At 49.9% G+C, this 71457-nt stretch overlaps 2 protein-coding genes across 2 annotated transcripts in view; one reads left to right on the forward strand and one right to left on the reverse strand.

Annotated features, from left to right (window-relative positions):
* Positions 1-16806: 16806 nt before the first annotated feature.
* On the forward strand, positions 16807-40521 carry IGFBP5 (insulin like growth factor binding protein 5). The gene is given in 5 exon segments (XM_070386910.1): positions 16807-17732; positions 17735-17950; positions 32826-33055; positions 33353-33472; positions 35894-40521. Coding segments are annotated over 5 exon segments (813 nt in total). The 5' UTR covers positions 16807-17617; the 3' UTR covers positions 36026-40521.
* A 7180-nt stretch (positions 40522-47701) lies between these two features.
* Positions 47702-71457, reverse strand: part of IGFBP2 (insulin like growth factor binding protein 2) — a 29046-nt gene continuing 5290 nt past the window's right edge. The window contains exons 2-4 of the mRNA XM_070386924.1: positions 51604-51833; positions 50446-50586; positions 47702-48223 (exon numbers count right to left, since the gene is read on the reverse strand). Of these exons, the coding sequence (XP_070243025.1) occupies positions 48059-48223; positions 50446-50586; positions 51604-51833 (536 nt within the window). The 3' untranslated portion in view covers positions 47702-48058. The remainder of the gene's footprint in view (positions 48224-50445; positions 50587-51603; positions 51834-71457) is intronic.

Here is a 71457-nt window from a genome sequence, read left to right on the forward strand (position 1 = left end):
TACATATATAAATATATATTTATTTTATATATATATAGTGGAATATGCATATGCTCAGTTACAAGAGAGAATGAAATTTTGCAACAACATGGATGGACTTGGAGGCTATCATGCTTACTGAAATAAGAGGAAAACAAATACCACTTATATATGGAATCTAGAAACACAACAAGCTAATGAATATAACAGAAAAGGAGCAGACTCACAGATATAGAGAACAAACTAATGGTTACCAGTGGGGAGAGGGATGAAGGAGGAGCAAGAGAGGAGTAGGGAATTCACAGTTGCAAACTATTATGTATAAAATAAACTACAAGGATATATTCTACAACAACACAACCAGTACTTTATAACTGTAAATGGATTATAACCTTTAAAATCGTGAATCACTAGATTGCACACTTGTAACATATAGTGTTGTGCATCAACTATACTGCAATTTTTTTAAAACAGAAAGAGAAAAAATGTATTTAAAATAAAGATCTAACAATAGTTTTAAAAGAGAGAGAAACTGTAACTCCATACCTAATCTTTAGCATCATAAGCTTCAAGGATATCTGTTTGAAGCTGAGGGATGGATAAAGTGCCACCCACTTTACAGATGAGGAAACTGAGGCCAAGGGGAAAGATCAATTTGTCTGTGGCCCTCAGCTAAATGGGAGTCAAAATGTAGCAAAGAAGGGAAATGCTTTGGCAGTGTCTTCAGAGAACGGGCTGGTGCGTGCATTGGCCAGGGAACAGGGAAGCCAGCAGGAACCCTGACTTCCCACTTGCACAAACAGGTTGAGCCTCCAACTTGATCAAACCCAAGTTTTATAGGATCTTCAGCCAGGCATATTGTCTGGGATTGGAAAATGAGACACTAGTGAGGTTGAACATCCTCCTACTGGCTGGTGGCCGCTCGCTGAGACAGGGCATGTGCCCCCAGGTATCAGAGCTGGGGCCAGTGCATCCCCAGAAAAGGCAATCAGGAAGGAGAGATGCTCACCCAAATGTCACAGAAACACTTGGTTCAAGACTTACCCACACAAGCAGGGTAAGCTTGCCAGAGCTGAAAATCTAGGACCAGCCCGCCTCCCACCCCTGCCCTGCACTTAACACTGCTTAATCCTGGTCAAGTCTTCTGACAATTAGCATCATGCAGTAACAAATCTGCCTTGAACAGAAACATCCAGACACCCCAGACTGGCAGTTGAGCTTACACCTCCATTCCAGGACAACCAAAGAGCTCAAGGCAATGCTTTGGATTTCTGTTGTAACCTGTAAAGCTGCCTGTCCCTCCCATGCTCCTCCAGGATTGAGCCTGAGGCTAAAAGCCCTCACTTGCCACTCCCTTTGCACCGCCCGGAGCCAGCTGTGTGGAGTCCTCCATTCCTAGACCTGCCTGGGACTGATTCATCCTCTGCCAGATTTCCCTGAGTCGCAGCCCAGAGCCTGTTCTCACCGCACCCACAAAGCCCTGCTGCAAGCCCCTCTCTTGCGCAGGAACCTCTAAGAGTCTATTTCTTTTTCTTCCACCACGCCTAAGCTCCTAAAGCTTGTCTTCATCTTTTTTCTCCTCAGTGGCTCATCAAAGAGATGGAGGAGGGTGATGAGAACAATCTTCAATAACGATTTTTTTAAAAAAGAGAGAGAGAAGGGGGAAAGATCTACATGCTACTCTTAGAATTTTAGCTAGCTCATTCTTCCAAATGGCCTAATGGGGATTGAATTTAGAAAGATCAATCACTCAAATTTTAGAAGGGCCCTTGGAATTCCCCAATGATCTCTAAGTTCTTGGGAAATGTTTAGAAAGAAAAATTAATAAATTTTGGAATCATTCAAAATACACACAAAAAATTATTTCAGACCCAGATATTGTTTCCTCCTAAGATACAGACACACTTTTATACAGAAACTCTTTGGTACCCATATCTCCCACATGCAAATCTATGCATATTTCACCTTCACACAAACTCAGAGTCACCAGGGACTGTGCACACCCCAGGCAGATTTGTCAAAAAAAAAAAATATATATATATAAAATACAAAAATATAGCAGTCAAATTTGAATTTCAGATAAGCAACAGATACAATTTAAATATGTCTCAAATATTGCATTGTTGTTCAATCATTAAGTCATGTCTAACTATTTGCAATCCCATGAACTGCACCTTGCCAGGCTTCCCTGTCCACCACTATCTCCCTGAGTTTGCTCAAACTCATGTCCATTGAGTCAGTGATACCATCCAACCATCTCATCCTCTGTTGCCCCTTTTCTCTCCTGCCCTTAATCTTTCCCAGTATCAGGGCCTTTTCCAATGAATTGGCTCTTCACATCAGGTGGCCAAAGTATTAGAGCTTTAGCTTCAGCATCAGTACTTCCAATGAATATTCAGGGTTGATCTCCTTTAGGATTTACTGGCTTAATCTCCTTGCTGTCCAAAGGACTCTCAAGAGTCTTCTAAAGCACTACAATTTGAAAGCATCAGTTCTTCAGTACTCAGCCTTCTTTATGGTCTAACTCTCACATCTCTACATGACTACTGGAAAAACCATAGCTTTGACTCTACAGACCATTGTTGACAAAGTGATGTATCTGCTTTTTAATATGCTGTCTAGGTTTGTCTAGCTTTTCTTCCAAGGAACAATCATCTTTTAATTTCGTGGCTCCAGTTACTAACCACACTGATTTTGAAGCCCTAAAAGAGCATGGAATATACTTATATTAAATTTATTCATTGTTTATTTGAAATTCCAATTGAACTGGCCATTCTAAACCCTATCTGGCACCCCTAACCCTAAGGGATCTACCTCTAGGTCCCCTACAAAAGTACTCTCACCTAGCCTCATATAGACACTCTACCTTGAACATGAACTTTGATCCATTGTGAATGTTCTCGATTTTCATCTGAAAATTACCAGGGCTAAGGATACAGGGAGAAGAAGGCTATTTTCAGGCCCTTCACCCATTTGCCTTACGCCTGATCTCACTTAGGAAGGCAGTCAGTGGCTCAAAGTTTGAGGTGTTGCAGTGTGCAAACTCACCAAGTGGCAAAGATCTGTGGTATCCCAAAAGATTATTAGCACACTTATTCTAATTTTCCCCTCCACAACAGTTCTGGTTTAGACTAAGAAAAGGCTGTAAGTATAGCTCATATGAAAAGTTTAATTCCCAGGTACTAGAGCCAGGACTCTGCAAGGCCTTTGCCAGGTCAAGAGCTTTCTCTACTTCCCCCACCCCCAACATTTCCATTGTCAAGATGAGTGGCAGAGGTTTGCTGAGACACACCAGTCAGAAGATATGACAGAAATTCAGACCTCACTTGAATTAGAAGGGATGCTAAAGAGAGGCATGAGGGGTGAGGGGCACCATGAAAAAAAGTCACTCAGCCATGTCTGAGTCTTTGCAACCCTATGGACTGTAGCCCATCAGTCTCCTCTGTCCATGGGGAGCACCATGGGCTCGGCCCAATTATAACCTAAAGACAGTGACAGAAGTGGAGACCAAAAACAAATCCTGAAGCTACTCCACAGAGAAAGTAAGATGACAGGGAACAGAGAGAAGTGAACACAGCTAAAACACACACACACACATACCCCTAAAGACTTAGAAATAGACATAAATACACACAGAGAAACAGAGACCAGAGAGGAGGGAAAGCTGCCTTGTTTATTCTTGTGAAAGGCATCTGGATTTCTCGGTGTGATCTTGACTTGTGTTTTTTTCCTCATTTTCCAGCTGGACTGAATGGTGAAATGCCTGGCATGAGAGGTGGTGTGAGTCAGTCGCATATCCAAGTCCATCCCTCTGCCCCCTGCCCTGCTCTTTGCCAGACCACACAACCTCTCTGCCCCTCCTGCCAAGCATGGCTTAGCTCACTGTCCAGGTAACACACTTCAAAGGCTTGGGAGTGAGATGGAGTGGGCTGGACCAGCCTCCTAGGAAGGGAGTAGATTCCCCTCCCAGACCAAACACTTCTCGTCAATTTTCTTGAATGTCTTCCCTTCCTCTCATATCCCTGATACTTTGAATGACCCCTGGAAGTTAGAAGTGGAAAACCCAATTTTTCACCAGGGCTTTATTGTCATTCTCTTTTGCACTGCCAGCCTGCGCAGCTTTAGTGTTGTGGGGTTGACCAGATGTCAGCCAATGCCAAAGAACAGCCTGGCAATAATAGAGTCTGTATGTTCATCCCTGGAGTTGGTTTTCATTTCCATGGCAATCAGAAACAAAAGGAGGTACTAAGTGACCAGAGGGCTTCCCAGGTGGCACTAGTGGTAAAGAACCTGGCTGCCAATGCAGGAGATGTAAGAAATGCAGGTTTGATCCCTGGGTCGGGAAGATCCCCTAGAGGAGGGCATGGCAACACATTCCAGTATTCTTGCCTGGAGAATGCCATGGACAGAGGAGCCTGATGGGCAAGCTCCACAGGGTCGCAAAGAGTTAAATACGACTGAAGTGACTTAGCATGCATGCATGCAAGTGACCAGAAGCCATAGGACATCAACTAAAGTGTGTGTACTATTGGGATACTCCCGAGTGTGGGTCTTACGGCCCCCAGGCTGCCTACATCTCTTAAGGTATTTCCTTTAGACTACTGGGTACTAACTATGTCCAATTTCTTATTGAAAACTGTAAAGACTTATGCACTCAAACACATTCATCTTTGTGTCTCTGGTAACACAAAGTGAAAGACAGTGCCTAGGGTAAAGTGCTCTCATTCAACATCTGCTAACTTCATTTGCTGGTATCTTCCTCTGACTTTATTGAAACACTACAGAACTTGAGAAACTTGAAAATAACTTAATATTTCTTCCTCTCTTAACTCTTTTCTCTCTTGACAGTTAGCTCTATGCATGAGACATAGTACTGTCCCAAGGACTCAAAGTCCTATTATTGTACTGGTGGGGAATCTGAGGACAAAAATGGCATTGACCTGTCAAACACTGGGGTAGGCAGTATTCCAAAATGACCAGTGACCCATATGCTCTTCTCTAATCCCCTCCCCTTGAGTGTTGGTGGGACATGTAACTTGCTTCTAACCACTAGAATATGGCAATAGAATGTCAACTCCTGTAATTATGTCACCTTATATGGCAAAGGTAAAGGGACTTTGCAGATTCAATTAATTTGCAGTTGACTTTGAGTGAATCAAAAGGTAGATATCCTGGGTGGGCCTGCCCTAATCAGTTCAGTTTAGTTGCTCAGTTGTGTCCGACTCTTTGCGACCCCATGGACTGCAGCTCACCAGGCCTCCCTGTCCATCACCAACTCCCAGAGTTTATTCAAACTCATTTCCATTGAATCAGTGGTGCCATCCAACCATCTCATCCTCTGTTGTCCCCTTCTCCTCCTGCCTTCAATCTTTCTCAGGATCAGGGTCTTTTCCAATAAGTCAGTTCTTTGCATCAGGTAGTGGAGTTTCTACTCCAGCAGAATGAATATTCAGGGTTGATTTCCTTTAAGACTGACTGATTTAATCTCCTTGCTGTCCAAGGTATTCTCAGGAGTCTTCTCCAACACGACAGTTCAAAAGCATCAATTCTTCAGCACCCAGCCTTCTTTATGGTCCAACTCTCACATCCATACATGACCACTGGAAAAACCATAGCTTTGACTAGATGGACCTTTGTCAGCAAAGTGATGTCTCTGCTTTTTAATATGCCGTTTAGGTTGGTCATAGCTTTTCTTCCAAGGAGTAAATGTCTTTTAATTTAATGGCTGCAGTCACCATCTGCAGTGATTTTGGAGCCCAAGAAAATAAAGTCTGTCATTGTTTCCATTGTTTCCCCATCTACTTGCCATGAAGTGATGGGACCAGATACCGTGATCTTAGTTTTCTGAATGTTGAGTTTTAAGCCAGCTTTTTCACCCTCCTCTTTCACTTTCATCAAGCAGCTCTTCAGTTCCTCTTCACTTTCTGTCACAAGGGTAGTGTCATCTGCATATCTCAGATTATAGATATACCCTAATGAGGTGTACTATTAAGAGAGGCTCTAAATGTTCCTTGAAGTTAGAAACTCAAACCAGTAGAGGTTATCCTTCTCCTGCTCCCTTTCTTCTCCTTCTCTCTCTCTTGGAACAGATAATTTTTGGTGTGGGTACAGAGGTTTGCCATCTGTAGAGTCAGGGAGTCACTTCTGCCTCTGAGTTTCCTGGGACTCCTCTCTCCTGCCCAGTCCATCCCAGCTGTTTCAAAGGTTCATTTCTCTCCACATGCCCCAATCTCTCCCTACCTTGACATGATGAGCAGTTCTTGACTTCTTTCACCAAGTTCAAATCAAACAAGGGTCCTCCATCATTTCTTCCTCCCAGTATCACTTCGCTGCCTTCCTGAGAAACTGAGCAATAACCAGTTTCCAGGCAATAACTTGAATTCTCCTCCTAAGCTCAGAACAGGGTGCTCTTCTTTGCATAGCACTCTCCATCTGGGCATTCCCGCTCACACTGCCACGATTCTGTGGACAGTCCTTGGATCTCTCCCACCATCCCTGCTATCGTCTCTGCGCTCAGGGCAACTTCAGCTGATGTACCCTGTCTGCCACCTTCTCTCCATCTTTTTTCAGTGCTTCCTCTGGATCATCTGTCTCCCACTGCATCCTCTCAGATGTCCAAACTCGGAAATCTCACAGTCACTTATCCTTCACTAACCCACTTTCCTCAAATATTCTTTTATTGATCACCAATTTCCTCCTCCATAATATAGAAGGAAAGCATCTCCCTATTTATTAGGTAGAAATGTTGGGGTGGATTTTCAGCATGCAAGAAGAAAGAAGCTCCATAAATGTAACTGTGTATCTGAAGCTGAAGCATTATGTTTTCATTTTGTTTTAAAAGTGCAGTCAAAGGGAATGGAGACAGTGAAGAGAGCTGTGTATATGGGTCAGGACAGCCATGGGATGGGCTTCCCTTAGTGGCTCAGCAATAAAGAATCCACCCGCACTGCAGTAGATGCAGGTTCAATCCCTGGATCATGACGATCCCCTAGAGAAGGAAATGGCAACCACTCCAGTATAGGCTACATAATATAGGGTCGCAAAGGGTTGGATACAACTGAGCAACTTAGTGGAGTGGTGGAGCTATGGAATAATGGTTGTTTCCAGCTGAAGAATGGACTCATGGGGATTTATTAAACTGTTCTCTCTACTTTTATGTATACTTGACAGTCTCCATAATAAAAATACGATGTGTTTTGTAATAAAATTAAATATCCAATTAAATCTTTTTTTTAACACAAAAACATTTTGCGTTGGGGTAGAGCTGATTAACAATGTTGTGGTAGTTTCAGGTGGACAGCTGAGGGTCTCAGCCATATTATACATGTATCCATTCTCCCCCAAACCACCCTGCCACCCAGTAAATTAAAAAAAAAAAAAAAAGTCAGAGTAGGATGCTGCTTTCATAACCTCAAAGAGTAATGATAGTCTGAAAGTGAATTGTAACAGCACTTCTCGAACCCAAGTTTCTCCCCAGCCCCCAACCAGCCTGCATCCTGTGACTTGCCAGGGGCTATGAGCATTTCTGACATCTGTTCTATAGCTGTGAGAAAACAGCTAAGTAGATGGATAGCTATATATACGCATAGGTGGTGACAATCAGTAAATTATTAGTGTGTTTTCAGTTTTCAGTCACTTGTTTTTAGACCATGACAACTCACCTCTGGGTCTCTAAAATACAGAGCATTGTCTCCTCAAACTACCACAACTGACACTCCAGTTCCTGCCTGAGTCTAAGATTTATATAGAATTCCTGGTTTTCAGACCAGGGCACCATATGACACAGGTGGTCACATCTTCAGGACCTGAACTGGTGGTTTGTGGAGCAGAGAGTCACTGCACCAGACAAAGTGGGTATGCATCTTTCCGAAGACTAAATAAAACCCCTGTACCTTTCCAGCCTGTGGCTCCTGATGTGGCTTTTGAGTCTTCTTTGGAGAATTCCATGGACAGAAGAGCCTGGTGAGCTACAATCTGTGGGGTCGAAAAAAGTCGGACACGACTGAGCGACGAACCCACACAAACACACACATTTCCAGCCTGTGGCTCCTGATGTAGATTTTGACTCTCAACTTCTAGAGCCAATATTGACCTCGTGGGTTTCTTCCCAGACTCCCAGGATAGAGTTGGGTGCCCTTCATTCCCAAGTCCTAGTCCTGGCCAACATCAAGTCCCAGGAAGTGCTCCAAGTAGGCTCCAGCTGGCTCTAACACAGGCCCCTCCCCCACTCCCCCACCCACACCCCCACTGCCCATTGCCATCTGGCCAGGTTTCTAACTGGCTGCAGAGAGTAAGTGATTGAGGAGGATTTAATAACTATCAACAGAGGAAATTAAAATTTGTTTGATTTCATTTCTTTCCCCTTTAATACTTGGCAGTCAAGAAAAGATAACTAGAGAAAGAGCCTGGCTAACTGAGAAATCAATCCAAAGAGGGTAGGGGGGCGGGAATGGGAAGGAAGAAAGAGGAAAAAACAGACTTTGTTCACTTATCCACAAAACTTTAGAGTGTCTGCAGTGTGCCCATCGCTGTTCTAAGCATCTAACAACACGATGGTGAACACAACTGTCCAATCGGCTGGTCTCGGGGCACTTTCTAGACATAAACAGGCCAGGAAAGACAATGAGAATAAAGAAGATCTGAAAATTTCAACTATAAAACTACCCCATGGAAAGGGGACTGAAGAAGGCATTGTGAATAATAATAATTACCACAGGGGTGTTAACTCCATGTTGTAGATGGAATTGTGTCCCCACGAAATTCATATATTGAAATCCTCACTCCCAGAATGTGCCCTCATTTGGAAATAGGGTCTTGGCAGACTTAACTGATTAAGGTGCGGTCACACTGGAGTGGGATGGGCCACTAATCCACTATGACCAGTGTCCTTATAAAAGGGGGAATTCGGACACAGACACACACTCAGGGAAACAGCGTGTGAAGATTGGAGTTATGCTGCCACAAACCGAGGCGCTACCAGAAGCTAAGAGACAGGCCTGGAACAGATCCTTTCCTAGAGCTTTCCAAGATAGTGTGGCCTTGCCAGCACCTTGATCTCAGACTTCTGGACTGAGACATAAACCATGAGACATAAAATTTCTGTTGTTTAAGCCTTTCAATTTGTGGTGCTTTGTTACAGCAGCCCTAGCAAATTAATTCACAACGCAACAGGTGCTGTGCTAAACAAGTTACACAATTATCTCACGTAACCCTCACAACCACTGACAAGGACCATAACCCATTTTACAGAATAAATTGAACCAGAGGAAGGTTAAGTAATTTGTCCAAGGTTGAGCTGCTATAACTTAAAATGAAAGAAGTATTCAAAGCCTGGGGCTCAGGGAATGCAGCCCTCCACACTCAGTCCACTCTAATTCAGTAAACCCCACCTCTCTCTCCACTCAGTCTTTAGATCTTTGCTCCAAACACACATTGTCTCTTCTGTTGGTTTATGGTTAAGATGCTCCTACTTCCTATTTGGTAGTCAAATTGGTGCCTCTACCTGTTCTAAGTCTGTACAAGCAGGATGACCTAGTGAGTCATGATGGCATGCTGAATGTAGCACTCATTCACCAACAAACAAGTGGCTGACCACCCTGGCTTCATGACCTCTCTGTGTGCAACCTCCAATATCCGCCCCCAAACACACACACACACATTTCAGCCATAATAGTACAGGCTATTCATGTTATTTATTTGGAGCTTTTTCTCCAAAGCTCATCACCCAGTTGTGTGCAAGTTCCTTACCTCAGCCTTGTATCCAATAGAAGACATTTTTCATTTTTCAAAGGTGTAGAAGTCATTTAACTGCATTGTGATTGTCATGTGCTAATGGGCCAAAGAGTAGGTATGGCTTTGATCCTGAGACAACCCGTAGGAGCTGAGCAAAGGCTGGGTGTGCTGAGACTGTTATAAAAGTAAAGGTTTTGCAGTATTGTTTTGTTTTTCAAATGATTTGAGGGGTTTTCCTGGGAAATTTTGCTTATACTCAGTTTTTGTATGTCAAACTGACTTTAACCACTATGTAAGCCATGACTCCACTATGGCTTAAAAAAAAAAATAGTGGGAGACTTAAATCATCAGACAGGACATCAAACATGTGCATGCCAAGCTCAAAAACTCTGCACCATAACAGTTAAACCATAATCACAACATGAACAGTGATTTATTTCCAGCAAAACATCAACCAAACATCAACCAACACACTAAATTAATGTTGTCATTTTGGGTTTTGTTGGGTTTATAGTTTTGATTAAGTTTATTTACATATTTGTTGGAGTTTACAATGAGATAAGTATATGGAGCCCATACCTTAATATGTTTCTACATGTTCAGGTTACACTACAATTAACATATTTTAAATCCAACAATAGGAGTACATTGGAATTTATTGTAATTTTTAAAGAGGTCATAAATTACTCACATTTGAAACACAAAGGTTGACCAGATCAGTATATAAGGTTACAAAGTAGAAACACATCAACATGAATTTTAAAACAGCCAGAATGGTAAAGAGATAAAGCTCATTTAGGAAGATGTTGGGATAATTAGGGGGTGGTAAATGTTTTTCATTCAACAATAATTTATGGAGTGCTCTCTGCTCCAGGAACTGTACTAGGAACTCACAGCCAAGAGGTAGGGAAAGAAGGAGAAGTGGAAATATGATATCAAGATGAGTAAGACCTTGGGTCCTTCAGGACATTTAGTCTAATGGGAAGATAAGGGTACAATAGGTAATCTTAAGTGCTAATGAGGTTCCTATGCATGCTAAGTCACTACAGTTGTGTCCAACTCTTTGCAACCCTATGGACTATAGTCCACCAGGCTCCTCTGTCCATGGGATTCTCCAGGCAAGAATACTGCAGTAGGTTTCCATGCCCTCCTCCAGGGGATCTTCCCAACTCACGGATCGAACTAGAGCCTCTTTTGTCTCGTGCAATGGAAGGCAAGTTCTTTACCACTAGCTCCACCTGGTTCATATAGATGGCCTCATTGGAGGCTCACAACAACCCTAAGGGGTAGGCAATATTATTCTCCCATTTTATTGATGAGGACACAGAGGACCACATGGGATAAACACTGCTACTCAGCTAGGTGCTCTTAGAAAATCACACATGGGAGTTAGAGAAACCTTCCAACGTAGACATGGTTTCATCTGGGTCTTTCATGATGACTAGTATTTCACCAGGCAGCACAGAGAGGGAAAGGCATTCTTGTCAGAAAGGACAGTTGTACAAAGCCATGGGGGCACAGAAACGCATGGTTTCTCTGAGGAATGGCACAAAGGTGTAGACTGGCCCAGCTGAATCGGCTGCCTGGAAGGGGTTCTCGCCCATCCCTCAACCCTAGGAAGGGATCAAGCCAAGTCATGTCACTGGACCCTTCCTTCCCACACTAGTAGAAAAGCAGTGCTTCCTGATGGTTTGGAAACCAGGCTCAACTCTTCCAAATAGAACCATCACATACAGCTATACAGACTGTGCACTGCACAATAAGAGCCCCAATTAAGAGGCACGTATCACACACAGACAGCATAGATACATACATTCATTATGACACTTTACAGGAAAGGGTAAGAAAGTTGATTTTCCCTCATAAAATCGGTATGTTATAACACTTTTCTGACAAATAGAAGAAAGGTACTAACATCTTGGGGAAGGGCATCTTTTCCTAATTCACACAAATGTGCCCTATGGGCTACTGGTGGTAAACTAGCTCTTAATGATTCTCTTTCTTGCACTGTGATGAAACCTATTCCAATCACACACTGTTACTTTATTTGACCTTTTCATGATGCAAATGCATTACATCAAACCTGCTTCAAGCAGGTAACACTTTCACTTTCCTCCTATCCCATGTCATTCCATCTTCCCTAATCAGTCCATCTGTATCCCTCCGAGATGTGGGTCTATCCACACTGTCCTCTAACTCAAAGGATCACTTTTCCTGTTGCTGTTGTTGTTCAGTCACTAAGTCCTGTCCGAGATCCCATGGACTACAGTACTCCAGGCTACCTGTGCTTCACCATCTCCCAGAGCTTGCTCAAGCTTATGTCCATTGAGTAGATGTTGCCATCCAACCATCTCATCCTCTGTTGTCCCCTTCTCCTCCTGCCTTCAATCTTTCCCAGCAACAGGATCTTTCCCAAAGAGTTGGCTCTTTGCATCAGGTGGCTAAAGTATTGGAGCTTGGCTTCAGCATCAGTCCTTCCAATGAATATTCAGGTTTGATTTCCTTTAGGATCAACTGGTTGGATCTCTTTGCTGTCCAAGGGACTCTTAAGAGTCTTCTCCAGCACCACAGCTCAAAAGCATCAATTCTTCCATGTTCAGCCTCTTTATGTTCTAACTCTCTCACTCTTCCTGGTTAGTCTCATTTTCCCAAAACTCACACAGAGCCCTGGGCCTACATGTTGTCAGGACATACCAGGTCCCATGACCCAAGAAGACAAGAGCCCTCAACCAGAAACATGAAACCCTCTCTACTCTGCATATCTTTCTGGTTCCATATGCATTATTATTTGGTAGGGGGAGTGGGGTGCTGCCCACTCAGCTTCCCGAGGGGTTAAACCCGTGGCCCCTGCAGTGGAAGTGCAGAGCCCTAACCACTGGACCGCCAGGGAATTCCCAACATAAATTCTTAAAACTATTAACTGATATATTGCTTGCATAGAAATATAAATCATTCTGAGCTGCAGTTGACTCCAACTTCTTCAAAAGACAGCCTGAGGTCTGTTTAGCCTCTAGTTCAATGGCCGCCACAGCAAGCCCGGCTACAAAATGAGCTCAAAAGAAGTCCGTGGGTTCGCCCTCAAAATCGTTCTAAGAAACTTCATAAAACCTAGAAAAACACTGTGCAGAAAGGATACAGAACTATTTCAGGAGGAGGGCTCTCTGCAGAGGGAAAAGTGGCATGGGCTGCAGCCAGGGGTGAGCTGTTCTCTGTAACATTGTATTTCTTTAAAAATAAAACAATAAATAAATAACCTCTAACAAGATGGCGGCAAAATCTTAAGGTGGTAAATGTGTATATCTAGGGGATATCTACTCTACTGTCTTATCCCCTGCTTTTTGAAACCTGGAAATACACCATAATTAACATTTTAAAATGTGAAACAAAAGGACATTTCTCTGCACTTTGGCTGAAGACTATTTCCTAATTATTCACCAGAGAAGCTTTAGGGCATCCTTTGATGAACCCCAAGTAATCAAGTTCTGACCTGGCCCGTCCTCAGCTCAGAGGGAAAGTGATTGTGAATACAGCTGCTGGGGGGACTTGGAAGATCTCCTCGCTCCAGGTGGATTGGTACTATCACAGCAAAGGGTGGTGCCAAGGTTGGGGTGGTGGACAGTGCACCCCGGGGGCATTGATACGAACGTCCATCCGTGCTGTTGCTTCCCCTGCCCCCCATTCCTGTTGTCAGACTTCCACCGGCGTCAGCTTTTCCTTCTCCTGAGGAGGCGTGTTTTAAATGATGTATCCATTCTGCCACCTAGCCTTCAGCCCCATCACTACAACAAAGCTGCCTTAACTAGCTCTTCTGCACAGATCTCTCTTGCTGAATTTCCCTAATCTTGGGGAGTAGGAAGGCACAGGACCTGGGTGACTGGGGAGACTTTATTTCTTAAAGGTCACCGTACCTTAGATTTGGACCAGGATGAAGCGGTAGCATTGAAACGCCCACTGTGAAAGGGCATTTTCCTTTGGGAAAGGGACCAGTCAATCCCATAGGACCTTTAAAAAGGAATAATAACTCACAGTTTAGGCAAATCTGTCAAGGACAGAGGGGAGAGCAATGACTAGGAGTGAATAAAGACAAAATCCTTAGCTAACATTTTTCTTCTCCAATCAGAGGAATCCATGATATTTTATGTCCCATTAAAAGCCTTGCTTCCCCAAGTCATCAGGCATCACCCTGGACTCAAAAATCACCTAGAAACTCATAAAAAATGACCACAGGAAAGGACTCAAACTTTATAAAACACAAATGCTATGTACCCTTGAAAAAGTTGTCCATACAGAAGCACAAATCTTTTACTGGGTTGCATTTCTTAAGATATTTGGTTAAATCGTTTAAAGGAATGCGAAAGGGTGATCTCTGGGGAACTGGACACAAGTGAACGATATTTAATTTCTTACTTTTCCAAGAAAGATGTAGTTGAAAGGCATCAATATTGCTTGGAAAGCAGTACTAGGAAGCCCCTGACAGAGAAGGAGGAAAGGGACCCCAGCTTTTTAATATTTGAATCTGGCAGGCATAAATGTGCCACCCCCCTCCCCGCCACAAAACTAAATTCATTGATGCAAACATTTTTCCCCAAAAAGCAACCCTCTAAAGGTGCTTGTGACAGATCTAAGGCTTCAGAACTAAGGGGAGGGGAAAATGGAATTAAGAGAGGCTCCAAGTCATCTCCCATAATCCAACATCCTGGAACAGACCCTCCAGTCCACTGTCAGATGCTAATTACCAGCTCCTAGGGGCAAAGCCATCCAGCCAGGAGCCCATCTTTGAGCCAAATTGCCATAGACTAGCCCAGGCTACCGAGAAAGTTCTCTCTTAAGCCCTCCCAGGGAGCCTGACTACCTGAGGGTCCCTTGGATGGCAGCTTCTGTCCCATCAGCCAACTGTCAACCTCTCATGACATAAGCCTGTTTGTTTCTCCATGGAGAGACAGACAGTCACGATGTATACAGACCTGCAGAGTACCCCTCTCCCTCTCCCTGGCCCCCTGCCGCCCTACCCCACAGACCAGCTCTGGCTTCCTTTCTCTCTACCCTTTTCGTCTTCTCTGTGAATCATCCCCTCTCCCTTTTACCTGTCTTCACACATTTTATTTTCCAGCCACTGGAAGTCGGCTAGACAAAAAGACGTGTCACTGAGGCCGTCTCTCTCAGAATAGAGGGTGGCTGGAACTAGGCAACTCATGTTTCTCTGGAAGCAGCACCACAATCTCCCCATTCATCTGAAATGCTACCAGTGTGCCCAGAGCCGGCTTTGCTGCGGAGTCAGTGCAGAAATAAGAGCAGGGGCCGGGACACACACAACACCCTGTCCGAACCTGACACAAAGGGGAAAATAATACGTGATCTCCCTCACTCCTCAAATATTCCAGCCAGAGTTGGGAATATTAATTTTCCTCCTACCTTACCGAGCCCCTAGACACAGAGGAGAAGCAATACTAAGGAGCCTTGCTTGCTTTTTTTTTTTAATCATTACACACAGCTCCTCCTCCCTCTCCCAGCCAACACTTAAAGCCCCTCTGGCAATACAAACAAAAGAAAACTTAAAATTTTTGCCTTGATTTTAAAATGTGCCTTTCAGCAAGTAGGTAAGTGGGAAGAGAGATCAGGATCTGGGGGTGTTAACAGCATAGAGTGAGATGCTTCTGAACCCAACCAGGAAGACAAATATTTTCTACCAGCAGAAGGAATTCTTATCGTAGAGGAGGGTGCAGTCTAGTGGCAAACTTCATGAAATGCAACCCCTTCTCCAAAGGGAAGTTAGAGCCCTTCCAGAGCGGCAAAGAGAGATGTAAAAGGGGTAAGAGTGCTGACCCAAGTTCCCCAAACAGGACAGCCACAGCTACTTAGCTCTCTCAGATGGGGCTCTGAAGGCCACACCCCCCATGCCAAGTGCAGGAAAAAGCTAAAACCCCCACCTTCCTTCTTTGAAAGCATTCACTTTCTTTCCTTTCACTAAGGAAAGAAGGGTCCCTAGGATCCCCCATAGATCCTCTGAGGTTTCAAAAGGGATCAGGGTGTTTCCGGTCAGGATCAGCTGGGCCAGCAGCTCCAATTCCTGGGCTATGCCTGCTCCCAGGAGGGTCCCTCATAACCTGGGGTCCCTCTGGTCTGTTACCTATGCCCTCCAGGGCTGTGGCCCCATAGAAATACTCCTTTCAAAGACCCTGGAGGGGCAGGATCACTCCACTCTGCCTTCCTTGCCTCCGACAACCCCACAGCAGGGCAGGACACAGGGGGCCTCCAGGCACGGTTTTCAGAACCAGCATTCCCTCCCAAGTGCCAGTCTCTGTAACTCCGTGCTGCCTATGATGCTGCTGCTATGCATGTCCCTTGGTACAAGTACACACAGTACACACACACAACACACACACACACACACACACGCACACACACAGCTTCCCTGGGCCAACAGTGTAACTAAAGAAAAATGGCCCCTTCCCCCTGTGACCAAAGACAGTCACTTCACCAGCAACAGAAACACTAGATTAAATCCCCCTCCCCAGATTTTTAGGGAGGAAATTTAGTTTTTCTTTTCTATTTCCCCTCACCACCCATCCCTGGCCATCTTACACTAACACCCACTCCAACACACACACACACACACACACACACCCTTACTTGGTCACTCAGACACCAGCAGACAGCCATTTCCCAAAGCTAAGGTAGCATTTCTTGGGCACTCTATATATCCAGTTGGCTAATAAGAAAATTCTCCCTCCAGCCTGAGCCTTGGCTAGCTAAGGGGTGGGAGGGACGGGAGACGACTTGCTCCTTATTGTATCCACCGTGCTGCAAGAACTCTTCTCCCCCTCGACCCCCACCTCCTCTCTGGGCAGCTCCAGCCCTGTTCCCCGCCCCCGCTCCCCCATCCCCTCACCACTTTCTTCCATTCTAGGGAGAGGAGGGAGCTGTTCAGGCAGCGAAGGGGAGCCCCCGTGTGTCTAGAAGGCCTCTCCCCACCCCCACCCCGTGTGAGCTTGTACTCCTTGGCATACTTGCCTGGGTTGGGTGTTGGGGAGCTCAAATTGCAGCTACAAACTGGCTGCCAGCCAGGGGCCGTCTATTTAAAAGCGCCGGCTCAACCCGAGCCCGTAGTCTCTTTGGAAACTTCTGCCGGGGGGAAAAGAGCTAGGAAAGAGCTGCAAAGCGGTGTGGGTTTTTTCCTTTTTTTTTTTCCCCCCTCCTCTTTACTACCCTCTCCTCCGTTTGCACCTTTCTTCGGGCTTCACGTAGAATCTGCGAATTTCGAAAAGGTGCTAGCAGAGTGGGAGAAAAGAGGTGTTAGGGGGTTTGGTGTGTTTTTTCTTTTTTTTTTTTTTAATTTCTTGATTTCCACATTTTTCCCCCGCCTTCGCGGCTGCAGCCGCCGCCTCTTACCTGTTCCGCAGCAGCCGCGCGCCGCTGGCAGCTGAGGGTTAGAAAGGAGCAGGGTGTACTTTGAGATCTTAAAAATTCTGAAGAAGAAATCTATTTTTCTCCCGCAACCCCCCCCCCCCCACCTGCCTCTCCTCCACAGCCTCCGAGCTCTTTTTTCCGGTGGTTGTTTGGGGGTGAACCATTTTTGGCTTCCCTGCCGCAATTCTGACCAGGTCAGACTCGTGGGGAGAGGGATTTGTTTCTCCAGCCTCCGATTCCTCTGCGTGCACCTGGCGCTGCTCCCTTTCCCCCTACCTGTTGCAAGTCTGTAATCTTTGCAATTCAGACTTGCTTGCAGGCACTCCAGCCCTCCATCGCTCCCTACATTTTGCAATTGTCCCCGGGAGGGCACCTGCTCTACCTGCCAGAAATTTTTTTCAAAAAAGAACAACACTGCTCCGCGTGCCCTCCTGGCCCCTTTCTCCCTGCACTCTCGCGCTCCTGCCCCGCCCCAGGTAAAGGGGGAGACTCGGAGAAGATGGTGCTCACCGCGGTCCTCCTTCTTCTGGCCGCCTGTGCGGGATCGGCCCAGGGTCTGGGCTCCTTCGTGCACTGCGAGCCCTGCGACGAGAAAGCCCTCTCCATGTGCCCCCCAGCCCCCTGGGCTGCGAGCTGGTCAAGGAGCCGGGCTGCGGCTGCTGCATGACCTGCGCCCTGGCCGAGGGGCAGTCGTGCGGCGTCTACACTGAGCGCTGCGCCCAGGGGCTGCGTTGCCTCCCCCGGCAGGACGAGGAGAAGCCGCTGCACGCCCTGCTGCACGGCCGCGGGGTTTGCCTGAACGAAAAGAGCTACCGCGAGCAAGCCAAGATCGGTGAGCGCGCTCCGTGTGCCAGGCAGCTACACGGCGCACGGGCGGGGTGGTGGGGGGTGGGGGGGGGCACGGGACAGGCTGGCCCCGCGCGCTCTGCCCAGCAAGTGGCTTAGAGCCGGGGTGCTGGCCGGGAGGAGGGCGGGGAGGGTCCCTGCACTTCGGAATCGGAGCCCCAGCCGATCCTGCTACCCCGGGGGTCGGTCTAGCCGAGCCTCTCCGGGTTTTCGCTCCTTCTCCTCGTCCCTACCCCCACCTTCTTCACCCCACCCCTCCCCCCTCGACTAAACGGTGACTCTGAGCTCCTATTTCTTCTCTAGATGCAAATCCTCAGGTACTCAATCTCCAGTCCGAAAGTGTGCATCTTACGTGAACAATTCCCTCTTCACCACCCCCAATATGTTGTAGGTTTTGTTTGTTTTTTTCTGAACTTGAAAAAAAATGCCTTTTGTTAAAATATTGCTTCAACTGGGGACCTGGAGAGAGAGGCGTTACCGGTTTTCGGTGCTAATTCTACCTTTGTCCCTCCCAGCCCCCTACCCCCCTACCAGTCCCTCCTTGACGTTTCTATTCTCCTACCCCGCCCCCACACACTCGGGCGCACACGCACACTCACGTGCACACATAACACACGCACGCACGCACCCTTGGTAGCTCTTGCCTTTGGGGCGGGGGCTTTGATGCCCCTCCCACGTGCACACTCATTGCTCTTGACTTGATATGATTGACTGGTCGTCTGTAAAACATACTGAAATGCAAAATATCTCTTTTTCCTCCCAGGAAAGGAGAGGTGACTTTGGGCAAGCTCAGAGGCGGCGGGGAGGTGGAGTAAGTCGGGGGTGGGGAGAGTGAAGGAAAGGAATAGGAAAGGTGGGCTTGATGTTCCAGGGCTGGGTGTTCCTGAATCGAACTCCTTTCCCCTGCTCCTATTCAGATTTTACCTAGGAAGAAAGGTAGATAAAGGGCTGGGAAACAAGAAGAGATGTGAAATTCAGACACTGCAGCTTCCCCACCAGTGCTAATCCCCCACCCTGTCACGTCGCCCCTCGAGCTCTCAAACCAGATCACAAGTGGGTGTGGTGTAAATGGAAGAGGGGCCCTGGAAACGCAGAATGCAAAATCAAGGGGGCGGAGACGGAAAAGCCACGCACCAGGCGCCTCCCCTCCACCTCCACGTAGCCCCGCCCCCGGGTTGCCCCGCCCCCAAATTCTCAGTGCTGGGGTTTAAAAGGTTGACAGAGCTGCTTGTTCAATTGAAACAGTTCGGCTTCCTCTTGGAAAGTTACTTGATTTTAATTTTTTTTTTAAGTTTAATGAACTGTACACAAAAGTCTGGGTTCTGAGCATTGGTCCTCCCCCATAGGAGTTAAGACTTGGCTAAATTGTGTTTATTCTGTACGGTATTTTCTTCCTGGAACAATGCCCTTCCCTCCTATCTCCGTCCATTACGAGCACCCCAACATGAGTTGTCTTAACTGCAAACTACAGACACTCTCATGTAGGAAAGGAGTGCGTCTGCGGTTGAGAAGAGAGGTACGAGAGCTTTCCTGGGCTCGACGTGGATTCCCGCAAATCCTGCAGGTTTTGTCTGTCCAGCTTTGCAAGAGGTAGCATTTCTCCAGTTTACGGCCAGCAAAAAAGGGAGAGAGGGCAATGTGCAGGCCCCGGAGGCCCCCGAGGACGGTTGGTGAAGTTATTTTTATTAAGAGCCAATTTTCAAAGGCGGCCCCGCCCCCCTCCCACCCCCCCACCCCCACTCCCACCCCCCGCCTTCATCTTGTGAGATGTGGTGTGGAAAACCTTAGCACGGGCACCGAGGGGGGAAAAGGCATGAATCGATTTCCTGGCTTGGGAGAGAGAGCTCTGGGTAACAATCCGGTCACAGCGAAAGTATGCAAGGTATCGCTTGGCCGCATTCTGGCCCCACTTTTATTTGCCCAGCCGTGTGGTTGGTGTGATGTGGTTGGTGTGGAGGGTGAGCGCGCGCAATTGCTGGGAGAGCAAACTGGCGCATCCAACTTTCCAATTCAATCCCAACCCCTCCCCGCCGCCCCCCTCCCCAACACACACACAAGGGCTATTGTCCCAAGCAAGATGAGATGCCCTTTAGACTTCTCTGCAGCCCCTTCCTCAGCCCCCACCTTCAAAGTGCCTTGAAGCACGGAGGGGCCTCCCTCCTCCCCCCACCCCATCCCAACCCCTCTGAAAGACTCCACCTCGCCTAAAGCAGGTGCCTCATCCTCTCTGGTGGCTGGATGGCTGCCCTTGACCGGTAGCTGGAACTGATGCCTTCCTCCCGGACAGATGAGATGGGAGTGGGCCCTCCTGGCTGGAGTTTTTCAGTTTGGGTGGGTCTCCCAAAAGTTGGAGATGGTGCAGCGACAGGACTTAAAGAGAGGAAAACGAACAGAGAAGAGGGAGGAGAGTGTCCGCTCCTTTGGCCAAAATTGCTGCCCCGCCCCCCCACCGACTTCCCACCGCCACGCCTCTCTACCAATAACGAGCAGTGTGAGCTGGAATTTGCCCCTTCCGATGTAGATTTAGAGACAGACATAGATGATATATGTATATATACACATATAACCAAAAATATGTGTATAGAGAGATAGATGTAGGGTTTTTCAACAACAACAAAGCCCATTTCTAGAATCAGAAATGGGGAGCAAAGGAGAGAGAGATGGCTAGCCGCCAAAGCTTGTGGGAGGAAGAGCGCAGGGCCGGCGGGGACTGGTGTTTTGCTAGGCGCGTTGCTGGGCAACGGGAGAGGGAGTCCGCCTGCGAGCCGGGTCCTGGGAGCGCTCTGGGCCCTGCATTTTATTTTGGCCAGTTCAGGGGCAGAGATAGATATAGAAACAGAGGGCGGTGTGTATGAGGGCTGGAGCTATTTATTGGACCAAGCTCAATAAATATGGGTGAGCTGGGTCGAGTCCGGGGAAGGACCGAGCTTTACTCTGGCATTCTTTGGAGAAGGAGCCTTGTGGCTTTACTGGCCCGCATACTTTACCCGGGTCTGGAAGATCTCTCTTGTGCTTGTGAGACATTAAGTTTGGGATACAGGGAGAAGTGGGTGCTGGGTTTCAGTTCTGTCATTGAGAAATAAGAGAGAGGGGAAGAGCAGAAAATATGCTTCTCGGAAAGAAAGAAAAATTACCTAAATAAAATTGCATTCAGCCTTTGCTTCTTTGAGGGGTTTGGCCCTCCATCACCCTGGCTTCCATTCCCAGCCTAGTCCAAATGCCCTGTTGAAATCAAGTTCCAGGGTTAGGTTTATTGGCCAAATTTGTGTCTGGATTGAACAAGATCATGGAAAACTGAAGGAGCCAGATTCCTTTCCTACCCGTATCCCCTCCCTTTGAAACAAGTCTTTGAGAGGCTGGCTGTGCCCTGAGCCAACCAAAATGGGAACTGGGAAGACAAGAAGAGGGCTCTTTTAACTTGACTTTTCTTTCCTCCCCTCTCCTCTCCCTTCCTCCTCTTTCTGCTGTGTCAGCTCAGACTGGAAGAGCAAACACAGTTGGCCACAGTGAGAGTTCATTTTTTTTCCATTTCTCTTTTTCTCCCCCCTACTTTCTTATCCCTCCCTCCCATCCCACCCCCTTCTCTATCCCACCCCTTTCTCTATCCCACCCCCTTCTCCATCCCCCAACTCCAAGACACCCCCAGGGGGCTTGGCTTTTCAATCAGAGCAGCTGTGCTGGTCCTGGGGCTCAGGGTTGGATTTGAGCAGGCAGGTGGGCTTGCAGCTGCAGAGGGAGGACCGGGCTGACCTAGGAGCCAGGGGTCACTAGAAGGTTACAACAAAGAGCATGGGAGCAGGAATCCCCACAAAAACCTCCGTCCCATTAAGGCGGGGAAGGCGGGAGGAGCTAGCAGGACAGGAAGCTGATTTTTGTCTAAAGCTTTTACTTTGTACTTGAGCGATGTATTTAAAACTCTGGGTTATTTAATGTATGGAAAACAAAATTTCGGAGAAGGGACCACCACACTCCAGGCCCACTGCCTGCAGAAACTGGAAGAACATTGTAAACAGATCAGGTACCTATGAGGTCCCACGGGAAGCGGAAGTGAAAAGCAGAGAATGGCTGCCATGACATGGATGCTATCTGGTGGGGTTTTGTTTGCACGTCTGTTTTGCATTTTTACTATGGTAGGTCCAGAAGTTACCATCCCCAGAGACCGTCCTTCAATTGTAACCTGGAAATATGTTTTCCAAAACAGTAAGATTTATTACATATCTGCAAAAATAAATAAGCAAATAAAAAAACAAAAACAGTTCTAAGCTTTCACTCCCCTCTCCCTCTATCCACAGAATTCCCCATTCTTGTTTCCAGCTCCAATTCTTTCCATGGTTTCTGTTATGATGTCTTTTTCTTCTTCTTCAATATAAATCCAAAGAAGTGACTGGGAATCTTTATCAGAGGTGAAGTAGCCCTTCCTGCCTGGCCACTCAGCTTAGCTAGGTTTGAGTGTCTCTCCAGGAATTGTCTGGGTATTGGCCAAAGAATGCTACAGCTGGAAGGGACCTGCCATGATCGCAGCATCTTGGCAGTCAGGCCCTCATTTTACAGATAAGGACGCTGAAGCCCAAAGTACAAGTCACGAGCCTAGAATTAGGTGCAGGGTTAGAGGCAGAGGCAGATCCAGGGCTAGAACTCAGTCTTAGAATCTTGTTGAGCCTAGCCTCCTAGTCCTAGTTCTGCTCTCCCTGGCTTTCTACCATAAGTCCCTGGGGCTCTGGCCTGGGCCTGGTCTAACCTGCAATGAGGCCTTTGGCAAATATTACCCAATGCTGTCATCTCATAACAGGAGGGGCAGAGGGGGCATGATATGAAGATGAAATAAGAGCTCAGAACTGGAAGTGCTCCGTTTGAGGAGAAGCAAAGTGGCCCCAAGGTGGAGAAAGCAGTACCCCTTTATTTTCAGCCTTGTTCTGTTCCATCCCTTTTTCTGCATGGTCTTACAGGCAAGGCTGGCTTAGGCGAGTGATTTGGTGTGGGATGGGGGGGGCGGGGCAAGGAGGGTGGAAAGGGGTTTGTTCAGCCCAGACTTCAGGCCCCATGTGCCAAACCTCATTTTCTGAATGACAGGAAGCTGTCCTGATGTGGGCAGGCAGGCAGGCAGGCCCTCACTGCCCCTTGGCTGAGCAGCAATCCACAGTCTCTAAGGAGCCCTCGGCATAGAAGTGGCCGGCTTCCCGTGATAACCAGCCTCCTCCAGCACGAGCTTCCACAGAGCGGAGCAGCAGGGTGTTGAGATCCGAGCTGGGGTGGGGTTAGGTGGGATGAGGGAGTGATTGGGGGATTTTCACATCGTAAACAAAGAGAGAAAACCACATGCCACAAAAGTTGATAAGAAAGACAGAGAGAGAGGATCGCCAGGGTTTTTAACAGTCAAAGCCCTTTTCGAAGGGAGAGGAGAGGTCCAGATTATAGCTGGAAGCCTCCAGTTGACCTGAGGAGTTGTTGAGCGCCATCCTCACACACCTTGGAGGCTGTGGCAGCTGCTCCCTTGGGGGATTCCCAAGAAGGAGGCAGATAAGATAAAACCCTCTTCCCAATGGGTTAGACCACCAAGGAAGTCCTGGAAGGGGTTCTAAAATAAATGTGCATGCTCAGTCGTGTTGGACTCTGTGACCCCCATGGACAGAGTAGCCTGGCAGGCTACAGTCCATAGGATTTCCCAGGCAAGAATACTGGAGTGGTTTCGCATTTCCTTCTCCAGGGGATCTTCCCGACCCAGGGATCGAACCCAAATCTCCTGCATCAGCAGGCAGATTTTTTTACCACTGACCCACCTGAAGCCCCTTAAAATAAATAGGTAATCTCTTTTTTTTTTTCCTTCTTGGTGGGATCTTCCAGGACCAGGGACCGAACTTGTGTCTCCTGCATTGGCAGGCAGACTCTTTACCACTGAGGCACCAGAGAAGCCCCAGGTTATCTCATTTTTGATCCCCATCCTAAACCATCAGAGACCAGCCCTTCTCTTGCCAAATCCTGAAGCAAGATCCAAACTGAATTTGCTCTCAGAATCCAGCCCCATGTGCCCTATTCTGACTTGCAGTGATGTTCTGTGTGGGTCCTCGTCATCCTGAACTGTGTAGATTGTACCAGTAAAGCTGTACTGAGCATGCTCCCCAGTCTCCCTGTCCCTCAGGGAAGATGTCTCTCATTCCAGACCCTTCAGAGCAGCACTGTCCAACTGAAGTACAATATAAGCCACATACAAATGTCATTTCAAGCTTTCTAACAGCCACATTTTTAAAACAGGTAAAAAGAAATAGGTGAAATTTAATTGTATATCTTTTCGATATATCCACAATAATATTCATATAGATTCAAAATAAGCCATTCTAATAAGCTATTTTAATAAGCCATTTAATAAGCCATTCTAATGAACCACCTGACGCGAAGAACTGACTCATTTGAAAAAACCCTGATGCTGGGAAAGATTGAAGGCAGGAGGAGAAGGGGACGACAGAGGATGAGATGGTTGGGACTCAACAGACATGAGTTTGAGTAAACTCTGGGAGTTGGTGATGGACAGGGAGGCCTGGCACGCTGCAGTCCATGGGGTCACAAAGAGTCAGACACAACTGAGCGACTAAACTGAACCGAAATGAATGAGCTATTTTACATTGTCTTTCATATTGTCTTTGAAATCTGAGGTGTATTTTACATTTAGAGCACATCAAAGTTCAAACACTGAATTTTCATTGGGAAGAGTTGATCTGTATTTTTAGGTTTCATAAGATTTATAGTTGAAAAAGTAGATTCATATATCTGAGTTGTCCCAAACATATTCACAACTTTTCCAATAACCAAAGGTATTGGTTGTCTAATTTAAATTAATTTAAATAAAATAAATCTTAAAATTCAGTCCCACTGGCCACATAAGTGAAGTGAAGTGAAGTGAAGTGTTAGTCATTCAGTCGTGTCTCGCTCTTTTTGAGCCCATGGACTGGAGCCTGCCAGGCTTCTCTGCCCATGGAATTCTCCAGGCAAGCATGCTGGAGTGGGTAGCCATTCCCTTCTCCAGGGGATCTCCCCAACCCAAGGGTCAAACATGGGTCTCCCACATTGCAGGCAGATTCTTTACTGTCTGAGCTACCAGGGAAGCCCTAGTGTCAAAAATCACATTGGCTAGTGGGTACCTAACCAGACAGGGCAAAGGCCACCAGCAAGCCCCTCCCACAGCTGTGAAGGGAACCTGTCTCCGCTCTCTGCTCCTGCTCCAACAGAGTCAAAAAGGAAAAGAGTCTGAGCTTCAATTGCCAAAAAGGACATTGTTTGACTCCTAGCAAGTCTCTCTTAGGAGGACCTGGCCTGGGGTCGGGGCGGGGCGGTGGGATCGTCGACAAGAGTCCAAACAATCTGCTCCCTGCCGCCCCCTTCTGGTCATGCAGGGCTTTCCAGGGAATTTGGCTAAATTGTGCTGTTCTGAATGGGCCGTGATGAGTCACCAGTGGGAGTGTGGCCAGATCGGAGAAATGGCCCCTCACTTCCTCCCTCTCATTATCTCCCCTTACCCCATTGAAAGGCTGCTCCCCACCTCACTCCTCCATTACCTTCTGGTGTGCATTGTTGTTGTTCAGTCACTAAGTCGTCTCTGACTCTTTGTGACCCCAGGGACTACAGCATGCCAGGCTTCCCGGGGGGTGTGTATAGGGAACAGATACATTTTTACTGAGCATGCTCCACCTTCCCCAAGTCTAGAGACCTGGTTAGAGATACTCACGCTGAGTGTTGTGCATAAGTATGTATTTCTCATGTGTAAATTTATCACCAGCTGCTGCCCAGGGATCAAGAAATGTATACCAGAGTCACGGCCCTGCATCCTAGTTCATCCTCAGGGAGAAAAAGTGAGGAGGATCCTTTCTTTTACCTAGAGGATGTGTGAGTGGGACCCCATTCTCTCATTCTAGGGAAGGGTCACCAACCTGACACTTGCCACATCTGCACTGTGAAAGGCGGTAGGTCAGCTTTTCTCTCTCCATCTTTAGGGAAGGAGACCTGGTGCCTTAACGCAGCATGAAGGAATGAGGTTACACAAGGGACGAACTTCCAGGCAGTGTTCTCTAAGTGGAAACTGCTTCTCAGAAGCACTTGGGTAAAGTTCCTCTCACTTGGGGCTGGCAACCTAGACTCCCCGGGGACGAGGGTAGAGCCATTGCTTCCCAGCAGACCTTTCTGCAGTCCAAGGCGCCTGAGACCTTGTGATCTACAAGCAGACACCTGTCAGCCAGTATCACAGCAACCAGATTTTTAGTTGATGATGGAAACAGGGGAGGTGGGAGGCAACAGAGTCCTTACAACGGCAGATACCTGTACTGAGAGCTCACTAGCATGTAACAACTCATGGAATCCTCATAACCCTATGAAGAGGGGGCTGTTGTCATCCTCCCCATAAGTCAAATGAGAAGACTAAGGCAAGGAGAGGGGAGGAAGCAACTAAGAGAGGGCAAAATACACCTGCACCAGGATTTAGTGAAGCACTGTTAGCAGCCCCATCTTCCACTCAAGAAGGGAGACTGACAGTCAAGGGCTGGTGGTCCAACTCCTGATTCTGTTTATCTGCTTTGCTGTAGTTGTCTTTATTTCTCTGCTCAGGTTAGAGATGTTGGTTTTCCTGGCCTGAAATGGAGAGGGGGATGTAAAGGAGCTAAGAGGGATAAGCCTATTGCTCTCAAGGTCCAGTCACTGACTCTCTGAACCTGCTCCCCACCTTGGCCATGTACCCCAAGTCAGCAAGACTCCCTCTGCAGGTCTATTTGCAGCTCCTCCCTAGGTGCAACTGGTTCCTTTGGATGACAGTTATATGGATTTCTTTTCCTCTTGCAAAGTCCATGCTCCTTCCCTTTTTAGCCCATAATTCAGGTGAAGAAAGAGCCCAGAATATGCATGTCTGTTACTGACCACAAAGGAAAAGAAAACAATTTTCCAGGAAAGACTGGGGCAAAGTGGGCCCTGGTCAGGGATGTCATGGGCAGGGCTGGGCATGGTGCAGCTCCCCTAGGAGGCTTCATGGCCCTCCCTACGGTCCCTGTCCCTTTTTCTTATGCAGAGACACACAATGTAACTCAGTCTCTTGGCATCTGCAGCTGGGAAACGGTCAGACTTCAGGAGGCTGAGACATGTCTCACACTTTTTTCAATAGTGAACAGTTGATCCCTCATTTTCCCAGAAGCCTCATGTTGTAGCAAAGAGCAGGAGGCTGCAGGTTGGCTAGGAAACAGGGCAAAGTGGGGAGGAAGTACGGAGCATCCAGCCATTCCCAGGCACGGATCAGGGCCCTCCGACGAGCTGTCCGGTGGAATTTTCTGCAGTGAAGGAAGTGTTCTCAATTATTGCTGTCCAACACGGAAGCCACCAGCCACGTGTGGCTATCGAGCACTTGAAATGTGCCTCAAGCAACTGAGAAGCTGAATTTGTAATCTGACTTAATATTTATTCTTTTCAATAGACGCATGTGGCTGCTGGTTATCATATTCAACAGCACAGTCTTAGACCAAAGAAGCCCAGTAAATGTAGGGGACCCTACTTCTTCCTGCTCTTAAGGCCCACATCTCTGCCCCTTGTTCCCTCTGTAGTAAATTCCTGTGTTTAAAGGCAGGTCTGTGGGTGACATGACCCCCCAGGGCATCCACTTAGCTCCAACATGTCGCAGCTTGCAGAATGGCCGCTAGACCTGCACTTTGTCCCATGAGCCAATTCACGCATCTCTCCATAAAGATGGAGTACTTTACTGAAGTATCAGATTCTTTACTGAAGACTATGTGCTGGAGAGGCTAAGATGAATGACAAAGTTCTGCCCTTAAGACATTGACTGTCTGAATTCCACAGAGGGAGCTAGAATGAGAGCCGGTGGAAACCCAGCTCCCCTTTTCATTCCTGGCAGAGAAATTCTGGGTGAATCCCTCTTGCCTTCTGGCAAGAAAAAGAGACTCTTCCTCTCCCGGGTCCAGGTGGCCTGGCAAAGCCCTACATCCTTCCTGCACTGCGAGTTCCAAGTACGCCACAGCTTCTTCAATTTCTGTAAGCAAAGTCACAATATCGGATCCATCCGTTTTTCTCTAGTTTTGACTATTAAGTCAAGATAGCGTGGGAAACAACCACCAGGCTGGGCCCAGGCTGTTAATGGTGCCAGGGTAGAACTAAGAGCCCCAGGGTAGAAAGTTCGATTGTAGTTTCAGTTATAGCAGCAGGTCTCCATGGTGGGCTTGTAGAGGGAAGATGCATCGGCACTTGTGCTGTGAGGAGTAGTGCTCTCCCCCAACTGGGGATGCGTCTGAGTCTGCAGCAGCTGGGCCTGCACCCAGACACCCTCAACATTCACTGGGGAAATTCTCTGGTGGTCCAGTGGTTAGGACTCAGCATTTTTACTGCCAGGGCCTGGGTTCAGTCCCTGGTTGGGGAACCAAGATTCCACAAGCTGCACAGCAAAAAAAAAAAAAAAAAAGAAGGTTCACTGGGACACGAGGATGACACAGTCCTCAAGCAGCTTCTCGCATTGCCAAGGGTGGTGCCTCAGTGCATGTTGTTGTATCAGTATGAATGGGCAGCATCTTAGGATGAAGCAGAAACTGAGTTGGCTGCCCTAACACGGCAGGGCTGGGACCATCAGAGAGCCAGCTGGCAAGACTAGGGGCAGAACAGAGCAGATAATCAGAACTCAGCCTAAAGATAACTATCAGGATGCTGTGAGAGCCCTTGCTTTCTTAAGACACTGAATTAAAGGGTCCTGTCTCCACAGCTTCCCAGAGAAGGGGACAACAGTGAACGCTCGCTGCAGAATCCTTTCAAAAGGACAGGTAGAGATAGGAAGGGAAGTCCTAGATCTGCTTCCCTTCTTTACCTCATCATTATGCTTGCATTGTTGACTAAGGAAACAGCCGGGGTTTACACACTGATGGCCTTGTCCCCTCCCCGCCATCCCTGGCCTCACGTAGGTCCTTCCCAGTCTATGCACGTCCATCTTCCTGACTCTAAATGCATGCTGAGAGGGGAAGGCTGGGGTGGTGGTCAGAGAAGTAAGAGAAGGAGACCACAAAAAGTTCCAGATTTTAAAACCGCTTACGGTTCCTACAAGGAAGCCTGTTCTGCAGCCATCAGTCTCCTCCGCCACCTACTGGCCATATGCAGGTACTGACCTGCCAGTCTACTGAGTTCCAGAACCTACGGCATTGTTAAGTACCTGAGAGACTGCTATTCACGTGCAGTGCAACTTCACCAGGAAGTCCTAAATCCTTTTGCAACCCTGACTCATTTTCTTTTGATGAAACAGCTCAGGAGCTGCCAGTCTACTTGCGCCTTCTTGAGTTATCTAAAATTTAAACCCTTCCAAAATTGCAAGCCTATTTATGACTCGGCCACACAGCAGCTGAGTAGGACTAGCTGGCTCTGGCATCCCAGCTCCAGTCTTACTTTCCAGCCCTTTAATATTCCAGGCTCCTGCCCTGGCTCCAATCCAACTTTCCGCTGTCTCTCTGGAACCTACAGGTGACCACAAGACCCTGATTAGTATCTGATACTTGACTCTCCCGCTGCCTAAGTAATAGGTCCCATGGGGTTAAGTGGCACCAAAACCTGGGAGGCACATCAAAACTTTAAGCCTGCCCTTCAGAAGCAGCCAAAGAGACTGCAAACTGGGGAGGGAACCCTGCCTTGGTGAAGCCAGGGGGAGGACAGAGGTTTGCAAACATATCTGGAGTTCCTTGGAGAATGGCAACCCATTCCAGTATTCTTGCCTGGAGAATCCCCATGGACAGAAGAGCCTGGTGAGCCACAGTCCATGGGATCAAAAAGAGTCAGACATGACTGAGCGACTAACACAGAAAAGGTACAAGAATCTACGTTTTGTTCCCCGGTATTGTCCTTGCTTAGTCTCAAGGCTAACACCTTCACAGGAAAGACGAGAGAGGCCTCAGTAAACTGCCCTAAAGTTTCCTGAACTGTTGTGAACAGCCCATCCTCCTCCCAGGAAAGGTGACTCCAGGTTCAGGGCAGCCCACAGCACTTCTTGAAGATCCTAAAATATGAAGAGTCTTGAGAAGAGCTGCCGATGGTGGGGTGGGGGGTGGGGGGCATTAGCCAATGTACTTGCACGACCACCAAAGCCAGAGCCAGAAGCTCCATAAGGGAAGGTGCAACGGCATCTGGAGGATGACACCCTCTGACCAAAGGGAGACAACAGGTGGCCAGAGGACGGTGAGTGGCACCCTCCCCCCAGATGTCTTTCAGAACTAGAAAGAGCACCACTGGGATGGAAGCATGTACTTGTGGCCCCAGGGGAAAGCTCACCCTTCTTCCACGCACTGGTCAGCACCCGGTTGTCTGGCCCTACTTCCCCTCCCTTCATCTGGTTACAATCTTGACTGGGGAAGGGGTGGCCGTGCACCCCCACAATGCTCCCAACCTTTCAATGGCAACCACCTCTTGCCGTCTCCCCTACCGCACCACTCAGGTGACAGTCAGGATGCTTGGTGATGTCCAGGGAGACTGAGTGACGTGTCAGGTCACTCAGTAAGATGGGAACAGGCCATGGTCAGCTTTTCCTCTCCTCACCTACTTCTTCCAGATCAGAGCCTCAGGTTTGGGCCTGAGTTACTAGATAACAGAGCCCTAATCTTTCACTTTGTACGGAGTCCCCCAAATCAGCTTGTTGCACCCTGCCTCCTACCCCCATTGCAGCTCATCCCACTACCAAGAAAAGCTGGTTTATGCCACAACCTCACTCTGTCAGCTAATCCCCAGAGGGCTCCATTCTACGGACCCAGTGCATCACCGTGTTAGTTCATCATCCCAGCGGGTTTTGATAAAGTAGAGGCAGAGCCCAGGGCAGGACATGGTGGGAAGAGGGAGTGAAAGGCCAGAAGGGGACAGACATCCTGGTGCTGGGCTCTCTTCGGGGAGAGCCTGCCCACTCTTTTGCCGTGTGTCTCCTCCCACCTTCTTCTCCAGAAACTACTTCTCTTCTTCTCCTGTGGATAAATACCCAGATCAGCCAACCACCCAGAACACTGCACACCTCTGGAGGCTTCTTTAGGGCGGGGAGCTTCCCTAAAGGGGCATAAATGCTGGACATCCATTCGATTAAATCTGACAAACCCTGAGCCCAGAGACAAACGGGTGCTCAGGTGCTTTCTGCCACCTGCCATCCTGACCAGGTGAGGCCAGGTCTCCAAATGCCTCCCTCAACACACACCTGGAACTTCCCCTGGGCTGAGAACTCCTGCCCTGGGGATATGCAACTGTCTTCTCACCAAACTGCTCCCTCTCCACACCTCTTCTCGCCTCCTGGGGAGCCCAGTAAGAGGAGGATTTCCCTTCATCCCTGGTGGCTCAAATGGTAAAGAACCTGCCTACAATGCAGGAGACTGGGGTTCGATCCCTAGGTCAGGAAGATCCCCTGGAGAAGGGAATGGCTGCCCACTCCAGTATCCTTGCCTGGAGAATCCCATGGACAGAGGCGCCTGGCGGGCTACAGTCCACAGGGTCACAAAGAGTAACTAACACTTTCACTTTCCAGGGCCACTCCAAAGCCCAATTTTCTTTTTCCAGAATTGAGAAAGAAAAGAAAGCAGGGAAGACAGGGCTCCCTGCCCCCGCCCATCCTGCCCTGCACCTGCTCTGGCCCTGGGCATCCTGGCCATGCCCTGCCCACCTGGGAAGAGCAATCCGGGTCTGGTCGGGGTCAGGGAGCTGAGAGGAGGGACCCAGGGGAGGGTGCCTGTGAGAGGAGAATTTCATGGAAATCTGTGGACCAAGAAAAAGCCAAAGGCTGGGGGGGTGAGGGGTGGAATTAAAAGACCGACAAATAAATGAACAAAGTCCTAGTTCTTTAAAGGTCATAAGTCAGCTAAGTATAGACTGTCACCAAGTCACTGCTATATATAACCACTCCAGCCCCAGCCAGCTGTCTGCCTCTCTTGGCCGGGAGCTGTTATGTCCCAGGTCACAGAGCTCAGCGCCAGCTCTGATCAGGGAGCAAGGCCTCAGGCTTCCATGCCCCTACCCCCACCCGCCTGCACTGATCCCCTCCGGATCCCACATTTCTGGCTCTCCGGGGTCCCTTCCTCCTGTTTCTCCTATGATTTCCTCCCCACACCCTGCAAGTCCAGACACCCCAGGGCCCTCCTGCCCTCGGTTCCCCAAATGCAGATGTATCTCAACTCCAGCAGTTCCAAAAGCAGGCAGATCTCACTAGAGGATGGACTTGGCCTCTTGTCCACGCCCTGGCAACTCCTCTTCCTCTGACAGCCTCGACCTCCAGATGGTGTTCTTACACCTCAGCCCCACCTCCAGCCACTTCCCCCATCTATTTAGCCAGCTCCCCACCCACCACCACCAGACAGGGCCTTCCCTGGTGGCTCAGGTGGTAAACAATCTGCCCACAATGCAAGACACTTGGGTTCAATCCCTAGGTTGGAAAGATCCCCTGGAGAAGGGAATGGCTAACACACTCCAGTATTCTTGTCTGGAGAATTCCACAAACAGAAAAACCTGGCAGGTTACAATCCCTGGGGTCACAAAGAGTCGGAAGGACTGAGCGACTAACTTCCATTTCTACTTCCCAGCAAACAAGTCCCTTCCCTGCCCCCAGACTTCCCTCTTCCTCCTGCGTCACTTCCCTCCTTGTATCAGCTTGACTTTCCCAGCACTCTCCTACTCCACGAAGTCACCCTTACCTTGCTCTACTGGACTTCCCACCACTCACAGGCGTGTTGGCTCGTATCCTGATTCTCATTCCCCTTTCCCCAGTTTGGGCAGCCCTGTCGGGGTGCAGAGAGCCTGTCTCCTTGCTCCAAAGGTTGGAGTTCTGGGATCCACACGGTTGGCTCTCAGCTGGCAGACGCTAATCCTCCATCCGCTTCTCCCCACAGAAAGAGACTCCCGTGAGCACGAGGAGCCCACCACCTCCGAGATGGCAGAGGAGACCTACTCACCCAAGATCTTCCGGCCCAAGCACACCCGCATCTCCGAACTGAAGGCCGAGGCTGTGAAGAAGGACCGCAGAAAGAAGCTGACCCAGTCCAAGTTCGTGGGAGGAGCTGAGAACACTGCCCATCCCCGGGTCATCTCCGCGCCTGAGATGAGACAGGAATCTGAGCAGGTGAGGCTCAAGGACCCTCTCTCCATCTCCCTCTGTATCCGCACCCTCAGTCTCTGCCACCTGCAGCTTTTAACCTGGCCCCCAGCTATCTAAATGAGCATGTGTGGTAGCACTTTATACGCCCAGGGGTAATGGCAGGGGAGGCAGAGGAAGACCTTGGGTAGCACCTAATCTCGACAAAAGGTGGTGACTTTCCGTGCAGACCCTTGACCCACACACCTCGGCCACTGCATTCTGCACGTCTAGGTGACTCCCTGGGGTCTGGCCACGCCTCTCACGCCTCCGATCCGCACACAGGGGCCCTGCCGCAGGCACATGGAGGCGTCCCTGCAGGAGCTCAAAGCCAGCCCGCGCATGGTGCCCCGCGCCGTGTACCTGCCCAACTGTGACCGCAAAGGGTTCTACAAGAGAAAGCAGGTAGGTGAAGCTCCTTCTCTATAAGAGAAAGCAGGTCCATCCAGTGCCCCCAGCTCTGCTTACTGAAGAGACTGTACACCTGTACAGCACTGTAGATCAACTCGACTCCAGTAAAACTTGGGGAAAAAAAAAAGAAAGAAAGCCGGCATGCCCCATCCCATATCCCATGTTCAGGGCATGCACGCTAAGTCGCTTCGGTCGTGTCCCACTCTGTGCAACCCTGTGGACCCCATGCCCGCCAGGGCCCTCAGTCCATGGGATTCTCCAGGCAAGAATACTGGAGTGGGTTGCCACGCCCTCCTCCATGATGGAACCTGAGTCTCTTATGTCTCCTGCACTGCAGGTGTGTTCTTTACCACTGACGCCACCAAATCTCCACCTCTAAATGCCTGGATTTCTGTACTGTCCCAAAACACTAGTACCCTTTCTTCCCACAATCATGACTGACCCCATTCCCGCTTACCCTGTAATCTACTCATGTTTTAATGAGTCACCATAGGTACATGAGTCCATCTAAAAGGAAACTTTCTATCACTGTCTCACAGCCTGTGCTATGTATGTTATTTTCTGATACACTTCCATAAATATATGGGGCTTCCCAGGTCGTGCTAGTGGCAAAGAACCCACCTGCCAATACAGGAGACGCAAGAGACATGGGTTGGATCCCCGGGTCAGGAAGATCCCCTGGAGGAGAGTATGGCAACCCACTACAGTATTCTTGCCTGGAGAATCCCATGGACAGAGAAGCCTGACAGGCTACAGTCCATGGGGTCGCAAAGAGTCAGATATGACTGAAGCGACCTAGCATGCACACACGCATGACTAAAATATGTTTTTACCATGTACCTCGTGAAATAATTTTGTGACCCATTCACAGCCAGGCTACCCTTTGTTAACCAGTCATCTAAGCTTGTTAAGGAGTACACAGTAGGGCATCAGCAGCACACGGATTGCTGGGTCCCACCCCAGAGTTTCTGATCGGTAGGTCTGGGGTGGACTCTGAGAACTTGGGTTTTCAACAAGTTCCCCCCTGGGTGACTCAGATGCTCCATAAAGTCACCCAGCATCTAAGTTCCCTTAGATGGTGGTGTAAGGGATAAGGAATCCACCTGCCACTGAAGGAGACACAGGTTCAATCCCTAGGTCAGAAAGATCCCCTAAAGAAAGCAATGGCATCCCACTCCAGTATTCTTGCCTGGGAAATCCCATGGACAGTGCAGCTTTATGGGCTACAGTCCATGGGGTCACAAAGAGTCAGACACGACTTAGTGACTAAACAACGACAACATCTAAGTTAGGAATCAAGAGCCAGGCAACTTTGGGTGAGTCCTTGGGTGTCCTGCTTACTAGCTGTGTCCTCTTACCCCAGTCAGTTAATGTCTCTGGCTCCAGTTCCTTGTGTAAAATGGAGAATAATTGTATCTGTTGTTCTCACATGATTATGAGGAATAATGAACTCATCTTTGCAAAGCACTTAGAACAGTGTCTACAGTATAGTTAAGTGTTAAGTGGTGTCTTGTATATGGTACAGCTACACAAGTGATGCCTTTAATTACTATTACTATTATTTAATGGGCTTCCCTCATAACTCAGTCAGTAAAGAAAATGAAAGTGAAAATCACTCAGTCGTGTCTGACTCTTTGCAACCCCAGGGACTATACAGTCCATGGAATTCTCCAGGCCAGAATACTGGAGTGGGTAGCCTTTTCCTTCTCCAGGGGATCTTCCCAACCCAGGGATTAAACCCAGGTCTCCCACATTGCAGGTGGATTCTTTACCAGCTGAGCTCCAAGGGAAACCAGATATGTCGGTAAAGAATCTGCCTGCATTGCAGGAGACCTGGGTTTGATTTCTAGGTCGGGAAGATCCCCTGGAGAAGAAAATGGCAACCCACTCTAATATTCTTGCCTGGAGAATCCCATGGACAGAGGAACAAGAGTCAGACACAACTTAGTGACTCAACCACCACCACGTTATTTAAGAATTTAATTTATTATCACTATCATCGTCATGATCATGATCAGGTTATGTCGCTCTCTGGAGAATACCAAGTTGGAGAAATAAACCAACTTGTTTTGGGTGACACAAGACAGAGTTGCAAGAGCTAGTCAAGGACAGACCGCCTAAATGACACCTTTCCCCGGGTTGTCCCATGCAGTGCAGACACCAGAGCCCCAAGGGGTGGGTGTTGATGTTGTTCAGTCGCTAAGTCATCACGCCACGCACTGCAGCACGCTAGGCTCCCTGTCCTTAACCATCTCCCAGAGTCTGCTCAAGTTCATGTCCATTGAGTCAGTGATACAGTGCCCTCAACTCTTTGGGGATGAGAGTCTATCTTGGGGCAGGGAAGGCAAAGGGTCAGGGAGGAGCAGAGCCTCAGGGTACAGCCATGCTCACGGCCTGTCCCTCTCCCCACCCCAGTGCAAACCTTCCCGTGGCCGCAAGCGTGGCATCTGCTGGTGCGTGGACAAGTACGGGATGAAGCTGCCGGGCATGGAGTACGTGGACGGGGACTTTCAGTGCCACACCTTCGACAGCAGCAATGTTGAGTGACGCGTCCCCTCCCCGTCTTTCCCTCACCCCATCCCACCCCCAGCCCCGACTCCAGCCAGCGCCTCCCTCCACCCCAGGACGCCACTCATTTCATCTCATGTAAGGGAAAAAAAAAATACATATATCTATCTATTTGAGGAAACTGAGGACCTCGGAATCTCTGGCAAGGTCGCAACTTTGAAAACGGCAACAACAGAGATGTGAAAAGCTAAGGAGACCCCCCCTTTTAAAAAAAAGGTTTTCTTTTTGAGGCAAGTTGAATGAACAAGGGGAGCAAGAGAGGAAGAACAAGAGAAAGAGAAGGGAGGAAAGCAGACGTGTGTAAGAGAGGGGAGGATGAGTAGTCACGAGGAGGAGAAACAGAGCTTGGGCCAGAAGCATCCATCTTTACATCCAGCCCTGGCCCGAGTGGGGAAGCCGTCTGGGCAGGAGCAGGTGCGGCCCTGGGTGTGGCCTTTGATGCCACACTTGGAATTTGCCCAGCTCGGATGGGTCACAGGGGGAGAGAGAAACAGACAGCAGGCGTCAGTGCCTCTCCTGGATCAATCTCCTCCTGCAGCCAGCAGCTCACACGGCTCAAACCCTGTCCTTGCTCTCTTCCCACCTCGGCGCTGTGTTCTCTCTCCCTCCAATTTACAAAGACAAAGATGCATTCCATCCTTCTCAACACAAGGCAGATTCATAACTGAGTGATACTAGATGGTAGGTGTTCCTAAAGCAGATCCATGAATATGAAGTATGTGTGCATATTTCACTCCCCTTGCAGACTCAGAAATCAATCCACACTCTGATAGTGGGAAGACATGTGCTTCCAGGGTGGCTAAAACTCAGCGCCGAATGAAGTCTGTGGTTTCAGCCCTTCATTGCATCCAATTCACAGCTAACGCAGCCTTTGTGGGGGAGGATAGGCTGAAAAAAAAGTGGGCTTGTATTTATCTACAAGGCTCCATATAGTCATATATAGGCATATAAGTCTATTTTCTTTCTTTTTTTTTTTTTTTTTACCCCTTTCTTCCTTCCTTTCTGTCAAAGGTTTGCATTAACTTTTCCAAGTAGTTCCTCTGGGGGCATTGAAGAGCATCCTTATTCTGGGGAAACCAAGAAAACCCATGTTCTTCTAACACAACCCATAAAACCAGTTTTGCCTGCATCCCATGAGCAGCAGCAAACTCAGCCCTCTGTGGGACACTGTGTTGGATTTTTTTTTCATGATTTCCCATGTGCACGTGTGTTCATGTACCACCAAGCCAGGTCGGTGACCACACCCAACAGTGCACCTACCAAGCTCCCAGGACGTCACATTCACCTTTAGACCCTTGGGAAGTTACTGTCTCTGGACCCTACACCCAGAGAACCCAATCGGTCCAATCTCAACCCCCTGGTCCTGCCCAGCTTTTTTATTTCATCTGGACAGACCCTGCATTTGGAAAGCCTCCCTCAGCCTTCATGCTGGCAGAGCAGGAGAGAGACTGAAATGAGAGATGGCAAAGAGGGAGATGGAGGTGAAAAGTGTAAATACGGGGAAACAATAAAAGTGATTGTTCAGGCCAGAGTAGATGGAGAGAAGGGCAGACAGCTGGAGAGACAGAGGGCTGACTGCCCCATCCTAGCTTTGGAGCAAAGCAAAAAGAAGAGGGGACAAAGCCAAGAGACACTTCCCTGGGTCCCCACCTGATAAGCCCTCTGGGATTTAAGAAGGAGAGAGGTTTAAGAAGAAGAAAAGGAAACAGGTTGTAAGAGAGAAATGAGTTTAACCTAGCCCTGTGAGCCAGAGAAGGTGAGGAACTTTCCAGAGAAGGACAGGAACAAGGATAAGCAGAGGCCGTGGTTTGCAAGGGACAAGTCTACGAGCTCACCTGCCCACCTTCACCCTGCAGTAAGGGACGGAGGCTGGAGAGGCTTTCAAGCTCTTGGTCTTACCCTGGCCTGTTGCAGCTTCCTTCCTGGGGTGGGAAATGGCAGAAAGGCGCAGGACAAGCAGTGAATGGATGCTTTGGGGCAGCCAAGATTCTGAACCAAGAAAACTCCCATTGTCCACTGATTCCCCCCACCCCTGCAACAAATGGGCAGCCCTGATGGAGAACTCTGGCCAGGAGACGGGGCTTGGACACAGCAAAGGACACCCTCTCTCGCTGTGAACGCAGCTCACTCCACTCTTCCCCAACGACATGACACCGTGGAGACTACTCCAGCATCGAGCTTGGGGACAGTGAAGAGGGGCAGCTAAGGAGCAGAAACGTTTTAGCTGGTGGCAAGCCTGCAGCCCTGGGATTCGGTAGGGGAGTGTCCCCTGCTCCCCCAGAGTGGACAGTCGGCTGGAATGGGAGAGGCATCGATCTCCACTGGACAGGGGCCTGATGGGGATGGCAGTGAGGACTTCCTTGACGTGCTGTGTGTCCAGGTGGCCCCTCCCTGTGCCACTGTCCCCAAACCCGCGACCCACACTTCAACGTCTTAGGCCAGTATCGTCAGCCTTTCCCACTTCACTCTTCTCTCCGCCCATCCTTTCTCTGGATCTTCAGCAGTCGCCTAAACTGGGATTGCCATGTGGATACTGGGGTGCCATTCCCCCTAAGAAAAGACTGAGCCAGGAATTTGCAGACCCCACCCCACCACCTCCCCCCAAGGCCTGGACCCAGTTCCTGGTTCCTGAGAGGGGGCTGTCTTTTCCTCCCGCTGTTTACTGGACTTTGAAGGGGCCTCAGCTCCTTCCATGGGCTCTTTGCAGTCAGCCACAAGGTGGGGGGCTAGGGCCTGCTTTAACGCAACCCCTGTCTTCAGATCTCCAGAGCTCACACTGACAACCCCAAATCTGTGAGTCTCTCTCTACTGCTTGCAGAGGGGGCGGGGAGACTCTGATCCTCTGGCCACTCCATACAGGATGCTGGACCTTCAGGCAGAGCCCAGGGTGGGAGTCCAGGGGGAGGGAATCATTGAGGAAAGTGAGGCCTCTCTGGGCAGGATGGTGAGCAGGCAGGTGTGGCAAGCTGCCAGCTGTGAAGTTCCAAGCAGGGACCTTCTTGACCCCCGGCTCCCTGTTGGCCACTGCTCACCCAGAGGCCTCAGGCTCCAGGTTTTCTGTGGCCTCAAATCTAAACATTGGCCTACAGTGCCAACAGGAGGTCTCTTCCCATCTCCCTTTGACTCAGGCCTCACTCTAGCAGAGGAGACCGTCTCCACCACTGCGGCCAGGTGACTGAGGGGGTCCCAGCCAGGACTGAGCCCCTGCCCCACCTCAACCCGGGGAAAGCAGGCGGTCTGGGACAGAAGAGACTTGGAAGTTTCTCAGACAGCCAGGCCTGGAGAGACAGGCCTGGAGACATTCAGCCCCAACTCGGAGAATAACGGGAGGCCCTGCGTGGTCCCACCTCCTGTCTCCTCACCATTTTCCCATCACCACCTCTGTGGTCTCTATGGTAACCCAGTGGGGCCAACCTCCCCTGGGGAAGCGGGCCTGGACCACCACTCTCCCACTGCCCAGTTCGTCAGCAGCCGCAGGGCTACCATGCGGCCACCAAGCCCCCCCTCCATGTGGGGCAGTGCCCCACCTCCATCCACTCAGCCCCTACAAGGGCTCCAGCTCAGATGGGAATTGCAGAGAGGAGTGGGCCAAGGAGAAGCAATGCCCGGTCTTGGAGAAGACACAGTTGGCTTCCTAGATTGAGGAGGCTGTATTTTGAGAGGTGGTTGTATGGGCGTTGTACTGTCTTTGTTTTTAAAACCACTAAAGTGCAAGACTTATTTTGCACTTTTCTCTACTTTTTTTTTCTTGTAGGTTTTTGGTGTCTTTTTTTAAGCATCCTTTCTTGGTTCCCTAATGGAGTATATAGTTTAGCCATTTCCACAGACTCTGGCCTCCTCTCTAACTTTTTTGGATGGAGGAAAGGGGAGGTGGGGGGCAGCCGCTGTGCACCCATTCACCCCACCTCTCTGGTCCCCGGCCACCAGCCCTAGTCCCAGACCGTCCACAACCACCACCAATCACACAGTAGCCCACACGGATAGACAGTTGTCAGACAAGATTCCTTCAGATTCCGAGTTGCCTACCGGTTTGTTTGTTTGTTTTTAGACAGCAATAATCACAGCACATATTACTGTAGTTCTTTATAGTTTGACATACATACATACCATAGTGCTATTCTCTCCTCTTTTTTTGTTTTTGACTTTCCTGTTTTTAAATAAATGCTCATAATCTTTACTGGTGAAAAGGATGAAAAAAAAATTAACCAGCAAACGAAACTTGTTTGTGGAAAGAAAAAAAAAAACGAAAAAGCGGGGGGGAAACAATCGCTGAATGTGGACGAGCTCACCTCCTGTTTAGTGTTTTGTACCTAAGGAAATAAAACAAAACGAAAAACCCCTGAGGATCTCACGTTTTATTAAAAGAAGTGAAGATTGCTGTATACTATTTATTCAACTTATAATTTATGTTACTCCTCGATCTTTGTCTTTTATCGTGACAAAGCATTTATTTAATAAAGTTATGCATTCAGTTAGCCTGCCTCAGCTTCCTCCTCGGGCCCAGGGAAGGTAGGCGAAGGGAGAGAGGACAAGGAGAAAAAGAAGGGACCAGTGGAGGCAGGATGCAGGCCTGCACCCTCCAGAGGCGCCCCCGGCCCTCCCTCCCACCTGGCACTCCGGTGCCCCCTTCTCTAGCTCTTCAAAACCTTTGCAGTGAGTACACACGGCATTAAGAGGGCCAGTGGTCCTGCGGGGTCAGCTGCTGGTACCACTCGGGCTATTACCATTATTACCACTTAAGCTTAGCTCCTGCTGCTAAAGAAAGTCATCTTATTATTTATTTATTGGCTTCGCTGGGTGTTTGCTACATCGCAAAGGCTTTCTCAAGGTTTCTTTAGTGGCGGCACACGGGTTTAGTTGCCTCTGGCATATGGGATCTTAGTTTCCGGACCAGGAATCAAACCCCAGACCCCTGCATCAAAAGACAGATTTTTAACCACTGGACCGCCAGGGAAGTCCCTAAAGACAAGTGATCTTAATTGACTCTTAAGCAAGGGATGGGTCTCTTCTCCTCAGGTAGGACTTTAAGGAAGGCATTGCTAGAATGGTCCTCGCAAGATCTTAACTCCTGGGAACCTCTGGTCGAGGTGAATCCTACCTCCTGCTTCTGCCCAGCTCCCGGCCGCCATTTCCACCCAGTGAAGAGGAATGTTATGAAATGGCTAACCCTCCATCGACATAGAGTGCACACTTCCTACCGTCCGCCCTTCCTTCCTCTGGCCCCTTCTCCTCTCAGGCTCTTCTCCCCATCTCCATGTCCCTTCTTCATCTGTGAGTCCACAGTAGGCACCGCCCTTTCTGTACTCCCCTGACTGCCCCCAACAAGGGTCTCTGTCTGTGGGCACAGCGGGGGAATGAGGCTGGGGGCATCTCCACTCAGCCCAGCCCAGACCTGGTACCCTGCCCCGTCCGAGTCACATGCTAAGCAGAGTCACTGGTAGTGTCCCTGCCTGGTGAGGGGCTGGCCTGTCGCTGGGCACACGGGCTCCTGAAGCATAGCTGAAGCTTTCTCCCCTGAGACGGCTCAAGCCCGTGCACAACCTTGCAGGCATACAGCTGTTCAGCCAGCACCCAGCAGTGACGGGAGAGTTGGCGGGTGGGACAGCGGTGCTGGGAAGTCCCACTTTCCTCTGCAGGGGTGCTGATGAGGGGGGGAGTGCAGAAAGAGCAGCGTGCAGGAAGGCCATGCTGGCCCAAGTCCAGCCACAGGGCACCACCAGCCCCGGGACTGTCTCCTGGCCCCTCCATTGGCAGCTGCTCACCCACATACTGCCTAGGGGTGGGGGGCAGTGAGCTAGGATTTTTGGCCCCTTTGTTCCCCCTTCAAGGCTTGTCCCATCCCCGGACCCACTCCTCCATGCCCCCTACCCCTACAACCCTCACCAAGCAACACCCTGTTCACCTCCCCACGTCATTAGGAGATCTGGCTCCAGGCTGCTCTGCCCTTCAGCCTGCTCCTCCTTGCACAGTTTATCACTGAGACCCACAGCGCCTTGCTGACCATTCATTCATCTGGGGGCCGTGTGATCCGGACCCGGCAGGGGCCTGGGGTCTGCCCTCTCCCACATTCACCCTTAGGTGTGGGGGCTGATCGGAGACCACTCTGTTGAAAGTGGTAGCCCTCCATCGTGTCCAACTCTTTGGGACCCCATGGACTGTCGCCTGCCAGGCTCCTTTGTCCATGAAAGAAGCTACTGGAGTGGGTTTCCATTCCCTTCTTCAGGGGATCTTCCCAACCCAAGGATCAAACCTGGGTCTCTTGCATTGCAGGTGGTTTCTTTACCGTCTGAGCCATCAGAGAAGCCACACTCTAGTCCACACTCTATTAGAAATGTCCTCAACTCCAAGGTCCTCCATCCACTGCAGCCACTCTCTGAGCCTGGGTTCTCTCAGGGGTTCCACACGGAAAATCTGAAGATGCTACTTTCCCATTCCAAGCCCAGCTAGCTCTTTCAGTGAGAGAAATGCGGTGAGAGGGCTGCAGTGTCAACGTTTTACTCAGTGGAGAACGAGAGCCTTTGGCCTCCCGCATTCTGTTTCTCGATTCATCAACACTTCCCTGGCTCGGCTTCCTTCCCCCAGGAGCCTGGAGCCCACGGGGCTCCACTGTTAGCATCTACTTGTCTGGTGTTGCCTGCCCTGCAGCCCCTCGGCCCTGGGAAACCTCCCCTTGTCACTCCTGCACAGCCCCACTGAGCCCTGCTGGAGAAAGCCCCAGCGTCATGGGGGCTGACACCACCAAGGGGTCACCAAGCTCCAAAGCCTGCCTGAGGAGTCCCCCACCTCTCCCTCCCATCTACTACACACCTTCAGGCTCTGCCTCACATTGTCATCTGGCTACCAAAGAGAACCAAGACCCACCTTTGAGTACATCCTACCTCCCCTTCCCAACCCAAATGGAGTCAGCCACTAAACCACCGTCACGTTCCACCCTTGACATCACTCTGCCTCTGTTTCCAAGGGACGGTCCCCTTCCTTTTCTCTCCCTACCCATCCCCTCCATCAGCCATCCCCTCTCCTGCTGTACTGGCGACAGAGAAGAGGCAGAGAAGGGGACGGACAGGCCAATGGGACTTGCTCATGAACCAGATACCAGGATGAGAATGACGGGAGGGTCAAGGATATTTTCTCCACCCAAAGTCCCCCAGACAACTCAAGTTCGAAGTGTCCCAAACTGATCTCATACCATAAGCTCATGTACTTTGCCCATCTGATTTTATACCTTAGAAGCACAAAGTTCAAAACCACAAACACAATTTGGACTCGTCATCCCCCCTCTTGAACTGTTCGCTCTTCATCTCCTTTCTTCTCCTCCTTCCGTCTCTCTTTGCTCTCAGAGAATCACCATCCACCCAGCTGCCTCGGCCTGACTCTCCTTAACCTCCGACACCTGATAAGTTCCCAAATCCCAGGAATAAGCCACCTCCTTGACAGCTCTCCAGTCTGACTGCTCTCATCACCTCCCCTGCCCGCTTCAGACCATGCTCTCTTCTCACCTGGGTCATTGCAGATCCTTCCTGCTGGGACCTCCCAACCCCACTCGTGTCCTCCATGCTGGACATTGCAGTCAGAGCTCACTTTCTAACGCACAGATCATGACAAACCTACACAGGATATTAAAAAGGAGAGACAACACTTTGCTGACCAAGATCTGTCTAGTCAAAGCTATGGTTATTCCAGCAGTCATGTATGGTTGTGAAAGTTGGACCATAAAGAAAGCTGAGCACCAAAGAATTGATGCTTTTGAACTGTGGTGTTGGAGAAGACTCTCAAGAGTCCCTTTGACTGCAAGGAGATCAAATCAGTCAATCCTAATGGAAATCAACCTTGAGTATTCACTAAAAAGACTGATGCTGAAGCTCCAATACTTTGGCCACCTGATGCAGATAGTACTCACTAGAAAAGACCCTGATGCTGGGAAAGATTGAGGGCAGGAGGAGAAGGGGATGACAGAGGATGAGATGGCTGGATGGTATCATCAACTCAATGGACATGAATTTGAGCAAATTCTGGGAGATACTGAAGGACAGGGAAGCCTGGTGTGCTGCAGTCCACGGGGTCACAGAGTCCGACACGATTTACCAACTGAATGACAACCAGTCACATTATCCTCTGCCTAAATTCCTTGACTCTTGAGCACTTTCAGTCCAAAGCCCTTTAGCAAGATACCCAGGTCCTTCCTGGTGGGCCCTCCTCCCCTTAAACCTCCCATTCCACAGGCAGCCTTGGCCTCAGGCAGGTCTCCACGGTCACTGTGTAGCTCATGCTGGTCCCTCTGTGTGAACCCCGCCACACACACATGCACACACTCACATACACACACCACTCCTTTCTCCAAATGCCTACTTCCTCCTTACGCCTCTGTTTTCGCATCTCCCAAGACACAGATGCCCCTCTTAATTTCACTGGGCACTCTTCTGTTGGTGGCTGGTTCCCTCCACTAGAATGTCAGCCCCTTCAGGTCAGGGACCATAATCTTTTCCTTCTTTATATTGTAAAACCCTAACAGTGAGCCAGGATGCAGTACAACTGCATGTGTGTGTGTGTTAGTTGCTCAGTTGTGTCCAACTCTTTGCAAACCCATGGTCTGTCCATGGGATTCTCCAGGCAAGAATACTGGAGTGGGTTACCATTCCCTCCTCTAGGGGGTTTTCCTGATCCAGGGATTGAACCTGCGTCTCCTACATTGCAGGCAGATTCTTTACCATCTGAGCTACCAGGGAAGCCTACAACTGCATGTAGGCAGCATTTATTATATGACAAAAATGACTTTATATTCTCAAAGCAATTCTTTGAGAGAAATTATCTCAATATTTAAAGATGAAACAAATGAGGTTCAGAAGTTAGAAATGTGTCCAAAGTCACCTAAGTCAAGGAATTCCCTGGCAGTCCAGTGGTCAGGACTGCACTTTTACTGCCAAAGGCCTACCTTCAATCCCTGCTCAGGAAACTAGATCCCACAAGTTACATGGCACAGCAAAAAGAAAAAAAAAGTTCACATACGCTTTAAGTAGGTACAGCCCAAATTCCAAGACTGCCTTATCTCTAAACTCATGCTCTCAACTACCCCATCACATGGAGCTAGTATTCCAGACACAGCTGACAGATAGATGAAGTCACTACAGCAGTGATTCTCCAAATTCAGAGGGCACAAGAACAGGCAGTCCAGAATAGATTCCATTGATCTCAAGTTTAACAAGCATCCCCCAGCTGACTCAACCTGGACTCCTGGGACCAACCCTTAAGCAAATGACTCTTGGAGACCATGTAAACTCAGATGCAGTTACCTATATTGCCACACAGTGGCAGTATAGCCCCGGTGTTCATCAACTTCCCGTCTTTAAAATTGGAAGAGGCAGTTAGTCCCAGAAGGTGAGCGATCAGCTTGACATCTCTGATCTTCAGAGATCGCTGCCCGGTCAACCATCTTCCCACGTGGGTGTAATTAAGCTTTGCCTCTGAAAAGGTTTCTAGGTCACACTATACATCAGTCAATGCGTTTCCTGTAGCAAGAGCCATAGCAGAAGGGTGCTCACGCACCCGTAAAAATCCACCTCTTCAGAGGGTTTAAGAGTACAAGGAGGCTGTGGGCAAGTGATATGAAAATGGGCAAAGAGACTGTGGCATCCTCAGGAGAACTCTGCAAAAACATTACAGAAAGGATCCACGCGAGTTAGCAACCCTGGGGCACGTGAGCTATGGTGGGGGCTGGCGTGAGCACTGACCCCAGCAATGGCCCCATCCTAACCCGTCATATGGTACACTCATAGCTTCTGGAGCACAACCGCATCTGTTGTCTCATATCGATACCACGCTGTTATCAATTGGGTGACATTAGGTATCAACTCTGTTGAGGCTGAAATCATCCCCATTAGACAGGTGAGGAAAACTGAGGCTCAGAGGTGAGTAATGTAGCTCTGGGCAAACGAATAATAAGTGGTGGGACAGAATTCAAACCCAGGTTTCTCAGTTTTGGGTAGAAAGCACTAGAACTTTAATTAATTTAATTACATTAATTAAAACACCTTGCCTGTGGTCCACTCTAGACCAATTAGGTCAGAATTTTTGATGGCAGGGCACAGCCCCAGGATGAGAAATTTTTTAGTGCCTCAGTCGATTCAAATTAGTTAAGTTGAAAACTGCTGCCCCACCCAGGGCAGCAGCCACTGGCTGCCGACGACAGCTGAGGTGATTGGAGAAGGATGGGGGAGCACCCCTCGTGAAGGGGCTGGTGACCCACAGGGCACAGATCCAACCAGTGCCCAAAGCCCTCTAGACTCTCCAGGAGAACCTCCTTGCTTCTGCCCACAGAGGGCAGTATAACTCAGGGCTGAGCGGCAAACCCACCTAGGAGTCAGGGGACCCGGTCCCAGGCAGTGCAGGACTCTGAGTGCCTTTTTCCTTACCTGTGAAGCTAACAATAGCACCTTATTTGTGGATTCCTGAGGACTAACTGAGCTTTAATGTACTTTCGGGGCAGCCAGACCCTCGCTGGTACAGCCCAGAGGCTCTGGCTGGGGATCTGCCTGCTCTGGGGGGCGTGCTTTTTTCTCTTCTCTAAGTGAAGTTCATCTCACCCCCAGGCCTGGCCCCAGGTGTCCTTCTGCCTCCTTCCTGAGTTGCCAGGTGGCTGATTGGGAGGGTGGTGGCTCAGGCATGGCTGTCTCTGGTCCCCTCCTCCACATGGGAAGGGGTGCGATGTCACAGAAGGGGCGCTGTGGAAAAGTAAGGCCGTGTGAACAGTGGGCCTGAAAGCAGGAGCACCACTTCCCCGTGGCCTCCTGCAAAGTGGAGCTGTTGTTTAGCCACTAAGTTGTGCCCAACTCTTTGAGATCCCATGGACTGTAGCCTGCCAGGCGCCTCTGTCCATGGGATTCTCCAAGGCAAGAGCACTGGAGTGGGTTGCCATTTCCTTTTCCAGGAGCTCTTCCCAACCCAGGGATCAAACCTGCATCTCCTGCATTGGCAGGCAGAGTCTTTACCACTGAGCCACTAGGGAAGCCGGCCAAGTGGGGAGCCCCCTGGAATTGGCCGGGGCTGGAGATGCCAACAGAACCAAGTGGACAGAATTCTGCTTCAGAAATAGGGCCTGTGTCTGTGCCCTTTCCCTGGTCCCTCAGCTTTAGCCAAGAGGTGCTGTTCTGGAGCCAGACAGCTCCTTGGGCCCCTCAGCAAGCAGGTCTGAGACTCCCAAGTCACAACAGCCCCACTCATTTCCCTTGGGGGTGATTACATGTCTCCTGCGGGGTAAGAGAGCTCTCCTTAATTGGGGGGGGGGCCAGAGGACCCCAATTCCAATTTCCAGGATCCCTTTCTTCCTCTGCAATGTCATCTCAATGTGAGATGGAAGAAGAGACACTGGGGTCCACCCTTCCTCCCCCAGAGCCCACCCAGGGGCAGGGGAGGTTGGCCAGACTCCTAGGGCTGTGCTGGGGGGCTCCACCTGGATTCCTGACTTCCTCCCGCCCCATCCATCTCATTTCTGTTATGAACCCGAGGCTGGCCTGCCTGGCTTCCCCACACAGTCGGGGCAAAGCTGGAGGGAAGGAGGCTGGTAAGCCTCAGAACCTCTTTTGGGCATGGGGGTTGGAGGAGGTTGGGGGGTGAGGAGGGTGGGGGGTGGGGCAGCAAAGACTCAGGCAAAAGACACACAAGCTTTATTTTTCCTTCCTTTAATCTTAAGCAAAAGAGACACAGGGGTTCAAAAATAAAAATTTCTTTTTTTCCCTCTCCCAAACATTTACCCCAGCTCCGCCACTGCAACCATCCCCTTCCTGCCCAGCAGGGCCTCGAGCAGGGAGGGTGCAGGCATCTCCGGCTGGGGAGGGGGAAGGTGGGGAAGGGGGGGGAGGTGTGTGCCGAGCTCGGTGCCGGTCTCTTTCCAAATATAAATACACATGTCAGAACTCCTGGAAGCTCCGCCCCGCCACCCACCACGCATGCGCTCTCCATGCTCTGCCCGCTCCGAAGAGGGGTGGAGGTGGGGGGTGCCAGGCACCGGCTGGCTATGGTTTACTGCATCCGCTGGGTGTGCACCCCTCGAGCCCCCTGCTGCTCGTTGTAGAAGAGATGACACTCGGGGTCTCCCCGGATGGTGGGGGCTCCCTGGATCAGCTTCCCGGTGTTCGGGTTCACACACCAGCACTCCCCACGCTGCCCGTTCAGAGACATCTTGCACTGAGGAGAGAGGAGGACATAGAGGACACCCCGATAAAAATGAGAGGGTCTCACTGAAATGCAGGCTCCTGTTCTGAGGTCTGGGTGTACCTGCCAATTCCACACGGTCATTTACGCTCCAGTGTGACGCGTGATGCTGGCCCAGGAACTGCCCTCTGGTTATTAGCAAGGCTGCTGGGGGTGGCTTCAATAGAAAGGCTTGGCCCCCACACGTGGGGAGGTCCCATCCAGCTGCCGACCCAGTGTACGGGATAGTTGGATGTACACTTGTAACGGGAGGTCAGGAATGCACATAATGGTAAAAGGTGCTGGGCGTGGTGTAAGCAATCTCTATGCTGCTTGCTTACACTTCCTATCTAACATACACTCATTTACCTCCACAATCAGCTTGCGAATTAAGTACCAATGTTTTACCACTTTATAGATGATCAGAAGGAAGCACAGACTTGGCTTGTGTCACAGAGCTAGGGAGAGTCACCGCTGGTACACCAACCCGGGTCACCGCTGGTACACCAACCCGGGCATTTCCCTGGTGAGAGCCACAGATGGTATACCAACCTGGGCATTGCCCTCCCAGGGTGCCTGCTCTTTCCCATGAGCCAATTCGTCTTGAAAATCCCATTTATCCATAAGGTTTGGAAGAAAAGATTGCTATTGCTTCTTTGGCGCTCCAAACAAAGTAGCTGGCTTACATTTAGAGGGTAGGTGTGCTTTTAATGGCAGACTGATATTTCAAGGGACAAAGATGCCTGGGCTAAGAAGATGGGGAAGTGAGATCCCCTGGGGTGTCAGGAGAGCCCCATACCCCATCTTCTGGCTCCACACACCCACCTTTCCTTTTAATTTTTTTTATTTGGTTGTGCCAGGTCTTAGTTGCAGCATGTGGGATCTAGTTCCCCCATCAGGGATTGAACCTGGGCCCCCTGCACTGGAAGTGCAGTCTTAGCCACTGAACCACCAGGCAAGTTCCCACATACCCAGCTTTTAAGTCAGCTCCAATACCCACTAGGATCACCAGGGGAGCCTTTGAAAAGCCAGTGCCCAGAAAGCACCCCAGACTCACAAAATATGGATGTCTGGGGGTGGGGCCCAGGCATTCGTATTGTTTAAAGCTCCCTAGAGAAGCCCGTTGTGCACCTGGGCTCAGATCCTCCACTGGAAAAGAGAATGGCTGGTGGAGCCCACACTCTCTCAATCCTGCCTTACGCGAAATGCGCACGGACCTTTTCTCCCTACACAAGGGATGAGCCTGAGGAAGTGAGCAGTGGGGCAGGTTAAAGGACAACCCACCAAGATTAAACAACTGGTAACAATCACCACTATAAACTCTATGTGGTTAGGTAAATACAGATATACACATAGGTCATTAAAAGGCATATGAACAGAGTGGAAGGGGGAGGAAAAAGGGTTCTTTTCTTTTAAAAACTTAAACTTTCTTAATTTTCTCTAATGTATTCATGTTGTTGTTAACTGTTTAGTTGCTAAGTCATGTCTGACCCTTTTGACCCCATAGGACTCCAGACCATCAGGCTCCTCTGTCCATGGGATTTCCCAGGCAAGAATACCGGTGTGGGTTACCATTTCCTTCCCTGGGGATTTTCCCAACCCAGGAATCAAACCCGAGTGTCCTGCACTGGCAGAGATTCTTTACTGCTGAGCCACTAATGGAGGCCCTCTTCTATTACCTATTTTAGTGATATTTCAAGTGGTGTTTCTCCATTCTTTGAGATACTGGGAAACCAGAGAGGCTACCTGGTTTTAAACAGTTTAAGTCAAGTGATTCTGGAAGTGGGGTCCAGGGACCATCAGCATCCCTGAGAGCTGGTTAGACATGCAAACTCTCGGACCCCACTCAACCTTCTGAACGGCAATCTCTTGCGGCCGGGTCCCCAGAATCACCGGCAGGTGATTCTAATGCTCAGTAAAAGTCAAGAGGCGCTGTTATGAGGCCCTATCTCTTCTCCAAGAGGCTCCCTCTCATACTAACCACTGCTGGCAGGTAGCCGGGGAATTGAAGTCAGCCTCGGAAGGGACTGAAGCCAACAAGCCCCGCCCCACCCTCCCTGGCCTGGCAGCTGGCATCCCCACCCTCCTCGGCTGGCATCCCTGCCCTCCTCCTCGCAGAAGACTGGTCTTGGGCTCAGCGCTGAGACCTCAGAGGCTTACTGGCGGCATGGGGGGCAAGAACAAGGCACACCCAGGCCAGGGACACCCTCACTCACCTGTTTGAGGTTGTACAGGCCATGCTTGTCACAGTTGGGGATGTGTAGGGAGTAGAGGTGCTCCAGGGGACCCCGCTCATCCGGAAGGCGCATGGTGGAGATCCGCTCCAGGACCTGGTCCAATTCCTGCTGGCAGGGGGTCTGCAGGCACAGGCACACAGAGAGGACACTCAGAGTGAGAACGGGTTCACGCAACGCCAACCCGGCACAGCTTCAGAAAGAAGCCCGTGTGCAGAACACCACTTTCCCAAGACCACACAGCAAACTGGCGGAACCAGGAACTTCCGACACCCAGCCCAGCAAGCTCACTGCCTTACCACCAGGCCCCGCCCCCCTCCAAGAGAAAGTCAGCCTGCAGGTGAGTCTTCCCTCCTCTCCTCCCTCCTTTCAGGGGTCAAAATGGGATCTACTTGCAAACAGTGAATTCAAGTATCTCTACCCCATCCAGTGGCCCAACCATCATTCCCTTCCATAAACCCATCCAAGGGCCAAGACAGCAGAGCTGAGCTGGAAAGAGAAGAGGGGTGGCTCAGTGAGGGTAGTGTATTGCAACAAGAGTGGGCAAGTTCAAGTGGTAGTGGTGGGGACGTAGTTGCTAAGCTGTGTCTGACTCGTTCGATTCCATGGACTGTAGCCTTTTTTTTTTTTTGGGGGGGGGGTGCTATATCTCAGAGCCAAGCAGTGCTTCCGCAGTAGCTCAGCAGTAAAGAATCTGCCTGCCAGTGCAGGAGATGCAGGTCACTTCCTGATCAGGGAAGATCCCCTGGAGCAGGAAATGGAAACCCACTCCAGTATTCTTGCCTGGAGAATCCCATGGACAGAGCAGCGTGACGGGCTACAGTCCACGGGGTCACAAAAGAGTCAGACACATCTTAGCAACTAAACAACAGCAATGAAGCCGAGCAGAAATGTGGAGGCTTTAGAAGCGAGGGACTTCAAGAACCCATATGTCCAGCCCATCTCACAGCCAAAGATGCTGAGGCCCTCAAAAACACACTGACGTGCCTGAAAAAACACTGAATGTTAGCGGAATCAGAAAGAACTCTGCCCGCAGGCACACAGGACATGGATCTCACGGCAGTGCTCCGGACCCCTCCTGCCGGGACCCTCGCTTTGACCGTCCTCCCACCCCTCCAGCCAGACCCGACCCTCTCTGACCCTGGCAGGTGGCGGCCGCAGCTTCTTGGGCTCCTCCAGGCCGAGGTGATGTTTGCCACCCTTGCCCATCTGCCGGTGCTGCTCCGTGACCTTCTCCCGGAACACGGCCAGCTCCTTCATGCCGGACTTGAGGGGCTTCCGACCGGCACCACCTCCACCTCCCATCAAGTTCACGTTCCCGTCCACGTGGTTCTCGACCAGGCCTCCCTCAGAGTGCTCCTCGCCGTTGTCTGCAGGGACAGAGGAAGAGATGGAGAGCTGCAGGTCTAGCTTCCCCAGATGTGGGCTCTCCAGGGATTGGCTGACCCTGACAATGACAAGAAAGGGGATGACCAACGTCTCAGTAACAGCGCTAAGCAAGATACGTGGGCGATCAATTTCAGTTTCTACAGACGGAGAAGCTGAGGCTCACGGAGGTCAGCTTCTTGACCAAGATCACAATCCAGGATGCGAACACAAGCTCTGACTCCAGAAAGGAGCCTGGGCCACCTACTCTGCTCTGTCCGTATCCCAGGAGGCCAGGCAGGGTTGGGGGATCGAGTGGGCAAGGCCCTCACCAGGGAACGGGATTAAGGCCATCAACTCTTCCCTAGAAACACCTCTCAGATTCACCCACCACTAACCTCCCCTGTTTTAAGTCTTCATCATGTATGGTCTGAAAAGGCGCACATTGGATGAGTTTTTGAAATTCAAGCCACAGAGAGCACTGGGCTGTGTGGTGTATGGTGGTTAATGAGGTGGAGAGTCAGGTCGCCACCAGAACTCAGTGTCCAACACCGCCTCCACCGTCATTCTTCATCAGCTCGCCTGCCCCCTCTTGTGCTGCCCGCGTGGACACTCCACTCCTACAGCGCGACCCAGGGTCCCTGACTTGTTTCCTGGTCTGTCTGTGCATGCTGCCCCGCCGCCCCACAACAGGGCTTCCCTGGTGGCTCAGATGGTAAAGAATCTGCCCGCAATGCAGGGGACCCGGGATTTGATCCCTGGGTGGGGAAGATCCCCTGGAGAAGGGAATGGCAGTATTCTTGCCTGGAGAATCCCATGGACAGAGGAGCTTGGCAGGCTATAGTCCATGGGGTCACAAAGGGTCGGACACAACTGAGCGACTACCACTTTAACCCATGGCATCGAGAGCTCCCAGAACGGGAACAAGGACCACGCTGTAGTTTTATCTTATTGCAGGGCGTGTAGCCTCATATCCAGATGACTCTCCGAGGTCCACCCATTAAGTTTTTGAACTTTCTTAGACCCCCAGCCAGTCAGCCACAGGGAACAGCTCCTACTGTGTGCACAGCTCATGTGGCATGCCCCACACCCCCGCCATCTCACACAGGCTTAGGTGTGTGCAGCCAGGGAACAGTGAATGGTCTGGAAGGGTCCTGACCAGGGAGACCATGTCCGGAGAGCTCTAGGCAGGCCAGGTTGCACACAGCCCCTAACAGACACAGCAGGGGCCTCAGGGCCTCAGACAGCCTGCAGCCGCCTGCAGCCCCAGGGAACACTCAGGGCTGTCTCCAAACAAACCTTGCACATTTTCTCTTCCCCTTTAGTGCACCTCCAAAAACCTACAGTCTGGATAACAAACCCAAATGTCTTACGATAAATCCTTCCACACAAGAATTTCAAGTAAGGCGCTCAGGACTCAGTAGTCCCTTCAGAACTCAGGCACAGCGTGGCGGGCTGAGGCTCGCTGTCCCAGGTAGTGCTGTATGGAGGAAAGAAGCTGACCCTTACCTGTAAAAGGAGGGCCCGTGATAACCTCTCTGGGTTGTTCTGAGCTTTGGTGTTCACTCCCTCATGAGCTAAGGGGTGGGACCCTCCTCCGTGCCTTGGGGAGCCAGTACCTACATCCTCCAGGGGACCAGGCACCAGCAGGGTCCCCGCAAACAGAGGAGTTCAACAAAGGTTGGCTCCCATCCTTTCCCTTCACACCAGACCTGCTGCCTGTGTGTCAGATCTCACTAGCCAGAGAGGATCCCTTTAGAACCTGGTACATTATTTCCAGACTGGCGAGCACTGGTTAGGAGGGCAGACTCAGGCTAAATCCCAGCTCTACCATTTTTTATACCAGCCTGTATTTCTCCTACATATATACTCGCTCTGTGCCTCTGTTTCCTCAACTGCAAATTGTTGGATAATAATAGTTCCTACTTCACAGAACAGTTGAGTGTATGTTAAAGGGAAAGCTGTTGAGATACGGGCGGGCGCAGAAACTACCCCTGTTGGTGGTGATTACTTTGATGACGAAAATGGTAATAGTGATGATGGGATGCTGATGACATCTGCCTCAGTGATCCGCTACGCTGGCCCTGTGGAACTTGACCCAGAGACAGGAAGCAGAGGAAGATAAGTTTCACGAGCCTCAGAACAGCAGTCACCACGTCCGAGCATTGTAAAGCTGTGATGCTTTCCCAACAAGACAGGGAAAATCAACGCATGAAGAACCCTGATGGTTCACAGGAGCACTGCTCCAGTAAGCCTGGTTTCTGCATGTCTGGTTTCCAAGGCCACCACAAATAAAATCAACAAAATTAAAAGGAATAAGAAGGCAGGCATGTTGTCAGCGCAAGAAGTACCAAATGGCAGAGAGGATAGAAGACAGTTAAAAAAAACAGACAGAAGAACTCTGGGGATGTTCAGTGCCCCACAAACAACTCCACAGCCATTGATGACCCCTGAAAACTTCCACATTGTGTGGCCCAAAATAAGACTCATGTTGATAATATGACCTTGTGTGTGTGTGAGTTGCTCAGTCGAGTCTGATTCTCTGTGACCCCATGGACCATAGCCTGCCAGACTCCTCTATCCGTGGAATTCTCCAGGCAAGAATACTGGAGCAGGTTGCCATGACCTTGGGGCATGCAATAAGGGAAGGGGTAAGCATATCAAGTATTCAGTATTTAAAAAAAAAAAATTTTTTTTCTATCCAAAATTGTTACACTTTAGGAAAATAAAAATTGAAGTCTTTAAATGAGTAAGCCTTCTGAAACCCAGAAAATGTTTCTCCAGAATGGCTATTTCCCCAGAGGCTCTGAGTAGCCCAGATTCTATCATAAATAGCCAAATGCAGGTGACTCCCTATTCCAGAAACCCCAGCACCACCCGCAGGGGAACGCGGGTCTGAAGCATCTGACACCAAGTCGGGTGGGAATCGGGATCCACCGTGGTCTACATCAACCTGCCCCAGACGCTCCTTACCCTGCCCACCTCCGCTTTCTGTCCTTCAGGCCCAAACAGCAGAAACCCAGAGGCCCTAAGAGAAGGCGCTCCTGGTTCCCCAGCTCAGCTACTGGCCACGCTCCCCTGAATGGGGGGCTGGCTACAGTTTTCCTCTGGAGTGTTCAGGCAGCTGAGGTCAACCACAAAGAAGATAAGATCCCCCTCTCCCTCCTCAGATATCAGAGGTGGAGGGCAGCAGGCTGCAGGGAAGGCTTGAGAGAGTCTGAGATAAACCCGGCAAATAAACAGGATGGTCTGATCCAGGTAACCCTCCATCTCCTTCACGTTAACCTTGATGCATGTGGCAGATGTTGGCACAAGTGGAGAAGAGGACTCAACCCCAGCCTCACCGCCAGTTCTGCCATTTCCGTTTCTACAGGCTTCTTTGTCCCTGGACCCGTGGGGCAATTTCAGGCTCTCTGCCCCCATCCCTGCTGGCATGGCCCAGGGAACACAGGAGGAAAAGAGCAAGATGATTACAAAAGCCTGCTTCCACCAGGAACCCGGCAGGACCCCATGGGAAAGACAATACAGGAACCTGCGGATTGCCCTCGCCTAGCCCCAGTTCACCCTGGGCACGACCCCAACCTCACCATGCCCTGCCCAGCCAGCTTCCTGCCCCACCGTGGCAGAATTTCTGGAGACCTCAACACTACTTCCAGCACTCCAGACCATGCATTCTGCTGACCAGGGAACTAGACAAGGGCTCTGGGAATCTCCCACCATTTCTGGACCCATCCGCTCTGCTGTCTGAAGCTGTGACGCTCAGAAGCTCACTTGGCTCCTCTCTTTTCATGGGAAGCCATCCCAAGGCTTAGATGAATACAGCCTGTCTCCACTGTGGCTGTAATCACACCACCTTGGGTTGGAAGAGGGCAGGTCAGCCTGCGTGTTTAGTCCTCTCGAGGACTTTTGGAAAGGGCCTACTCACAGGAACCAATGTCTGGAACATTCTTGAGGTTGGGGTCTCCTAACCTCAGCACTACTAGTCTTGGCACCACAAGATTCTTTGTTGGGAGCTATCCTGTGTGAGGCGCCCAGCATCATCCCGGACTTCCACTCACCAAATGCCAGCAGCACCCGCCCCAAGTTGTAATCATCAAAAATGCCTTTGAACATTACCCAATGGCCCCGGGAGGCGAAAATGCCCCCAGGTGAAAACCACTGTTCAGGAGTTAGGCTTTCTCCAGAGGCCTGATGCTCTCCATGGCTCAGTGCTCAAGACCCCCAGCCCCTCACAAAGGCTATACCCCCCTCCCCGCCTCAGCTAAGACCCCCTCCACCACGGCTCCATCCCCAGGCATGCCTTTGGTCTCCGAGCCCGCCTCCTTGGCGATGGTGGTGGGGACCTCAGAGAACTGGCAGCCTGCTGACCCCTCTTTCCCAACTCTCCTGGGCACTCGTACCACTGTGCCTAGAGCTGAGCCCACAGCTGATGCTCAGAACCAGGCCCTCGGAAAGCTCTGGAAACACTGGGCGGAGGCAAAGCGTACAGAGAAGAATGCTTATTCAGGGCCTCCGGCTCCTAGCAGGGCTGGCCTGCTCATCACGGACCACGGTGGGCACAGTACCCAGAGCCCCAGGAAATGTTTTCATTTCTTTTTAAAATCAGAAGAAAAAATAATAAACTTTTAAGTCACAGCAAACATCCTCATATAACACTGATACGTGTGCAGTTATAAAAATATGATTTTAAGCCATTTTTTGTGGGGGAAAGGGCCCATGGAGGCACACATGTCTAGGGCCCCCAAGTCATATAAAATCGCCCTACACTGGGTCCCAGAAGACAGGGCTCCAGGGAGCAGCCTTATCCCAGGAGGACAGAGGCGGTTTCCTGTCCCGAGATGTCCCTGACCGCTCTGAGCTGAAGGTCAGTTTGCCTACCCTCACGGAGGCCGCCTGGGCTCCAGGGTATGTTCCTGGAACCCACTCCTTTATTGATTTCATCATTGCCGATGAAAGCGCTAATAAGATGAGGAAATCCACGGGCCTGGTTCGCTGACGCAGGTGCTGACGCCCCCACCACCTTGAAGTGGAAGCCCAGAGCTAGGGAAATGCAATCGTTTCCTGGGATGGAGATGAGAAAGGCCGGTAGGCTGAGAAGAGCCTTGATTCCTTGACTGCTCCTATTACCAGCCAAAGAGGTTCAAGCACTCAGCCTACAAAGCCTAATTGCTTGGCTGAATCCCAGCTTCACCACCGAGCTGTGCAGCCCTGGACAAGTTACCTAAACTCACTGTGCCTTCACTGCTCATCTGTAAAATGGGCACAAACAGGATCCACCTCCCATGGGCGGCAGGCAGGATCCCAAGGGTGGCATGCATACACAGTGCCCAGCACACAGGGCTGGCCCTCCCTCGGGACGAACCCACACGGCACCCCTCCCTCTGCAGGACAAGGACATCAGCACATGTTACCAAGCTCTGCCCATCTGTTCTCTTATAGGTGACAGGGCAGTCCGCAGGAAAACATTCCACAGAAGAACTCCAGCTAGAGATGGAATTTGCCCTCAGGAACAAAAATACCAAGTTGGAATTTTTTTTTTTCTTTCTGCCTAGGAGAGTTTGGTTCAGAATAATATTTATTAAGCAACACTTATGTATGCAGCTCCATGGGCTGCAGTGCAAAGGTCACTCTAAGAAATGGTTCTTAGCAACCCGAATCACTGATCTGGAAAAGCCTGAAGGCTTCAGGATGACTGACAGGGAACTCCAAGACCCCTGACGAGATACTGCCTAAGGATTAGCAAGCAGTAACTGTTCTCTGCCTAGTGACCCAGGAAATGGGTCAATGCTATAGCAGGCAGTTTCCTAATGATACATAGAAGGTCAAGCTTTTCCAAGTGGGGAAGTAGGGATGATGATAGGAGAGTAGAGCGCACCTGTGGGAGACTTGTAGGGCAGGGAGAAGGCTGGTCACACAGCAGGGACACTGTCCCAACTTCACCCCTTACACACCTGGAGGAAAGCTGAGTGAGAAAGGCAGAAGGAAGAGAAGAAATGGATGAGGTGTCCCATTTTACAGACAGCAAACTAGAGGCCCAAAGGACCAGTACCTGGGTCTCCAGGAGCACACACAACCTCTCTGCTATTGTTACAAGTGTTCCATAACTGGCCTGGGGTCTCACACTGCTCTGTGACCCAGCCTTCCTAAACCTACCCGAGGAGGGTGACATTCCAGCTGCCTACTTCTATCCATAAATACTAAAACTTAATTTTGGGCACAGCCCTTTCCCCCTCAGTGTCTTCTTGTTTGATTGTAGCACTGACAACCTTATTCAACGAAGACCTTTGTGTCCAACAGACCCTTCCTCTCATGGAATGTTACTTTCTCGTACTGCAATGCTCTGACCTCTGCTCCATTTGACAGCTGGCAGGTTTGATTTTCTTGGGCTCCAAAATCACTGTGGACAGTGACTGCAGCCATGAAATTAAAAGAAACTTGCTTCTTGGAAGAAAAGCTATGACAAACCTAGACAGCGTATTAAAAAGCAGAGACACCATGTCTGTATAGTCAAAGCTATGGTTTTCCCAGTAGTCATGAATAGATGTGAGAGTCGGACCAAAAAGGCGGCTGGGTGCTGAAGAATTGATGCTTTTGAACTGTGGCGTTGGAGAAGACTCCTGAGAGTCCCTTGGACAGCAAGGAGATTAAATCAATCAATCTTAAAGGAAATCAACCCTGAATATTCATTGGAAGGACTGATGTTGAAGCTAAAGCTCCAATACTTTGGCCACCTGATGTGAAGAACCAACTCACTGGAAAAGACCTTGATGCCGGGAAGACTGAGAGCAGGAGAGGAAGGGGGCAATACAGGACAAGATGGTTGGATGTCATCATCAACTCAATGGACTTGAGTTTGAGCAAACTGCAGAAAATAGTGAAGGACAGGCAAGCCTAGCATGCTGCAGTCCATGCGATCACAAGAGTCAGACATGACTTCGAGACTGAACAACAACAATTTCTGATTTAGAAGAAACCTTAGCACACTCTGAGGAAAACAAGCCTTAAGACTAACAGCAACCCCCTACCCCTTCCTGCTTATGCAGGGCTGATGAGAAAAGAAGATCTTTTCCAAAAACCATCACACATCTTCATCATAGGTCAATACATCTCCTTTTTTATTCTAAAGAAATCCTAGCCATTTTCCAACCTTCTGTCTCATAATTATTCGGAAATCTAAGGGCTGAGGGCACCATAGAGATGACCTAACCCAACCCTAAATCCATCACTCATTCTCTCAGTGAACTCACTTCCTTCAACAGGTACTAGCATCCCCAGGCCCTTCGAGAATACACTGCAAGTAACAGGCTAGGGGAATGTTGGCTCCTTCCTTGGTTCCATCCTGGCTGCATACAGAAGTCACATGGCTCTTTGTTGATTTCCCCCAAAATGCACTTAACCTTGACATATATGTTGGGCAAAAACATAAATACTAACTACCATCTTTCTCCTCCCTCTCAGATAACTTCTCCATTAATATCCATAGCCATGGACAATTCATTCACAAACTCGAATGGTCAGGAGTCAAGAGCCCTGAATTCCAATCCTGGCTTTGCCACTGACAGGTCACCTGTGATTTGGGCCAAACCCTTTAACCTTTCTGAGCTCTAATTTCTCAAAGCTGAAAAAAAAAAAGAAGAAGAATCACTGTACTTAAGTGAAGGCTGAAGCTGAAGCTCCAATACTTTGGCCACTTGATGTGAAGAGTCGACTCACTGGAAAAGTCTCTGATGCTGGGAAAGACTGAAGGCAAAAGAACAGGGTGGCAGAGTATGAGATGGTTAGACGGCATCACCAGCTCAATGGATGTGAATTTGAGCAGACTCTGGGAGGTGGTGGAGCACAGAGGGGCCTGGTGTGCTGCAGTCCATGGGGTCACAGAGTCAGATATAATTTAGCAACTTAACAACAACAAAAGTGAAGGCTGCTACTTAAATAGTCTACAGCATTTGTAGACTCCCAATGTGGGCAACCAGGCCTTGGAAGAAACACACAAATCATCTAGTTCTGGAATGAGTAAAATGAAAGGTGCATTTGTCAGGCAGAGGGGAATGGTGGGTGATATCTGATCTGCAGAATGGCCAAATGCATGGAGTTGGGGGTGGGGGTGGGGCTGGGGTGGGGACTAGTGCAAAGAGAGTTGTGCAAAACCATCTATTCAGATATTTCTTCTGAAACGATTCTGTTGATTATATATATATTATGTTGCAAACATCGAAGCTCTCTGCCATCTGATGAAGTCCTTGGGCAAGGGTGGATTTGCCGAAATTACTTTACTCTGCTTACAGAAACTAAGGGAAGGAAGGATGGGAGGATAAGGGGGAAGAAAGAAGGCAGAAAGGGAGGGAGGTAAAACAAGAGTCTCATGCCCACCATGCACGCACAGGTGAGGCTGGACTCCCAGGTAAACTTGCCAACAAGCTTTCCACTTTTGTTGGAGAGAATCTGAAGCCAGTCCCTCCGTTTGTATGGCTGACTGTGCTCACCAGACGCGCCTAGCCTGTAGCCACTGTGTTCAGTAACACAAGCCGCCCAGAGGCTGGGGTGGGTAATTCAGGCCATGCTGGGAGGTGGGGAAGGTAGGGGCAGAAGTTAGAAATGGGTGGGGTAGAAAGGGGCTTCCCTGGTGGCTCAGAGGGTAAAGAATCTATTGCCAATGCAGAAGACCTGGGTTCAATCCCTGAGTGGGAAAGATCCCCTGGAGAAGGGCATGCTAACCCACTCTAGTATTCTTGCCTGGAGAATCCCATGGACAGAGGAGCCTGGCAGGCTACATACAGTTCATGGGGTCACAAAAGAGTCAGACACGACTGAGCAACTAACACATATACACAGGGTACAAAGGGGGCCTATTTGTTATTCTTCAGCTAAAGTTAAACCTGAGGTCCCTAGTCTCTCTGGGTGAGAGACATCACATGTCATCCTCTACTTTTTTTTAGATGGTCACGGGCAGCTGGCAACTGAGACCTCTCACATGGGAATCCTGAGTAGTGCACGCATGCGTGGATGTCAGCAGTGGCAACATTCCAGCTCAGTTAATGACTCTCCTGGATCAGGCCATCTACCCCCTGCTCATACCCAGATTCATTGCAAACTCCCTTCCCGTTCTTTCCCCGACTCTGAGCCCCTGCTCCCTGCGAGGACGACCGCTAAGCAACCTGACCTCTCTCAGCTGCCACCAGACCAGCAGCGCCTCTGCATGGTTTGCAAGCAAAGCAAGTTTCAAACAAAAGAGGTTTCTGACCACCCTCTACGTAAGGAAATGGCTGCAAGTAAGCAGCCTCTTCTGATGTTCTAGACTCACAGAAAGGAGGGAAAGCTAGTAGGGCTGCTGACCATCTTGATACCAATTTCTCTGGCTCTTCAGGGACAGCTTGGCTCACAGAGCCCCAGAGAACCGTGCTGAATTCGACCCAGGTGGTCACATCATACAGGTGCAGGTACTGACCTTTCTCACCTGAGGACCGTGGCCCTGCACCCCCACAGCTACCAGGGCCCACCACCCAGCTAAGGGCTGTAGAGCTGGGTGAAGTCTGTGGAGGGGGATGGCCAGTGGGCACCCAGTCCCATCCTCATGCTGGGAAGGAACCACTACTGGAGACAGCGACAGTGGCCAACAGGAAGGCAGAGGACAACCACCTGCCAAGCCATTCTGAGCCCTTGTAGGATTTCCTTTGGAACAAGGGCTCTTGGGCTCAAAGCCTTGGCCAACCGGTTCCAGTATGGTGGGAAGGGCAGTGCTGGCTGGGAAGTTAAAGTCCCCAGGTCCTGATCTTGAGATTACCTCCAGGCCTGGGGTTCTGGGTGATGCCAGCTGGGTGTCTCAGATGTGCAGGCCCCCGTGTGCTCAGCTGTAAATTCAGGGAGTGAGACCAGGCAAACGTTTCCTAATCATAGCTGTTCATCAGATAGCATCTGAAGAGCTTGTGGAAAAACAGAGTCCTACACTCCAGCCCCAGGGCTCCCCTGGTGGCTCAGTGGTAAAGAACCTGCCTGCCAATACAGGAGACACAGGTCCAATCCCTGGGTCAGGAAGATTCCCTAGGGAAAGAAATGGCAGCCCACTCCAGTATTATTGTCTGGAAAATCCCATGGACAGAGGAGCTTGGCGGGCTACAGCCCATGGAGTCACAAAAGAGTCAGACATGGCGACTAAACACCACCGCTCCAGCCCCAAAGCTTTGGAGACAGCAAGACCTGGGTGGGCGTCAGAGACTATACTTTTAACAACCCCCTTCTAGTTCAGGGCCCCATTCCTGCCTCGGTTTCCCAAAGAATTTCTTGGTGGTGGGAGAAAAGGCTTCTGCTCAAGAGATATGGCTTCACGTGTACACCTTGCCAAGACAAAGATTCATACGCTCTTTGCACCTGCGGACAGGCGGGTTCGTAAACAGACACGTGTCTATGCTTGGATGCACACAGAGGGCCATCCTTGGCCAGGCACCTTGGAGGTTCCTAGAGCAGCTCTCATCTCACCCCCTCCCTGCCAACCTGAGTGAGCAGAAACACAGCACAGGGCCTCTCTGCCTCTGCGATCTCCAAAGGGCTGCTTCATAAACACCAGGGTCATTCCTGGAATCGCCAAGGCCTGGGGAGGGTCAGGGTGGAGGCAGACAGTTTGAGAAAACAAAAACATGCTGAAATTCAACACGGTCCTCTGGGGCTCTGCAAGCCAGGCTGTCCTTGAAGAGCCAGAGAAATTGATATCAAGATTGTCAGCAGCCCCACCAGCTTTCCCTTTTTGCCGGGGGTCCCAAGCATTTCTCTTCTGGTTCAACACAAGTCATCTGAGAACCTGGCCAGGGGATCTACCTGCTGAAGGCCCAAGTAAGCAGAGAATGTGCTTTGGTGCAAACCTGAACCAGAGGCTAATAGGAAAGAGAAGAATGTGCCTGACCCAGTAACTGCTTCTCTCTGACTTGTGCACAAAAACTTTCATTACAGCATCACTGTACTTGTGAAAACTATTTAGCAACTGTATCCAAAAGCCTTTCAACAGATGAATGGATAGATAAATCAATAAAATAATACAATGAAATAATTAGAGCAGTCAAAAAGAATAGCTCTGACCAGTGTCTATCAACATGGGTAGATCTCAAAAATCTAAAGTGGATGGGGGGGAAAGTTGCCGAAAGAAACCTTTTATGTACATTTTCCCATTTATTCTCAGAAAACAACTCTGAAATGTTGGTCATCCAATTAGCAAATCTGTTTAGTTAAGAAAGAGAAGCAGTGAATAACGCTAAGTGGTTGTCTAGCGAGCAGGGACAGGGGACGGGGGTGGCTGGTGGAGAGGGGACGCTGTAAAAAAAAAGACTTGGAGTAAATGTGACAACAAACATCATCCATTCCCAGCTATGGGTGGTAGACTGACATTATTATGTCATTCTTAGTACCTCTCTGCATTTTTAAAGATAAACTCACTCCAGCCACTCCTCACCCCTCCTTGTCAAGCAGGGGCATCTAGTAATTACAAGGTGCTCCGTGAACCCCAATGGCTGAAAGAGGACAGCACCAGTGACGTGGCCAACTTCACCTACACTCTCAGAGGGCAGTGTAACGAGAGCTACCTGGTGCCAGCAGGGCACCACAGGCTCCTGGCAAGGTCTCTGCAGCATGAAGAACTGGGAAATGAATCAGGAAAGGCTTGAAGAGAGCACAAGAGGGCCACAGGGTCAAGGAGGGGAAGATGCAGGTATCGCCACTCAAGGGCCACTCACGCCCAGTGAAGGGAGATGACTGTTTTGGCTTCTTAAGAAGCAGAGAGGTAGCAGCCTTAACCTGAAACGGGAGAGATCCAGCTTAGAAGCCACCCAAGAGTTTCACGGGAAGAACGAAAACGAGGGACAAACTGCAGGCAGAAAAAAATGACACATCTGTAATGAAGTTACACATCATCATTCAGGAGGAAGGACAATGCCCTCCAAGTGTAATGCAGAAACTTGACTGAGTGGAGGACGCGCATTCCCGGGCCAAGCACCCTTGTAATTGGACTCAGCTTCCTGCACAGCCCTGGAGCCTGAGTGCACTGGCACAAAGCCACGGGTCCATGCTTTTCCTTCCTCCCCCGAAGGAGGGAGCTTCTTGAAGACAAAAACTTGGACCTAGCTTCCATAGAGCTTTTTTTTTGTTTTTTAAAAAAAGTACTTATCACGAAAAGAGGGCAGGAAGGAAGACATATTGTGTGCTCAATTTTTTGGAAGAAAAAGGTTGTCCTTTCTTTTGTAAGACTGGAGATACCCTTCCTTCTGAGATTTCATCCACCAGAAAAGAGCCCCATTATTTCACGAAAGATCTTCCCAAGAGCCTTGATCAAAAGGCTAAAAGAGCCACTTGCATGAGATTTAAATACATCTCTACTGACTTGATTTCTTCTTGGACAATAATCAACTTTTTCAAATGCCTGTCTTGCTCCCCTTTAGGATCAAAAAGCATGTGTTGTTGGGGAGGGATAGATTGGGAGTTTGGAACTGACATGTACACACTGCTATATTTAAAAATACATAATCAACAAGCACCTACCGTATAGCACAGGGAACTCTTCTCAATACTCTGGTGGTGGTGGTGGTGGTGGTTTTAGTCGCTAAGTCGTGTCCGACTCTTGCGACCCCATGGACTGTAGCCCACCATACTCTATAGTAACCTAAACGGGAAAAGAACTTGAAAAACAACAGATACATATATATGTATAAGCGGGGCTTCCCTGGTGGTTCAGCGGTAAAGAATCTGTCTGCAATGCAGGAGACAAAGGACACATGGGTTCAGTCTCTGGGTTGGGAAGATCCCCTGGAGGGAATGGCAGCCCACTCCAGTAATCTTGCCTGGAGGAGCCTGGCGGGATGCAGTCCATAGGGTAGCAAAGAGTCAAACATGACTGAAGCGACTGAGCACCCACGCGCACACATATAAACTGAATCACTTTGCGGTCCACCTGAAACTAACACGATATTGTTAATCAGCTATACTCCAACATAAAACATTTCAGAAAGCATGCACTACATAGGTGGTGTGACTGTATCTGCAGAGTCAGTCTCATAGCTTGTACATGTGTTTAATCAGTGTTTAAACATTAGGAAAACGGACTGTCTGAAAAACATCCCACCACTCTGGCCTAGAGCATCCTGTTATATTACTCTTCTTCTCATCTTTCTGGTCTCTCCCTCACCATCTAAGCCCCAGAGCAGTGAGAAGAGAAAGGCAGTGAGCAAAGTGAAGCATGAGCTGGAGAGAGAAGCCACTTCCCTCAACTGGGACCCACATTCAAACAGCTGTCCCTACACTCAGCTCTGATGCCACCACACGGACCCCATCCCAGACAGCCATAAACACTGGCTTCCGCCCACTTCTCTCCTCCCACCCTCCCCTTCTGCCACCTCTTCTCCATCCCTGGGTCACTCCCAGATACCCCAGGCCTGACAAACTGAACCCACAGGATGCAGAAAGAAACTAAAAACCTGCAGAGATGTCCAGGATTGCCGGCCACACTCTCAAACCAGCACAAGAAGTGTCTTGAATATAAATAAGTGTCTTTAAATAGGTCACCATGCTTTCTTTTCCTTCAACTAAAAGTTCACTAATCTTGTCTGATATAATCCTGCAGCACATCAGTTGTCTTCCTTGGTTACGCTCTCTTGGTTTAGAAGCAACAAAGGAACCAGAGATAACTAGCAGGGCCTCAGGTAAGAACCCTCCCTTCTGGGGAATGAAGATGCCCTGGTAGAAACACAAGGCGTAACAATGGCATCAAAGGCTGTGACTGCCCCCTGGAACATCGTCCACGACTGACTCCATTCTGGACTTTCCAAAGCAAAGGGCGGCGGTCCAGGTAAGCCACACCCTGTGGAAGTTAACTGTGCAACTCAGATTGAGACCTGAACCCACAGGCCAGGACTTGAACCCACGGTCTTTTAACTTGAGATCACACACCTGGTCTCAGGACTTAATGAAGCTCAGGTTCTTGATGTCTCATCACAGAAAGAATTCAGTGAGAGACAAAGTGATAGGTAAGAAGCAGATTTATTTAGAGAGAAACACACTCCACAGACAGAGCGTGGTCCATCTCAGAAGGCAAGAGTGGCCTTGAAATATGGCATGCTTAGTTTTTATGGCCTGGTAATTTCAGGGGCTGGGCTTCCCTGGTGGCTCAGACGGTAAAGAATCCCCCTGCAATGGGGGAGACCTGGGTTCAATCCCTGGCTTGGGAAGATCCCCTGGAGAAGGAATGGCTACTTCAACATTCTTACCTGGAGAATTCCACGGACAGAGGAGCCTGGCAGGCTACAGTCCGTGGGGTCACAAAAGGTCAGACTGAGCAACTTTCACTTTCTTTCAATGAGTGGGAGGATTATTCCAACTGTTTTGGGGAAGTGGTGGGGATTTTCCAGGAATTGGGCCACTGCCCTCTTTCTGGCCTTTGATGACTGGCCTCGGAACCACCATGGCACTGCTGGGTGTGTCGTTTAGCATGCTGAGGTATTAAGATATGCTGAGGCTCAAGGGCTAATAGAAGCCAACTCATCCACCATCTTGGCCTTACTTGATTATAGTCAGTTTACATCATGCCCTCGGGTTATGTCCTTCTTTTAAAGTTTGTGCCCTTCCCTCCTTTCAGAAGCAGAAACACTTCCCTGAGATTCTCAAGTGCTTCTGAGTTTCCAATCCTGTGCTAAGTGGTTTGTGTACAGAACTTTATCATCAAGCAATCACATGAGATTGATAATTTGTCTCCTCTCACACTTGTCTAAGAAGCCACAGGATGTGGGGCCAATGGCACAAAGTCACATAGCAACAGCAGAGCCAAAACCAAAGCCCAGGTGGTTTCCCTCCACAGCACTTAACCAACCAGAATGGCACTTGCTTATTGGCATCTTGGAAGACTCTTGACAGAGACCATGTAACCTCAGGGCTTCCTTTCTTCTGTTCCCCATCATTTTGTCCCTTCCCACCTCCACAAGACCCTCTCTTGTCTTCCCAGAGAAGGAAGCCATCAGTCATAAGTGGCCCCCTGCTGCTGCTGCTGCTGCTGCTGCTAAGTCACTTCAGTCGTGTTCTCTGTGCGACCCCGTAGACGGCAGCCCACCAGGCTCCCCTGTCCCTGGGATTCTCCAAGCAAGAACACTGGAGTGGGTTGCCATTTCCTTCTCCAATGCGTGAAAGTGAAGTTGCTCAGTCGTGTCTGATTCTTAGCGACCCCATGGACTGCAGCCCACCAGGCTCTTCCGTCCATGGGATTTTCCAGGCAAGAGTACTGGAGTGGGATGCCATTGCCTTCTCCAAGTGGCCCCCTACCCGACCTCAAAAGCATTTAGGATCCAGTAAGCCAATCCGTTCTAAAGAACACTTGGCTCAGATGGTAACAAATCTGCCTAAAATGCAGGAGAGCCGGGTTTGATCCCTTGGTCAAGAAGATCCCCTAGAGAAGGGAATGGCAACCAACTAACATACATACACATATCCCTTCCCACCTTCCTTTATCTTGCCTGACACACCTTGCCATTGTTCCAATAGAAACCACCCAGTGTTATCAGGCAAATGCAAGGGCAGCGCCCAGGGGAATTGCCATTTTCAGTTTATCATGGCCTCAGGCACTTTATCTACAGGCATCTTGGCACCTCTATCCAGAAGCCAAGACAATAGACCTAAAAGAAACTCCCTGGGGAGTTGCATAAAGAAGATTTTTGAGAAGTTATGCCTTAATTACTACCTCCCAGGGAAAAGGAGCTTTTCCGAGCAGCAGTATATAATTCACTGCTTCTTTGCATGTGTGAGTCTGATGGGATGGAGCTCTGGAATGAGAAGCTGGAGCCCCAGACTCCATCCTGGTCTGTACTTGCCTTGGCTTTGGAACCTGAATGCAGCCTTGAATTCTTCACCCGTCAAGTGGGGAGAATCCTGAGGCTAAAAAGTTGCGGGTGCTGGGGGGGGTGCGGGGGGGAATCCTACTGGCATTTAGTGGCAGTGAACAAAGTCTGGGGAAAAAAAGCAATTTAATTATGATTATTTTGCCATTTACCCTGTGAGGTAGACCCTTCGTTCCCTGCAGTCCTACAACTTGGCTCACTCCCGCTAGAAAGCACCGATCTCCCCAACCCCTATCAGGAGGTAACCCCTGAGCCTTCCCCCGCTCCCCGCCCCCCTCTCTCCCCAACTTACAAAGGCCTTCCTGGGCGCAGTACCCCTCCTCGAAGGGCTTCCTCGCTCCCAGAGCTCAGTTCCTTGAATGAATGCAGGCTGACACACCTATACCCCATTCACTAATTAGAAGCCTCCCCAGGCTCTGCTCGGGGCCAACTTAAGCAAAGCCTGTGGGCCAATTCCCCAGCCTGGCAGCTGGAGGCCTGCCAGCCCCTGCCCCGCTTTCTCCCCAACCTTCACTCCTGCCCTGCCTCCCAACAGCCAGGAAGAGACATGGGGCTGGCAGCCAGAAGGGGCCCCAAGGGCTGCCAAATGCTCCCCTCCACCCTGCAAAAAAAAAAAAAGGGGGGGGTGCGGGGGGAAGGAAACAATTCTTGACTACAGTCCACTCTGTATTTCTTTCCGGGGGAGCCGGCTTTCTGAGCAAGGTCTCCCTCTGCGTCCTGACTGACACCCAGGAGCTGAGCCAGCCCAGATCTTCCCTGGCTTTGTTAAGGAACAGGAGTGGCCCAGGAGGGGAGGGGAGGGAGGGCTCAGGAGCCAAGTGTGGGGAGGGGCAGACAGAGATGGTCCATTTTCCAGTAGGGGGAAAAAAATTTCCTATGGCTCATCCACTCTATTCACAGTGGGGGTGAGGGTGACAGAGGGGGCAGTTACTCTGGAATCTAAAAGCCAACACATTTCACTTCCCTAGACCTACCACCCCATCTGTAAGGAGAGCTTATCCTCTCCTCCCCTCCCCTACCACCAACACCAAGGTGTCTAAGAAGAGCCTCCACCCCAGATTCCCCGGGAAGCCTTCTCTGCTTCCTGGGGTCTAAGCTCCATCAGAGGCTTGACACTGAGTCACTGTGTCATGTCACTAGCCACTCAGGCCATTCAGAGGGTTTTCCAGGACCACGGGTGGAATCGGACATTAGGAAGAACCCCAGCGCCCAGAAAACATGCCCCCACATCTACTGAGAACCCTTCAGTCCCCACTCCACTCAGGAATGAGGTCAATGCTGGAGACAGCGGAGTAAGGAAACATCACTTTTTTGGACAGAACGTCCAGTTTCTTTGCCAGGATCATGTTCAACGTTCTGGCACCCGAGGCTCAGACAGGATGGACCTGAAAACCCACGTTCCTGGAGCAGGGAAATGGCGTCATGGGGTCTTCACTGGCTGCATGGACAATACAACGGCTCATCCTGCACACACCCTGTTAGCATGTTAGCACACGCCGTTCTGATCCTCGTCTGCTGAAGCTAAGTCCTGGAAGGTGTCCTGTGGAGGCCAGCCGTCCATGGAGGACAGTGCTGCCCAGCCCCGAAACGTAGCCTCAAGGACTCCCCAGTCCTCTGAACGCCAGCAACTGGAGGGCTGGGTCCTAGAGTTTGGCTGGCAGATGAAGGCAGGACTCTGCTTCTGGGAACTGAGCTAAGTTCCTAATAATGTCCGACTGTACCCATCCCATTTCTGAGCAGCACCAAGTGTCCAGGGTCAAACTCTGGGGCCCCCTCTGCCTCCACAGCCACTCCATCCACATTCTGGGCGCTACAGTCTCATTAGAAAAGACCCTGATGCTGGACAAGAATGAAGGCAGGAGGAGAAGGGAACAACGGAGAATGAGATGGTTGGATGGCATCACCCACTCAAGAGACATGAGTCTGAGCAAAATCAGGGAGATGGTGAAGGACAGGGAAGCCTGGCGTGCGGTAGTCCATGGAGTCTCAGAAAGTCGGACACAACTGAGCAACTAAACCACCACAAGAAGCTGCCAGAGGAAGAAGGGTCAATCCCAGACCTTAGTGCACAAGCCCTAACGAGCACGCCTAACTCATCCATGGGCGTCCATGATAGCTCAGTTGGTAAAGAATCCACCTGCAATGCAGGAGACCTGGGTTCAATCCCTGGCTTGGGAAGATCCCCTGGAGAAGGGAAAGGCTACCCACTCCAGTATTCTGGCCTGGAGAATTCCATGGACTGTATAGTTCATGGGGCTGGAAACAGTTGGAGACGACTGAGCGATTTTCACTAACTCATCCATGAAACATGTAAGTCTTGGACCTCAGTCATCTGTTTACTGTCAACTGGGTTCATGCCACATCGAAAGCACAGTTTCATTACCTTTTCTCCAAACAGCCCCACTACAGTCTGCAAAAGGGATCCGATGCAGATGCTTCCAATGTATAGACAGAGAGGTGGAAATCAAGTGAATCATCCCAAAAAGAAACTGCACCCAAGTGCTTAGGCTTTATATGTATTATTTATCTTTACACACTCACATACACATGTGCAGACATGACCCTATGCAGTTGACGCTATCAATTCTTCCTTTACAGATAAGGAAACGGAGGCTCAGAGAAAATATATCTCTTGCCTTGGGTGGCAAGTATGTGGTAGAAAACAGGGGTTTGAACCAAAGCCGTTTCATGCCAGGATGAGGCCCCACAACACCGGGTACAACCTGCAGAGACAAGTGGCCTGCCTGACACAGCCAGTTTGGCCTTTGTTTTAAAGGCTGGCTGACTAAGCATCAGAGAGGAGACGTTGCTTACCAAGATTAAGGCAGCTAAAAGAACCTACTATGTGCCGGGCATTCTGTATTATCATAGCTGACCTCACACACACCCCATTTGAGAAATACAATCATCCTCATTTCATCAAAGGACAAGACTCACATCACTCAGGTTCTCAGAGACAGGCTTGCATCGGAACGCAGGTCAATCCGCCAGCCAAGGCCAGGCTGCTTCCACCATCATTCCCTGCCCACCAGCTCCTCTCCAGAGGCCTGTGCGGGGGCCCTTCTGTGCCTCCTGGCTGCTGCACGCTGGCCACTTCCACTTCTGAAATCCCCAAGCTCCAGGAGTTGTGCCTCTCACAGTGGCCCAAGCATCGCCTGCATGTGGCAGGTGTCCAGGAACAAACCTTCTGATGGGGTCACAGGCTTTTGCTGCCAGAGGCCCCCACTCCCCTGCTTGGCCATGGAGGCAGAGGGGTTCAGAAGAAAGGGACCCAGGTTAGCTTCTCACCTCACTACTTAACCTGCTAAGGTGGCCCCTCCACTGAGCCCCAGAGTCCACACCTGTGACATGGAGGTAAAAGGCCTCTCTCACAGGGTTGCTGTTAAGACAGGAGATGAAGCAGGCAAAGAAGTTGGTTGCGACCAGGACGGGGGCAGATGGGAGGCTGCCTGCCATGTCAGCGAGCTGGCCAGAGGTTGCAAGGAGAAGCAGAGGGGCTCTGAACACCTGCCAACCAGACCACCTGGGGCATTAGAAGTATTACCTCACTGATCTATGTCTTGGCTGTGGCAGAAGAAGAGCCTGAGCAGGAACCCCCTGGGAGGATAAGGTTTCCCCCCTCTACCCCCCACCAAGCCCAGTTCCTGCATGGCCAGCTAACCACCCTTCTCATTTAAGAATCAGGTTTGGTTCAAACATGCCAATCCCCAATTATCTATGTGGTCTCCATCTACTTCTGGATCTCTGAGGATGGCTGAGCCAATCTATTTCC

The sequence above is a fragment of the Bos mutus genome, chromosome 2 (assembly GCF_027580195.1).
Source record: "Bos mutus isolate GX-2022 chromosome 2, NWIPB_WYAK_1.1, whole genome shotgun sequence".
Lineage (NCBI taxonomy): Eukaryota > Metazoa > Chordata > Mammalia > Artiodactyla > Bovidae > Bos > Bos mutus.